Genomic DNA, 71,427 nt, shown 5'->3' on the forward strand with positions numbered 1-71,427 from the left:
TATTTAAGCAATCTACTTCCTCCGGCCCATAATTATTGACGTTCTAGACTTAGGGTGCGTTTAGATGACGAAAATTTTTTGTTTTGGTTACTGCAGCACGTTTGTTTATATTTGGCAATTAGTGTCTAATTATAGACTAATTAAGTTCGAAAGTTTCGTTTCGCGATTTTTCACTTAACTGTGTAATTAGTTTTTTTTTTGTCTACATTTAGTTTTTTATGTAGGTACCGCAAGATTCGATGTGATATTTTAGGGTGAAAAATTTTAGGAACCGGCCCTTAAATGTTTGACGTCAGACATCAATCATCCGTCCTCCTGTCACTTTCCGTCCACCGGTAGCCTAGATGCTAATAGAAAATTGATAAAAACAAATCCAGCGTTGGACGGTGGAGCTCTGCAGGAGGGCTGGAGCGTTGGGCAGGCACGGAAGTAGAGCGATTAAGGTTGCGTTTAGATAGAGAGTTAAATTTTTTTTTTCACATCAAATGTGTCGAAAGGATGTCGTAAGAGGGTTTTGGATAATAATAAAAAAACAAATTACAGAACCCATCAAGAAACTGCGAGACGAATCTAATGATACTAATTAATCGGTCATTAGCATATGGGGGTTACTGTAGCACTTAAGGCTTTTCATGGACTAATTAGGCTTAAAAGATTCGTTTCGCGATTTTGCCGTATAATTAGTTTTTTTCGTCTACATTTAGTACTCTATGTATGTGTCCAAACATACTCTTTTACTGTAGAAGGTAAAAAGTTTTGGAAACTAAACATGCCCTAATGCACACGTCATTTCAAATTTCCAGCAGCTGTCATAATTACTTTGTAGGGATATAAGGGTCTTTTACCTTCTACCCTGGTCACCGTTTCCAATCGCAGAACGTCAAGAGTATATCAGTACGAACCTTCAGCCTGTTCGCTTGTTGGTTTCAGCCAGCCCAAACCAATCAGTCAATAGTGTTTTTCTTTTACAATAAATTAGCATTAGCCAGCCCAAACCAGCCCAGAAACCCACCAGTGAACAGGCCGCTTGTATTATCAGTCTATATGAAATTTAAGTTGCATGGTCGATAATATTTTCTAAATGTATTCTAGAAAGAAATGACGCTATTCATTTATTAGTAGAGACATGCATCAATCATCACCATTTTTGTCTGACATCAATGTATATACAAGGTGACTTTATTTTCCAATCTTACGACCTGAATGGCTCCATCTCTGGAGGAAGTTGCTAACATACAGGCACAAACATATATACACATACACTTATCCCTATAAAAAACACATACTTCCTCTGTTCTTTTTAAGTGTCGCTGTGATATTTATACTAGTCAAACTTTTTCTAAATTTGACCGGGTTTTTTTTAGAAAATATTGGCAATATTTGTATTTCTAAATAAGATTATTATAAAAATAGATTCAAAGATCTATTTAATGACACTAATTATGTACCATAAATATTAATATTTTCTTATATATTTAGTTAAAGTTGAGTACATTTAATTTCTCAGAAAGTAAAAAATGACATTTAAAAGGGGACGGAGTGACTATGCACATGTGGTAGGTAATAGTTTTTTTTTTTTTGAAGAAACGTGGTAGGTTATAGTTGAGAATACATTCTTCCATAAGGATGTATGCGTCTATACCGACCCGGCTTTTTTTTAGAATGGCCTTTGCGTGTATTTCATTTCATTAAGAGAAAGCTGGAAAGTTTTTTACACACACTTCCCGACTTGAACAAGCTAGCTGTCGAGAGGTCAGCACTGATACCGACCCGGGCTTAAAGAAAATCTAGAGACAGAATGTTACAAATCACAGAAAGTATGTAGTTGATCTTGCATGCGGAGGCAATCTGAGTTCAAAGAGGACCACTACATGTCTTGAAAAAAAAAGAGGGCCACTACATGTATATGTGGTCCTTGTAACAGCTCGATTCAGTTAAAACTACACCTGCCTGGCACAAGCAAGCAAGCAAGGATATTATATATGCGCGATGCATTTCAAAAAACAAGAAAAGGATATATATGCGATACTAGATAGCGAAGGTAAAAGCTAGCTTAGTACGTACGCTTGCAGCTGCATCCCCTATATATATAGCGAGATCTAGCTTTACTTTGTTCGATATATAAAAGATTCCGATCCGCTAGCTGATGACTACTAGGTTTGTGCTTCTTGTGCGTGCTCATCGATCGATGCAAAGTAAGTAGCTACGACAGAATCTGAAGCTAGCAGCTAGCTACTGTACAAGCTACCGCACCGCTCATCTCTCAGATCCATCCATGCATCGATCGATCGATCATGGACGGGCTGGGGTAGGTGTCTGTACAGATGGAGAGGGCATGTGTGCTAGACTGCTAACTGACGAAGCACGAAGCAGAGGCAGAGCTAGACGAATGAAGCAGCAAGAAGGTTGGTACGTAAACGACACACCACCACCACCAACGCCTTATCCTTTGTAAGCTAGCTAGCTAGTAGTACTACCTGCTAAAATATTGCTAACTGCTTTCCGTGCATATAGATAGAGAGAGTTGTTCTGATGTTCACTGCACCACAGCGTCGTGAACGATCTGATGCTAAAAAGTTATAGCGACTGATTTGTGCAGACGGTGTAAGTTCTGTCGTTAAAAATCTTTAGCGACAGATAGTACTTTTTTTGCGACACATAGTCTGTTGCCCTGAATATTTACGGCGACAGACAGCCCGCCACTGTTCTTTGGCGACTGATAACCTATTACCACTTTTATCAACGGACCATTTCAGGGTACATATAGCTTTACCGACTGATGGTCCAATGAGATAGTTTTAAATGGTTAAAAAAATAAAAACTGATATGTCAATAATCATTACAAATGTCACACTGAGCTTCAAAAGTTCATTAATCAAATACACAGTTAGGACTCAACTTCAGTAAACAGCAAGGGAAGAGAAGGGGCGCGCATACCTGGTGGGTGCGCTCATCACCGGCGATGCACAACAGCAAGGGAAGAGAAGACGGACAGAGCGACGGTGTGCTATCAGAACCGACCGGCGGCGTACTTTCACGGAGGGGCGGCATGGGGGTGTGAGTGGGGCTGAGGAGCGGCGTCCTGTCGAGGGCCGCACCAGCAGCGTCTAGGCGCGGAGGGAAGGCGTGAGGGCGGCAGCGACAGTGGCGGAGCAGCGACGTCGCGGGGGAGTGGTTCGGCGTGGTTCTCATGTGCGCGTGGATGGATTACGGCGCGAGATGGCGTGTGGTCATGGGCTCATGGCCTCACGGGCAGGGGAAAGTGAGGATAGGGTTGGGGGATTGGGGCAGGTGGGGGGTTTTCTCTCTTTTTTTCCTTTTCCTTTTTGTTTTTTCTCGCCTTGCAGATACTCAAGCGCAAATATATAGAATATTCTCGGGCGCACTCCGGCGTTCCACATAATTTGCCTGTGTGTTATGTCAATAACCTATAGGTGGGCCACATGAGCTTCGTGTTGGGCCCATTTTCTTTAGCGATAGATAGATTGACGGTATACTTGGCTTTAGCGATAGATAGTTCAACGTTAAATATCAATATCTATTGCGATAGACAATAAATCACTAAACGAGAAATTAGCGACAGATGGTCTATGAGTTATCTTTAGCGACAGATCATCCATCGATAAATATAAGTTTTAGCGTCAGATGTCTGACGCTGATTGCGGTGTTGTTGTGTAGTGTGTTGTTCTAAGTCAAGAAGTTTTAGTTTGAGGAAATTTATAAAATTAATATTTATGAGACACTGAGTAGTAAATATCATTAGATTTATGATGAAATAATATATTTTTCATTAAAGGTTACTATTAATTAATTCTAGTACCTCGGTAAAAACTGTATACTCTGCTATCCTATCTGAATGGCACCCGACCGGGTGTTTGCCTTGTTGCCGCAAGAATTTTTTTTCGACGAAACAGGAGGGGCCAAGGTCCCTACAAGAATTTTTATTAAGCTATAAAAGAAACAAAAGTCAAACAGTACATAAGGAAGTTCAAGAAAGAAAGAAAGAAACAAAAAATAGAAGAACAAGAAGGGACATTACAACAGATTTTGAATCTATAAATCAAAAGTAAGGGTGTGTCTAGCCTTTGCCCTTAAAGAAAGGGTAGGCCCGTTCGCTTGTCTAAAAAAAGAAGCCAAAACACTGTTTCGGCTGATTTGTTGTGAGAGAAAAATACTGTTCTGACTGAAAAAAGGCCGAACAAATCGGATTTTAAGACAAGCGAACGAGGCCCTTCTGAAAATTCCTTGGATAGTTTCAACACTCGGTTGGATGCCTTTGAAAATGAGATCATTCTTGACTGTCCAGATAGCCCAACACATCAATATAGCAGCCATCAGGAAGAAGTTTGGTTGAGCTTGGTCTCTGATTTGTATAACTACCTCTAGGATATCAGAACCTGACTGAATGGTAATGCCAATCAAACTCCAATAGAGTTTAGCAAACTGGCAGTTCAGGAAAAGATGAGCATTTGTTTCTTCAACAGTTTGCTGGCAGAGCACACTGTCAATGACAACTATCGCCCTGTTCGCTTGGCTTATAAGCCGTACTTTTTCAGCCAACGAACAATATTTTTCTCTCACAACAAATCAGCAAACAGTGCTTTCAGTCATGGCTTATCAACGAGCGAACAGGGCATATGCGTATGGAAACAAGACATCAAATAAATAGACAACTATCCTAACGTATCTTTGCCGCTGAACTTTCATTTAAAAAACATTTAAGGCTTATTTAGATATACTCGTATTCAGCTGAATTCACGTGTGTTAGATTAGATTATAATAAAAATTAATTAATTTTATTTCACCCAATTCATCGTTTTTTAGCTTCACCCAATTCTTCTTAATACATATGAATTGAGGTGAATACGAATACGATTGCATCAAACAATTCCTTACAAATAAATAGACGATGACCCTTCACACTATATGTATGTACTCCCTCTGACCCAAAAAGAATGTTGTCGGATACCATAAAAAGGGGTACCCAAAGCAAGAACCGAAAAGATTGCTTAGACCTTACAAATATCAAAGCCGAAGGACAACCACGAGGCCTTAGCCGATTCTCCGATTCGCCCCGCCGAGGCCCCTCGCCGAGGCCGATTCTCCGATTCGCCCCGCCGAGGCCCCTCGCCGAGGCCCTCTCGCCGAGGCCGATTCTTCGATTCGCCCCGCCGAGGCCCTCTCGCCGAGGCCGATTCGCCCCGCCGAGGCCTCAGCCGATTCTCCGATTCGCCCTGCCGAGGCCGTCTCGCCGAGGCCGTCCCTCTGGCAGGCTATCCCATCCATTTAATGCGTCTAAATGCACCCACTACGTCAGCCACGACCGGCAGGGTACAGCAACATGAGCGATGGGACAACGGTCAAATCTCCTTTTTACCATCCCTTACTGACGGTGCAGGGGTTACCATGCCCTGCGGCCACATGCCCTGCACTTTTCCACATAAACCGGGTACGACGCTGACCACCGAGGCCCCCGCATCATACTTAGGTCACCTCCCAGGCCTCTGCGCAGTCAGCCACAAACACCTACCAGGCCTCGGCGCGCCACCAAGTCAAAAATTCACAAGGCATGGCATGTCACCTACAGCATAGGCCATGCTAACTAGACGTCAATGAGGACCCCTACGACTTCAACAGCCTCGGGCATGGCCGGCATGACGCACCAGTGATCAAGTACTAATTGCCATTCTTAACACTGTGCTGCTATAGGAATAGGCCACAGTACTAGATCTTCCTTCCTCGCTAAGGTTCCAATGTAGCTCTCTCATGAACTCCCGGCTCCCTCCTTGCGGCTATAAAAGGAAGCAGCCAGGGTCATTTCTAGAAAAAGGGGAGAGACAGGTTCTCACAAAGAGCAACACTCTGTAACACGCACACTTCCCTGCCGCTTGAGAGCAACGTCTCAAGCAGCCCACATCACTCCCCGCCGAGACATGGGACTGGCTCCCTCTCTCACCTGGGTTGTAACCCCCTACTACAAGCACTTCGGTGCAAGGAATACAAGATTGATCTCTTAGACTGGTCGTAGGGCATGAATTGCCCGAACCAGTATAAGCCTTGTGTCTCTTTGCATCACCATCCGGGATTGGGAACACGCAGTTCAAATTCACTGGTTGGTTGAGGACCCCCCGGTCCAAAACACCGACAGTTGGCGCGCCAGGTAGGGGAATACTGCGTGTAAGCTTAGTTATCCTAACAAGTTCCGGATGGCAGACCCCATACGACCACTACAAGCACTTCATTTCGGCATGATGATCTGGTTCGGGAGCCTAGAGTTCATGTCTCTAGGATACGAGTACGACATGGTACTCCTCCCACCCAAAGCCCCATCAACCGATGGCGACATCACGCACCAGTAGCCTAGGCGCGGGCGGCGCCTGGGCTGCCACTCTCGTCGCGCTCGCCAGGCGCAACGCGGGCGGGACCACCCCGACACCGCGCAAGTTTAGGGCAACGATCCGCGCTCCGCCTGTATCCCATGCCCGGCTGTTGGCACAGAGTCCCTGGCTGGGGACCAGTATAGCTTAAGCCTAGGCAAGGGAAAGACGTCGGTGGCGCGCAGCGATGCCCCATCATCAAGCTCTGCCCCACCACCTCCTAAGGAGCCGAGTTCTTTCATCACCCCATTCGACATGTACTGCTATGTGACTATGCCATGCGGTCTCAGAAACGCAGGGGCCACGTACCAGCGGTGCACCACCCAGGTCTTTGACGAGCACATCGGGCGAACCATCGAGGCCGGCGTGGACATCATCGAGGACAAGTCTAGGAAGGCCAGTGACCTCGTCGACGACTTGGAAGTTGGTGGCCCGCCCAAGTACTAAAGCCTGGGACCTACAAGCTAGCCTACGAGAAGGGCGAAATCCTCACCAACACTTGGAACATAGAACAGATACATCGCTTCTACCCTTAAATTCCCAAGCGTCATACAATTTTCCTCGAAATACAATAAAGAAGCGTTCTTTAATTGTTCTAAATTTTCAAGGAACCCCCCGAGCCCATCGGTACAGGTTTGGCGTTACAATAACGCTAGGGGGGAGACTCGACTCTGCCTCTACAAAACCGAGCCTCCCTCGGGGGCTAGGGGGAACCTCCCCCCAAATCCCAAACTCTGTCACGAACTCTGACAAATCACTTGCAAAAACCTAAGGACCAAAAGTTTGCCTTGAGGCCAAAAGGCCGGCTGAGCCACGAGACAGCCTACGCCTCTGGGCTACGGCAACTCCCTCACCACCTTTCACCCAAGGGGTAGCTTAGGCTCCAAGAAAGTTTTTGCAAAGGACTTGTCTAAAAACGAGACAGGGGGACACCATTTTTTAGTCGTCTTTTCGAAAATTTCCTATGCCAAACTCTCTCACATACTCTGACAAATCAATTGTAAAAAACCTAAGGACCAAAAGTATGCCTCGAGGCCAAAAGGTCGGCCGAGCCGCGAGACTGCCTACGCCTCTAGGCTACGGCAACTCCCTCACCACCTTTCGCCAGAGGGGCAGCTTGGGCTCCGAGGAAGTTTTTTGCAAGTGATATGTTCAGAAACGGGGCAGAGGGCAAGGGCTGGGAAACATAATAGAAAACGATTAAAAAGCATATATACACAAGTACTGAAAAGACCTCGACGGCCACAAATGTTATGGTACAATGATGTACGTCCTAATCTATTACATGACCCCTTTGGCACAGCTCAGAATACGGGGTCGCCAGCGTCAACGGACGGCGTAGGAGGACCACCTCCTCTTCGAACAGCCAGGCCAGCGACGTGCCAGGGGCCTCAGCTGCCTCCACCAAGCTTCATCACCTCCTCCTCGGCCTTCTCATCATCCTCTGCCACGACGTAAATCGTGTCCGAGACCGGCAGGGAGGTCCGAGGGTCGCATAAAAAGCTAGGGGAACTCCTGATCGCCCTCTCGCTTCGTGCAAAAGCTCAGGGGCTCTCCCTGCCACCTTGCCGAAACCCCACGACCCAAACTTGCACTTGTGGGCTCGGCAAATACGATAAAAACTCCTCACTCAAAACATGAAAAAAGCCCCTGGAGGAGTGACTCCACTCCTCCTGGGCCTCGGGGGCTACACCCGGCGGGTGCGCTCGTGCGCACCCACCGAAACCTCAAAAAACAAAACACAATCCCAACGGGAGCAGCTGCAAGCCAAGTCTCGACAAACCCTCAGGGAGAGTGCTCGCACTCCCCCCGAGGCTCGGGGGCTACTGTCGGATACCATAAAAAGGGGTACCCAAAGCAAGAACCGAAAAGATTGCTTAGACCTTACAAATATCAAAGCCGAAGGACAACCACGAGGCCTCAGTCGATTCTTCGATTCACCCCGCCGAGGCCCCTCGCCGAGGCCCTCTCACCAAGGCCCCTCGCCGAGGCCCTCTCACCGAGGCCGATTCTCCGATTTGCCCCGCCGAGGCCCTCTCATCGAGGCCAATTCTCCGATTCGCCCCGCCGAGGCCCCTCGCCGAGGCCGATTCTCCGATTCGCCCCGCCGAGGCCCTCTCGCCGAGGCCGATTCTTCGATTCGCCCTGCCGAGGCCTCAGCTGATTCTCTGATTCGCCCCGCTGAGGCCGTCTCGCCGAGGCCCTCTCGTCGAGGCCGTCCCTCTGGCAGGCTGTCCCATCCATTTAATGCGCCTGAATGCACCCACTACGTTAGCCACGACCAGTAGGGTACAGCAACAGGAGCGATGGGACAACGGTCAAATCTCCTTTTTACCATCCCTTACTGACGGTGCAGGGGTTACCATGCCCTGCGGCCACATGCCCTGCACTTTTCCACCTAAACCAGGTACGATGCTGACTACCGAGGCCCCCGCATCATACTCAGGTCACCTCCCAGGCCTCTGCGCAGTCAGCCACAAACACCTACCAGGCCTCGGTGCGCCACCAAGTCAAAAATTCACAAGGCACGGCATGTCACCTACAGCGTAGGCCATGCTGACTAGACGTCAATGAGGACCCCTACGACTTCAATAGCCTCGAGCATGGTCGGCATGACGCACCAGTGATCAAGTACCAATTGCCATTCCTGACACTGTGCTACTACAGGAATAGGCCACAGTACTAGATCTTCCTTCCTCGCTAAGGCTCCACATGTAGCTCTGTCATGTACTCCTGGCTCCCTCCTTGCGGCTATAAAAGGAAGCAGCCAGGGCCGTTTCTAGAAAAAGGGGAGAGACAGGTTCTCACGAAGAGCAACACTCTGTAACACGCACACTTCCCTGCCGCTTGAGAGCAACGTCTCAAGCAGCCCACATCACTCCCCGCCGAGACCTAGGACTGGCTCCCTCTCTCACCTGGCTTATAACCCCCTACTACAAGCACTTCGGTGCAAGGAATACTAGATCGATCTCTCAGACTGGACGTAGGGCACGAATTGCCCGAACCAGTATAAGCCTTGTGTCTCTTTGCATCACCATCCGAGATTGGGAACACGCAGTTCAAATTCACTCGTTGGTTGAGGACCCCCGGTCCAAAACACCGACAAATGTTGTCCTTGCATTCGAATGGTGTCCCAAAAATACTGACGTTTTAGACGTGGGCCCACCTAAGATTCCCTTCACCCTGCCATCTACTCCCTCGTCGATGTTGCCATCTCCTCCCACGCACTCTCCTCTTTTCCACAGCAGCCTTATTCTTCCTCTCCATTGGTGACCCCCTCCTCTTCTCCTCTGTTGGTCGCCTTCCTCTTCTCCTTGGCCGGAGGGATGGAGGTCGGTGCCCAGTCTCTCCTCTTCATCTCCGCCGGTGTAGAGGTGACATTGTTTGATGGGGATGCTACACCGGGGCGGTGGAGATCCGATGACCCATCCCTCCTCTGCTCCTTCCACCCCTGCCGGTGGCCTCCCCTTCCATCGTGCTACCGAAGAGGAGGCCGGGACGAAGAGGGTGCGACCGCTCAGGGTTGTTGGATTCGGCCAGCTGGGATGGTGTAGCGGCGGACGAGTGATGCCTCTGGTGCGCGACGTAGAGCAAACCAGCGGCAGGCCATGGCCTCCCTTGCGTCTTGCAGCTCTTGACGCGGAGTGGATCAGCAACGAGCGTGGCTCATCTTGGTAGGCATACCAGCGACCGCGCGGATCTAAAGGCGAGTGGGAGAGGGAAGCTGGAGAGAAAGAGAGATTGTAGGGGTACTTTGATCTTTTTTCCTTTTTCATTGGTTGTCATGCCCATTCCTAGGACGTTAGTAATATTGGAACAGAGGGAGTACACACTACCTATATAGCAAAAAAATGGTGCAAAATTAATTTGCGAAAGAAAGATATGTTGAATTGTGATGCTAAATACAACTGTTTAGCTTCTACAGGGAGAATATATATTTGCAACTATCTAGGGCTAGATTTTAGATTTTAGAGGAGTACATTCAAATTTTTCCTTTCTTAGGCCCTGTTTGGTTTCTACAGGCGCTCCTAAAATTCCTGTCACATCGAATGTTTAGACACATGAATAGAGTATTAAATATAGACTAATTACGAAACTAATTACACAACTTGCGACTAATTTACGAGACGAATCTTTTAAGCCTAATTAGTTCATGATTTGACAACGTGGTGCTACAGTAGACATGTGCTAATGACAGATTAATTAAGCTTAAAAATCGTCTCGCAAATTAGCCTCCATCTATGTAATTGGTTTTGTAATTAATCTATATTTATTGCTCTTTATTAGTATCTAAACATTCGATATGACATGAATTTTAGGAGCGACTAAAGAACCAAACACCCCCTTATTCACAAACTAGGTAGTGTGCCCGTGCGTTGCTACGGGACAACTAAATCTTTTATACTAAAAACACACGGATCGCACGATAAGATAACAATACTGTTAAATTAAATACCGACGTTAAAGTAACATTTAGGGTCCGTTCGCTGGTCTAAAACTTGGCTGAAACTGGCTGAAAACATTGTTCCGGCTGAATTATTATGAGAGAAAAATATTGTTCCGGCTGAAAAAAGAAGCCGAATAAGCCAAATATGGGGTAAGCCAAACAGGGCCTTAATTCAAAAAGCAAAGTTCATGAAATTAACACAGTCACGGAGAGCGCGGTGTCGTAGGCTCACAAACTCTACTGTATAGACTTTTTCGTGATATGGCTAAGATAATATTTTATATCGGCAGAAAGAATTCTCCGATATCCATTTATTTCATGCGCCAATAAATCCATGAATAAGTTTCGCCGCATCTTCATATAATCTTGTACACACAGGTTCGAGTATATATGTAAATATTAGTGCTTGTCACATGAATAATATTGCGTGTCTTAAAAAATCTTTCATAAAATTTTAAAACGAAGTATGTTATACTCACCGTATAAATATGTGTGGCTCTAGGACTATTCCACACAGACATATATTATAGAATAAGGTATCCATTTGAGTGTCTGTTCTAAGACGTTGAATTAGGTGTTATAATTCTTAATTTCGACATATTTTTTAGGTCAAGGCAACCAATGGTGACATTTTTCTTAGTGGTGCATAATTTTATGGTGCACCTCTTGACTATCTGAGTAAGGACAAGTTAGCATTGCAAAGGCTCAAAAAAGCTGCTGAGAAGGCTAATGTTGAGTTTTCCTCCACTATGCATGCTAAAATCTATGTCCCCGTTTATCACTGTCGATGCTTTTGATGCAAAGTAATTCAACATTACCATGATCAGATATAAGTTTGAGTCTCTTGTGAGCAATCTCATAGAGGGACTCTCATCCTTTATGTGATCTACCTTAAGAATATTGATAGGATGATGGACCCATGTTGGAATGTCGCACCAAAAAGAGTCCACTTTTTGTCCACGATTTATTTTCCATTAATACATGCGGGTACTATGATAACACTAACTACACCAAATGAAAGATTAGTGAGAATTTGCATTGTCTCCAGAAGGATTTATTTATTAAGTTCTTTGGACTCTACAGGTAGTTTTGAAATATCTGTTTGCATGTCTTACCTCGTATCCTAATTTAAAATTTTGTAGTTTAATTAGAATATGGGGAAAGGATTAAAAATGAACAGACCCAAAGGCAATTTCAGCAAAAAACTGCAAGCGAGGACGATGGAACACGTGAGCGTGAAACCAAATGAAAGAAGAAAAAAGTTGTCCCTTTTGTAAATACAAAGAAGGAAAGTAATTAAATGTAGACATATTTGACAAGGTTCTCAAAAATACAAAGAGGTTCCTTTTGTATTAATTCTCTTTCCTTCTATGTAATTCTCTTTCCTTTTGCTCGTTGCCATGTATGCTGGTGCATGCAAACATGCAATGTGTATAAGGATAGCACAATAATTTTCTACTTCATATTTTGCCGTGATTCCTCTATCACATGACAGATAATATTCAATCAAGGAGAATCACACCAAAGGACGCAGCATGCGGGAGATGTCGTGGGATCGCAGGTGTGGACAGACGGATGAACCAAAACAAACATCGCACAAAAAAATATCCACACTTTGTTCTTTTTAGTTGTAGGAGAAGGAGATATCAACGTATACTGGCTCGCTATATGTTGCATTGGTATGGTCGTGCAAGATACATGACTGGTGTGAGAGGTGCCCATATATGTAAAGGTCTGTTTGGATACCATGAATTAAAACAAATATCTCTATAGAAAGTGTTTCTCATTTTATTGTTAGATTGCTTTCTAATTCCTCTTAATTCCTAGGAACCAAACAGGGCTTCTGAGAAAGTCTCCAGCTAAACTTATTACCAGTATTGCAAATTACATGCCATCCAATATACATTCTCTTTTCTGCCATTGAATCTATTTTTATTCCGTTGTGTGCCATGAACGTCATTTTTATGTAATAACAGACTATGCTTTTTGCAAGAAAAAAACATGTATGTTGCTTTTGCAAACTTCTGATTCTACTACCCCTTCAACCTCCATGACCCTTGTCCAAAATTGTGGCCACTCTATCTCCGATCTCTCTCCCTAAATCCTCGTCAGTTTCAAAGCCTTGTCGCTGATTCACCTCTAAGGTCGATCAATAATCACCGCCATCATGTCTTGGCTTGAGCGCAGCCACCCCTTGGTTTTGAGAAATTGTGCCCTTCCATACTGCGGTTGGGAGCCGACTGGTTGCACATGGTGACCCGCGGCTCCTATGCCCCGTTCGCGCTACACCCCGCATTGATAGTCACAAGTCCGCATGAACCGAGTTCGTAGTGTGCTCACCCTTCCGCGACCTGCAGCAGCATGACAAGGACACTCTTTTCCCCGAGTGCGTGCGTCGATAAGGATATCGACGACTTCAACCTCTCCCCGCTTGCTTCGTCTCCAATCTTTCCCTCTCCCTATCTTGTTGAATCTCCCCGCCTGCTTGGTCTTCAACCTTACCCTCCCTCTCTCTTTTTAATCTCATCCCAATCCCCGTCGGTCGCACCCACCAACCCTGACCAGCGGCGCCTACTCTACCGGTCGTGCCACCCAACACTGTAACATCCCAAAAATTCAAATCCTTAAAATCGCTCGCTCAAAAATATTTTTAAAATCTAATTTTGAAAACTATAAATCAGTTGAGCTCTATTATCTCTTTTCAACTCGTATCCACTTCATATATCTCCCGAACTTATATCCTGCTGTCAACGAAATCTGGTCGGTCCTCTACCGAGGGGTATGCCTATGGTAGTAGATAAATCGGTGGAGGTGCGCGTGAGGAAATCGGATGGGGACACAGAACGCAAGAAACAGCGATTAGGCAAGTTCAGACCATTAGCTTGACGTAATACCCTATGTTCTGTGTCTTTGTGGATTGTATTGCGTATGATCAGATAAAAAATGAGAGGGTCCCTACCTGCCTTATATAGCCCGAGGGTAGAGTTATAGATCGGTTGTTTCTATCCTGATCGGTTTACAAGATAGGAAGTTACAGATATTATAGGATCTAGCATATCCGAGTGGATGCCCTAAATCATCGAGGATTCTCATGTAGTCTTGCGAGGCACGCCGACTTATGCCATGCCTCACATGTCATCGTCTTGTAAGCTGGGCCTCCACCAGTAGCATGACCCATGCACAACTTAGTGGGCTGGGCCTCCCCTAACGGCTCAGCCCATGTATAGCCTCGTGGGTACCGGGGTCATACCCCCCACAGCTAGTCTTTGAGCACCTTATATCTGTTGAGCAACACCGTCTTGAGTTCGTCTGAGCCGTCCAACTTGCTGCTGATCATCATGAGCAGGCTTTCGACCAGTTTAATTGGGAGCTGAGCTGTTGAAGCAAGCGTTCGAGTAGTTTGAATGAGCATTCGAGCTATTGAGACCAGCATTCGAGCTGTTGAAGTGGGTGTCCGAGCAGTTGAGACAGGCATCCGACCAGTTTAACTAGGCACCGAGCTCGGACTCACTCGAAGTTGAGGTAGGTCGAAGGGGTCTTTGGGGCAATGTTTGTTGAGATTGGTGTAATTAACGCACATTCTACATTCTTTATTCTTTTTTTCTTACAAGAACTGGGTTGGCTAACCACTCCGGATGATACACCTCTTTAATAAAATCGGTGGCTAAGAGCCAGGTTATCTACCTTAATGGCCTCCTTTTTGTCCTGCGCGAATCATTGAAGCTTCTGCTTGATCGGCTTGGCGATCGCCAAGACGTTTAAGGAGTGCTCGATCAGCTCCCGAGGCAAGCGGGGCATGTCTGTAGATTTTCACACGAACATGTCAACAAGCTCCCTTAGGAAGCTGACTAGCATGTCTTCCTATTTAGGTTCGAGGCCAGCCCCGATCCGAACAGTCTTAGACTGGTCGCCGGGGACGAGGGCCACTTCCTTTACCTCCTTGGACTTGGTTGATGCTCGGGCGACCTCCATGGTTGGGATCTCTAGGTCCTCTGAAGAGATCAGCTATGAAGTCATGATGCAGTCCTGCATGCAGATGGAGATGTCAGTTGCCTTGGTGAGCGCAAAGCTTTCCTTCTCACAGTTGTAGGTGACATCAAGGTTGGCGCGCAGGGAGAGGACCCCCTGCTCCATCGACATCTTTAGCACCAAGTACATATAGTGCACTAGGGCCATGAACTTGGCAAGAGCTGGTCGGCCGAGGATGGCATGGTACGCCATGTTGAAATCGGAGACGAGGAAGTTGACGTAATCGACACGAAAATGCTTGGCGGTGCTGAACTGAACCAATACTATAATTTGTCCCAAGGGTAGGGATGCCTTCCCAGGAATGATTCCATAGAATGGAGAATCCATGGTGGTGAGGTCTTCCTTCTTAAGCCTAAGCTCCTCTAGAGATCCGGTGAAGAGAATGTTGAGGGCGCGCCCTCCGTCGATGAGGACCTTCTGGAAATGCACGTCCTTGATTATGGGATCTAGGACGAGTGGAAAATGCCCTGGGTATGGGATGTCTGACCATTGATTGGCCTTGAAGAAGGTGATCGGGTGCTCCGACCAATCGAGGTACTTGGGATCAAAGATGGGGCCGTCATATGTAGCAACCGACATGACACGTCTGGCTACAAGCTTCTGCTCTAGCTTGCCTTCAGAGAAAGCTCTCCCACCAAAGATGGTGGCGACGGTCTTTGTGGGGTCCTGGTAGGTGGGCCCTCGTTCTTGCCTCATTCTCTGCCTTGATCGTCTTTGGTCTCATCGTCATCACACCGTGACTTCTTCGATGATTTGCCACCGAGCGCTGTCTTTAGGCCTTTGCACTCTCGCATGGTGTGCTTGGCATCCTTGTGGACAGGGCATGGGCCATCCAGCAACTTGCTAAAGTTAGCGTCATAGGTGCGCTTGGCCCAGGTATTGATGGTGTTGATCAAGCTATCAAGCCAGCAACGGCGGCCTTGTCTGCCTCTCGAGCTCTCTAGGCGGTCGTCACGTCGGGGCTCGTGGTCATCTTAGCGGCAATCACGGTCATCGTGGCGGTCTTGATCATCACGGCGGTGGTCACGGTCATCGTAGCGCCTGTCTTCACGACGATCATCGTTGCGGCGCTGGTGGTGAGCGAAGTGGGTAGCCTATTCGGCTTCTTCGGTGTCTGTGTATCTGTTTGTTGTTTGTATCAGCTTGCCGATGGTTGTGAGCCTCTTGCGGTATAGCTTTCCACGGAGCTACTCGTGCTGAAGCCCTTTTGTGAAAGCGGTGATGGCCTCGGCATCAGTGATGTGAGGAACGGAGTTTCTTGTCTTTGAGAAGCACCTAATAAAGTCACATAGGGACTTCTCGGAGGACTGATGAAGCTTCTCTAGATCATACTTGGTGCTAGGCTGCTCGCACATAGCCATGTAATTGTTGGTGAAGACTTTCTTGAGGTTGTCCCAAGATCGGATGGAGTTCTCCTGCAGGCTAGGGAGCTAGTTATTTGCAGATTGGTTAAGCATGACGGGAAGATAGTTCACCGTGATGTCTTTGTCTCCTCCTGCGGCTTTCATGGTGATCTTGTATAGAGTTAGCCACTGAGCGGGGTTGGCCTTTCCGTCATAGGTGTTAACACCAATGACCTTGAAACCCATAGGCCACCGGATGGCTTGGAGCCTTTCCGTGAAGGGGTGAAGTCCTGATGCGCCAGTAAGGAGTGGTGCTTCATGGGCAGCAAATCCCTCATGTTCGTCATTGAATTGCCAGCGATGTTCCATCTCTACTTCGTAGCCTACAGACCTACTATTTTTTATGTGGCCATGGACATCCACACTGGCGTTGATGTGGTCACGAAGGTCACGGAGGAGGGGTGGATTAACCTCCTAGTTATGGTTGCCACCCTAACCTCTCTAGGGGCATGGAGGGCAGGCATTGTAATGTGAATGAGCTTCATAGTTGCTTCTAGATCCTCTATAGAGGTAGGGACATCCAGCATGAGGTCGAGGGCCCTCGGTGCCATGATGCTGGCCTCCTCCATCATGACAAGAGCAGCAACTATGAGATAACATGGTGGAATAAGATGGGGCGTCGTTCTAAAACTTGTTGACTTGGACTTACGTGACTATGATGTGTGCTCGGACCTTCTCGACCTCTGGAGTGTGAGGGAGTTTGTCGAGCTTGTTGAAAGCGACGACTAGATTAGCGTTTAGAGTCTGGTAGACTGGCTGGTCGCCCACCATGTCAAATGCATCTTCTAGATTACGTTGATGGTAGGGGCGGGCTATGACCATCTTCATCGTACACGTGGGATACTTCTGTATCTCGACGTCATTGGCGATTGACATTCTTTGCTAGACGAGCTTTGTGCTCTTCAGCGGTTTCGCTATCCTTTGTGACGCTGTTGTGGTTAACATGGAAAATCATGCCCCTGAACCCTAGAGGGAAAGTAGGGCAGCCTGGCACGGTGTTGGTTGAGCCCTTAGAATAATCATCTAAGCTTTCATTCAAAACATTGTGGAGAGACTCAATCGAAAGAGGGGAGTCATCCAAGAGCTGGTGAATAGCCACCATGTTGACCACGGGCGTAGGCTGACTGGAGTCAGTCAGGTCGATCATGTAAAGGTTGGTGGTGTGGTCGTGCTCAACGTGGTCGACAAAGAGGTGGTGGATGGTGTTCTGGTATGTAGATCCCGTACCCTTTAGCCCAAAGGGATAGGGCCTCGGTGGGTTCTCCATCGGGGCCTCATAGTTAGACAAGCGCAGGTCGGTAGCGAGAAGTGATCGGTGCCACACTGTGCGCCCCTCCAAAGTAGCTATAATCACCAGATTAGAACCTAGCCACCTCGAACGGTGTGGCCGAGTAGGTCACTCGATCATAGTGGCTTGGTGATCTTGGAGCGCAAAAAAATCATCACTCGCTCTAGATTGGTCTAGGACCGAATCCATGAGGAACTGGCATTCCTTTAAGCGGTCTGTGACCCGATCAATGGATGCGATCAGATCATCATTGACGATAGATCTAACCCAGCGGCGGGCCCCATGATCGGAGATGTCGTTGCAGGCGTTGGCATGATTGGCGCAGGGTGATCCTGCACCACCTCCATGATCTCCCCATTGCCATTGGGGCCGATGATCCAGGTCATGGATTCGACCATGAAGATCTGGCCTAGCTCGAGAAGGGCCATGGAGCTCAAAAAGGTGACCATCTGGTTCCTCATGAATTCAGCACGCACACCCCCTACCTAGTGTGCCACAGTCGACGAAATATGGTCGGCAGTCTACCGAGAGGCATGCCCATAGTAGTAGATGAATTGGTGGAGGTGCGCGTGAGGAAACCGGATGGTGATACAGAACACAAGAAACAGCGATTAGGCAGGTTCAGGTCGTCAGCTTGACATAACACCCTACATCATGTGTCTTTGTGGATTGTATTGCGTATGATTAGATGAAAAACAAGGGGGTCCCTACCCGCCTTATATAGCCTGGGGGTAGGGTTACAGATCGGTTGTTTCTATCCAGATCGGTTTACAAGATAGGAAGTTACAGATATTATGGGATCTAGCATATCCGAGCGGATTCCCTAGATCACCGAGGATTCTTACGCAGTCTTGCGAGGCACGCTGACCTATGCCATGCCTCACGCGGTGTCGTCTTGTAAGCTGGGCCTCCACCATTAGCGTGACCCATGCACAACTTAGTGGGCTGGGCCTCCCCTAGCGGCTCGGCCCATGTACAGTCCTGTGGGTACCGGGGGTCATACCCCCACATCCGCACCCCGTAGCACCAACATCATCCGCTCCTCCCCACCTTTCTCTCTCGCTCCGCTCGCCCTAGCCCGACAACAGCGCATGTGCTGACCCCACCACCACCACCGTGACACGTTGGCCCCACCATCTCGCCTCGCCGTTTGTGCTATGGGATCCATCCTCCACTCACTCTTCCTCTCCCTCTTGATTGAATCAATAGCAGCATCAGCACAATAGTACACTATTGCACAACGATGGTGTGTGCATTAACCATGCATGCAGTCATTAGATGCACAACTGAATGACCAGGCACATCACAACAGAGCAAGTAGCAGCAAGCACACGCTCAGGCAGCAATAGCATGTCCATCGTGCGAATTCATTGCACTAGGCAAGTGCACACACATAAGCAACGTAGCCGAGCTCACCATCGTGCTCAGCTTCACCTCCCCCGCTACATGCCGCACCACTGCATGCTCGCATTATCCCATCGCATGTGCTGCACCGCCCCTGCTCGCCTCGTCCCGTCGCCCTGTGCTACGGCAGAGCCAAGCCGCTGCAAGTAGACGCTCGTCGACGCTCGCTAGCTGCCGCTCGGAGCATAGCGTCGCCATTAATGGCGAGCTACAAACTCAGCCAAGCGTTGGCACAGCTCCACTCCTCTGGTCTATAAAAGCCGACGCCGGAGCAGCCCTCTCCATCCTCAGCCGAGCCTTCCAAGCCATCTCACGCCGCTGCTCGCTCCTCTTGCCTCTCCAGTCTCTCTCTCTATTTTCCCTAGCTCGAGCACGCCTCATCGATCTCCCTCTATGAGCGGTAATTGACCGAGGTAGCACATCTATGGACTTCCCCTCACCCTCCGCTCTCTCCCCATGTCCCTGGATTCGGAAACGATGGCCGGAATCGCCGTCAGGCGAAGGTCCAGCAGCTGTCCACGGCAGAAGAGCTGAGGAGCACGAACGCCCAGTGCTCTCTGTCTCTCTCGAAGAGTCCTAGCCGTATACCCCCTCTGCTCTTTGTTTAGTCCACAGCAGTAGCTTGTCCTCTGCCCATGTGCTAGTAGCAAAGCCGAGAACCAACTCAGCTCCTACACATGAAAAGCCAAGAGCTGTGGGCCATTAATCCACTCCACCCATTTCTTTATTTTTTCCCCCTTTCTATTAAACCAGCAGCAGCACGTGGCCACACCCATTCACTAATCACGTTTTATTTCTCTCCCCGTGATTAATTAGCGGCCACCTTGCACAATTAATATCTCCACCATACCACCTCCGATTCCATTGGTTCTTTCTAAGTTCATCTAAAATCAAACTCTATCCATCCATGAAGTTTCATAATTTCTAGAGCTCATTTAAATTTATGTGATTATTTATTTGTGTTTGTTTGTCTGTTTCGATTGTTTACGCGGCGTTAGCCGATGGAGTGACCGAGGAGGCGAACGACGACCTCGGTGGCCAGGACGAGTTTGGAGGCGAGTACCACGAGTTCGACATCGAGGATCCGAACTGCCAGCAGGAGTTTGCCGAGGACGCCGACGGAGGCAAGTCCAGCCTATTCCCCTTTGATGCATGTTGATTCTATTTTTAAACACAACCCGTAGAAGCCGTTTTAAAATATTACATGTACGATTATATGTACGAGGTATTTTCGCTGCTTAGCTAAAATCCGTTTGAATAGCCACCCTTGAATTGATATGACCTGATAATTGCCTTGCTCAAACTTAAGAATAAATATTATGACATTACAAAAGTATTGTTATTTAGTATGCTTAGGACTTGATACTTATCACGGATACTCATTACTATGTTTTCTCAAATACAATGATTTTTAAATGAAAAACTATGTGAGTCATAAAATAAATCGTGGGTATTGTGAAGGGTTAATGAACAAGTTATAGTGGTGATTACCCTACAGATGAGGCGGATCAGTGTTTCTTTTATGGGGCGCCGTGGTGTTGGGGCTTGTACCTTTTGTGGTTAAGCATGAAGATATCCACTTTGTCTCGATTAAGGACTGAGTTGATGATTCATCTTGCCTAACTCATTTATCGTACAACCACTTGCCTTGCTTGGGAAAGGCTTAGCCAAAATCCCTCTAGTTGGTATGGCAATCACCCGGAGGCAGGTGTGCAACGGGACACTACGAGATATACGTGGAAATTGAGGAATTGTATGAAATGTAATAAGCGTTGTAAATTATTGTATTATGAGATGCGGCCTTAGTGTTCCCGTGGTGAGCGCCATTACTTAGCTATGTAGGGTAATGGTTTTGATGGATCTGGGCTTGCACGACGGTGTTAAGTTATGGCACCCTACTTGTGGGGAAAGTGTACACCCTCTGCAGAGTGTAAAATTTATCCGGATAACCATGTCCGCGGCCTCGGACGGGTTATGGTTTGGTTTCAACAGCTAGATGGGTTGGGTTGAGTGAAAACAGGAGAGTGAGTGTGAATTTGGAAATGAATGGTTGTCTGCCATGTGTTGTGGGAACAAGGGTTCAGCAACACTTAAATTTGTGACCAACCCCTTTTTCAGAAATACTATTATATATGGAAAATATATGTCTTTTGCAAAGGTATTTATAAAATGAAACCCTGCATGTGTTAAAAAGATAGCCTTATGCAAATAAAACCAAGCCTTATCCTTGATGTATCCATATGTATATACTGTTATCCCATTCCGTAGGGTAAGGTTGGATTCGCTGAGTACTTTGTACTCACCCTTGCTTTGTTGAACAGAGGAAGATCCGGAATTCAACCCTGACGTGGCGTACGAATAAGGTCGTGTCTGCACCCAACTAAGCCTGTGGCATTAGGATTCGCAGATGTTTGACGATTCCTTTTGTTTTTAGGTCTGTTGGACCTATATTATGTTCTGGTTACTTCTAATCGTGGCATACCTTCATTATCCACGCTTATCGAGACTTCTGCATTAAGACTTATCTAATGTAATAAATGTGCTACTAGCCTCCTAGGACTATTATTTATATCACAATTAAGTTGCTGAGCGCTTCAAACATCCACTCCCATCGCTCCACCCCCACCCTCTCCCGTAAACTGAATCGAAGAAGTTGTCTCCACCGTCCCACCGCAGCTGACCACACCACCATCCCTATCCCTAGATAGTGCGCCTCTGCTGCCGGCCGCGCTGCCCAACGTCCACCTCTACCGATCCTCCCTGCCCTCCCCTAATCTCATGGAGTGAATTGCAGATTCGCCGTCCTGGCTGCCAGCAGCTTCGCCCAAAAGGATGTCTCCCACCGTCTGTTCAGTGACGTCCCCGTCGGCCGTCGCCAAGCTCACCATCGCCAGTACAACCTGCCGTGGTCCAACCCTTCCCCCTTCTAAAGCCGTGGGAGAGGAGAGAGACGCATGCGGGGAGGAGGGAGCTGAGACGAGGTGTATGTACCCACCGTGGAGTCCGTCCGGTCCAATCTAACATCGACACTCGTCTGCGCGCTGCTGTGACGTCGTGCCCGCGTGGAACAAGGATTTGGGCATGCCCATGCCCACCGCTCATCCAACGTGATCATATCCCTCTATAGGCAGGGCATGCAGCAGCCAGCATGCTGATAGAACACGTACACGTACGTAATTTCTAACGACATAGAAGGCATATATGGGTACAGATTCTATTGGTAACGAATAAATTTTTCTCTATATATATGTCATATGATACCTACTGATCATGCATGCTGAGTGCTGCGCACATGCATGTTGCGTTGCGTGTGCATTTTTTTTATTTAATTCGTGAACGGAAGACTTTTAGAAGTCTTGGAACAAATTAAAAGTCGAGTTGGGATGATGGCTCATTTCATGCCATTTAGCCCTGCGGGGGAATATCTCGCGTTCACACACGTAGGCGTGCGTACGTGTGGACTAATATATACCTCAATGATTATTACCATGGATCAGTTTGCATACCCACATTACAAATTGATTCCACAAACTTGATAATAAATGGATAAGTTTATTTTTCTGAAAATATCTTTCAAAATTAAAACAAACTCACTTTTAAATACAGTGTACCGATAAAGAGGTTCTACCGTGATACTATAAACTTAATTCACTTGTTTACGCTAAACAATACACTAGTATGGTTAGCAATCCATCATTATATAGCCAACGATCCTTTACGTTACACACACAAGTCTTTTCTTTAAAAGGTCAAAACACGTAAAGAACCGAAACAACAATATGGATTTTTAGTGGTTGTAGATGGGTGTAGACAAATAGTATGTACCACGGTTAATTTAAACAGTTGTATGAGATTCACATATCAATATCTTATTTTTTAGCCACGGACCAAACATGTACACCAAATTGCCTCTTGTTTCAGAGTTGTCGAATATATCCAGTTGTGTCACATGATGCAGGGGCACATGTGGTATAGACAGGCGACTGATGAAAAGTCGCATAGGACTCTATCTACATCTTATGGTATATATTTATCATCGAGGATGCTCCAATGGTTGCGTATGTTGCTCTCTTTTGGAGCTATGTTGTTCAACATGCCCATCTAGCTAAATTACACTAGACATTTTGTGGGCAGGTGGAGGGTGTGATTGCCTTATAAGTGCAAGGATTTATGGCACGGGGGTGTGAATATGGTAAAAATTTGGCTCTAATCACTTTTTTTTGCTTGGCTGCGGCCATACCCACTCGTCTGAACATAGCTCCTCCCCTAGTTGTGGCATAGATACAACGTTGTCTAGTGTAATCTAACTAGATAGACACGTCAAAAACAAGTAGCTCTGAAAGAGAGCAACACACGCAACCAATGGAGCATCCTTGATGATAAAATATGTAAGATGTAGATAGAGTCATATGCGACTTTTCATCTATTGTCTGTTTGTACCACATGTGCCCTTGCGTCATGTGACAAAGTTGGATGAGCATATTCGACAACTCTGAAACAAGAGGTAATTTGGTGTACATGTTTGATTTTTGGCTAAAAAACAAGATATTATTGATATGTGAATCTCATACAACCATTTAAATTACTCATGGTACTATTTGTCAACACCCATTTACAACCACCACTAAAATGTGGGCCTCATTGTCTGTGATTATTACCACCCCACATGTACGACAATGTTAAGTAGGAAAAAAAAATCATGAGCATGAGAGCGCATGAGCATGCCAAAGCCTTTGTCGGGCAAGAATGCTGGGTGCGAGCTTCACCTTATGTGTCCATGGTGTCGTGAGGACCCTATACCTTTGCTAGCTAGGGTTACAGTGGCAGCATGCATAGATCCTACAAGCACACAGTACTGACACATTTTTTTCTATATTGCTCCGTACTGTTGAGGTGTCGTTATTGCTGGTGAACAGCTCTCTCTCCCTCTCTCTCTCTCTCTCTCTCTCTCTCATTTTCCTGCACTTCTTTGTACGAAAATATATAAATCTAAAACCATTTTTTGTGAAAACTGGCGACACTGTAGTGGCCACAGGAAAATGCTAGTGGTAGATTATGTTGCTCAAAAGAGGTTCTCTCAGATTTATTATTCTACAAGGGGGAAAACAGCACCTAGCAAGATCAGTATATGCATGGCACATATTAGATATATTATTCTGTTCAGTACCTATGGCAATATCACTACAGGATTATGATGACATTATCACTACAGGATTATGATGACATATAGCAGGAATCTCTTCCTTGTTACCGACAAGATTAGTAAAGTTGTTCAGGTTCCTCGAGGTATCCAATCTGATATGAAGCCTAGCTAACCACAGCCCTACATACTACATTTTAAAAAGAGTGATCATCACTGATATAGCATATATACGAGAAGTACTACCTCCATCTCCATCCCGGAAAAGATGTAATTCTAGGTTTAGTCAGAGTTAAACCGATTTAAGTTTTACTAAGTTTATGAAAAAGTATCAACGTTTGAGACTCAAATAAGTATATCTTCTTTATATAAATTTAGTTAAATTTAAAATAGTTCGACCGAGCACTATTTTTAAATTACATTTTTTTGGAACCGAGGGAGTGCATCACAGCTATGTCTGTTACAAGTTACTTCCCCATGGCATATATACAAGTTTGTCCTAATAATAAGTTATAGTGACAATTATTGATGATATTATATAAAATTATGTAAAAGATCCACAACGCAAGGTTGATGCTACTAGATTCACTGTTAGAAACACTTTCATAATATATATAACTCTTTCTATTTTTATAGATACGAGTAGCCGAAATATCATATTGGAAATCGGGATTTTAGAGGTATATGGCTAGCCAAAATATTTCTTTCTACTGGATGGTTGACTTCTCAGAAATTTTTTTCTTCCTTTTTTTCATGAGGGAATATATATTCATGCATCTCTGCAGCTTCATGGCTGCATCAACAGCTGTATGGTGACTGTTGTAAAAAAAAAATAGCTGTATGGTGACATGCCACATGAAAGGACTGGGCTGCTATGTGATCACGCTAAAAAGATTTGGTTGCAGGTATACATCCACAGTGATAACTCTGTGAACCTGCAACTTTGATCAACAGGTTTGAGTGTCCAAAAAATCATGAAATGCCGAGAGACTAGGGACAACACAGACAAAAAAGATAGAGCGACAGCAACTTGTCAAAACGTTTCAGTTTCAGGCAACAGCCAATAATACAGCAGCAGAGTGAATTGAAGGCAACCTGCAACTACTGGACTACTCTGAATAACCAAATAGAACAACTCCCACATCACAAATAGCCAAATAGGAAACCCTGCAGATCAGTTACTGTGCCTTTTTCCTGGCAGGGATTGTCCTAACCAAATCCACTGAAAAAATGCGACGACTCGACGCAAGATCAATGGGTCCTGTGTTCCTGTACCTTTGTTGGAGCTTTTCTGAATTAGCGAGCAGCATCTATCATACACAGTCTGCTCTGCTGCTGTCTCCAGTTGCTTTCTCAGCTCACTTTGCTTGCTGCTGCTGCTGCTGCGGCTTCCTCTCCTTTTGCTTGTCACTGTAGTGCGATGAGAGCCATCGAAAATGCAAGTGGATCATTGCCATACATGTTCATGTTGGCTGGCCCTTGGAAGTCATTGGAAGACAGACACCAAAAGAGCTGAAGCAAATATGAAAAGGTGTAAGTGAACGTGGGTGCCATTCCAGCTTCTTGACCTCCTGCACACAACCAAAGAAAAAAGAGAGAGTCTGGAGTGCAGAAATGGGCGACCAACCAACCACAACCATATATGCATTCTCTGATGAGAGTCAGACTTGTCGCAGCCGTTGGCTCTGGCTCGCTCGTAGATGAATAGATCTCATCTCAGCATCCCTGACCAACAGGCGACAGCATCTCTAATGGAACTTTTCGATGAAAAGACGCATGCAGACACGCATGCGCGTGAAGATAGCTATTCCCTGTCGATCGATCTACACCAGATGATCAGATTTTCGGCGATATATGGGGCGCATCGACAGCAAAAGCTCAGATGTCTTGGTATCATGGATGGAAAAGAGTGTAGGATGTATATATTCTTGGGGTCTATGTTTCTTTTCAAACTGCTTTGCATTTTGCTGTGGCACTCCTAAAGTCCTAAACAACTGTGGGTCGTTCATTTAATTAGATCGGATCCTTTTAACGGAAAACTTGCCAAAGGCATGTTCGCGAAAAAAATTAATTAGATTGGATGGTTATGATAGGGACGTTTGGTAGAGCTTCAACGATCCAAGAAAAGCCAGAGCTGAAATCCCTTGAGAAGCCCTACCAAAGAGGACATATATAAAGTAAAGAAAGATAAGGCAACCACGACATGGAACTTGAATTGTTGTTATTATGGGGGTATATATCCTGATAGAAATGCATGGATCTCTCTCACTCGCCAATGCAAGTTGTACTGAACGTGTTGTTGCGTGTGTGGAGAAAAAAACGCAGGGGCTTGTGGCGGGCACGAGTCTTCCACGATCACACAACCTACAGGATAGGGACGCATATATATGCAGTGGAATTCAGAGTAAAACATTATATATATTGTGTTTGTTTGGCTTCTCAGCTCTCCTAGAGCTAGAGATGGAGAATTTTTCGTCGATCCGTCGTGTGGTTGTGCAAGGTCTCAAAATGCATGCGTGCTGGAATCGGTTCCTCGACAATGACCTGCCGCATTGGCCTACCATGCGAGAACGGAATATAATATATGGTTCAAGGGAAGATTATTCTGAATGCCAGAACCAGTAATGTCTGTGGTGCTCATCAACATATAGAGCAGACAGCAGTGGTGCCGATTGTTTCCGTCGCCATCCCTTTCTTTCTTTCTTTCTTTCTTTCTTTCTTTTCTTTTGGTTTTTTTACCTAGACCGCATCGTTGGTATCAAGCCATTCTCATGGATGAGTGCTAGTTTGTTTGGCCTAGCCTTGACTGCCGCCGGGCCAGTGTTCAGTCTCAAGTCCTGATCGATTGGTTTCTCCACTGCACGCAAAGATGATGAGATTCCCATGACTGAACATTAGCGCCGCATTAGATGACTAACAATGAATTTTTTGTCATTTCTCAAGAGGAAACGTTGGCCCAGGATTGAGCTAGGTATACTAGATATGCTTTGGCAAGATGCATGATGTGTCATGTATGTTGTCTTTGTGCTACCTACTGTTGCTGTCCCAAAAAAAGATAAAGAGGGCCATAATGATTTGAGCAATGAAGACACAGCACATTATCTAAACCAAGAAAAAAGGCCATGCTATCTATATGGCTTACATCATCCATTCCAATCAAAGTCACATGGCACAACAGTCAAATAACTATTTGTAGTTGATAGGGACCATACAATACTTTGGCTAGCTTCTAACCAAACAGCAGCAATAGTAGCAGCACACACACACAAGGCAAGATATATATCACAAAAAGTCCAATACACAACGGCTTCAAGGAAACAAAGTCCTTCCCATCGATTGTCAAAAAAAAAAAAAAGTCCTGCCCATCCACAAAGTAATTAAGTGGTTCATTAGTCAGATAATAACAAAGTAGGCAGTGCTTCCAAGTTTCTCTGAGGCCAACCGTACGAATAAGATGCCACTGAAATCAGTCGAGGTCAAAAGAACAGAATAACTTTTAAGAAGAATAACTCTTCGCATTTTGCAAAGCTAATCTCTGAGTTCTTTTATGCAGTGTCGTGGGAAAGACTTTGCAAGCAGCCTATCAGAGTAATCTAAATATGCAATGGAACATTATCTAGTCACCAAAGCTTCAGCATCAGATGAAGTAAATATTTACCAAATCAGGTTCTCCACTTTTCCTTCTGCACACAGTTCAAAACTTCTAGTTCTACAGCACAGTCCGAAGCTTCTGATTAGGGACAATTTTGGAAAATTGGAAGGCACCTACTTGCCCCTATTCCACTTGACAGCTAATAGAATTTGTCATGTTCATGAAATTAATCGGGAAACAAATACAAATAAAGGTAGCCTTCAAGATCCATATCTAAAACTTCACAAGATGATCAATAACAGAGGTCGAATTGAGTAGCAATAACAAACAAGGTCCCTAGTACAGTTTTATCCCCGAGCATGTTCAGGACAGCTCACTACAATATACAACACCAACAACAAAGCTGTAGTGCTGAACTCTTCTTTACCCATGTAACCTTTGCTTCCCGAGCGAACCATGGCCGGCTCTGCAAGCTTTGGCCCTTCTTTCTGTCAGCATGGGGAGCCCCTCCATTTCTTCTGTGCTGGGATTGGATGATATGTGGCCAGACGTTTGCGACTTATGACTGTCCACACTTCCTTAGGCACGCTACACCTTCTTCCTGGTACTCCTGCCTGGTTATCCAGAACTCAGGTGCATCCTGCACGTTCCAAACAATACGCAGGGAAGTATATTACTAGCAATCCATCATGGTGTAATATGATTCTGCATGAGAGCACGTATACAAGAATTACCTTCATGATTCCAGCAAGCACTGCACCTCCCAGGTACACCATGTGCTTTCTCCGAGGAGGATCCTCTATCCGCAGTCGTAATTTCTATGCACAATGAGAGGCAATGTGTCACAATTGGAAACAGAGAGCAAACGCTAATACTCAGATGAATGCATATCCTTTTAGAAAGTGTATTTGGATTGTTTTGTCTATGAGTTCAATAAGTTTATGCGCTTATATCTTCTATTTGTAAGAAAGGAAGCGCAGATTATTATCTAACAGAAATTTGTTGTAAAGGTCAACAGAGAAGAATAACAACTGTGGACCAACGATTACAACAATGCAAGGTAGAACTTTAACAATCTTACAACTCGGCTAGCGATCAACAATTTCCTTCAGGCCATAAAAATATAATGCATGTATATTACCTTCAGGCCATCTTTGTTTCCCTTCAAAACTACATCAAGATAGCGATCAAGAATTTCCTTCTCCAACCTTATAAAAAGTAGTAACTTGTTAAGCATATGCAACTCGGGTAGAAGCTTATATGAACCAGGAAAACAATCGCTATAAGAAACATTACAGGCAGTTAACATAATCATATCCATATGTGCTTATAGGACAACTACCAACAAGGCTATCAAAAATAAAAACAATTAGTATGTATAATGTTGTTTCAGACTCATGATTTTTCCGTGCTGGTAGTAAACTAAAAAACACAAATGAAGACAAGCATATCCTCATGACTACAGACTTAAAAAGAATAGTCTTACCGACTTGGCAGACCAGGGTACATGGTACTTCCTCCACTCAGGACAATATGTTGATAAAGCTGCAAAACATGATCAGATATTCGAATAAGAGAAAAGGATACACACCATGATCAACCTATTCTTTTTTTCAACACGACTGATCGGTACTGCTTGCTGCAGCAGAAAGCATGCATACATCTACTGTTCCTTGTAGAAGAAAATAAACAGCCACAGCCGTTGCAGCCATTTGAGTATCACAGCCGAGCAGGGTTAGATATAATGTAAAGCATAGGAAATCTAATGTGGTTGATATTTTGATATGGTTTCAGCCCCTTTATTGAATTTGACTTAAGGCCAGAATATAAACATCACATAAATTTAAATAAATTCAACATTCTAAATACAATTTTTTTTCGAACCGAGGATAACCCCATTTCCATTGCATCAGAACGGAAAACGCACTATACTGTTTAATTTATGTTATTTGAAGTTGTGTTGCCTGCAAAGAAGACAACAGGGAGACAAGTATCCACAAGTCTAACAGTAGTATTTAAATAGCTAAACTTGTCAAATTACTATATTCAAGAATGCAGTATTACGGCCCCGTACAAATATATTAAAACAAAAAACATTACACCCAAGTATATAATTATATACAACCATGTTCAGGCAGAAATAGTCCCAGAAAGTTTGAATCCACTAGCGTCCTAACTCATATGTTTCATTTGAACAATTGAAAGGTTTAACCAGCAATGTATGGTACTGGTAAGATATGTATACCGTCATCCGGTTGTCGATATCCATTTCCTGAATGCAACGAAATGCCATATCTGCCATCCCATCACCTTCAACATCTATCAGTTCCTGTTAATAATTATTTCATGAATACTACCTTATTGCTGACTTTGCCAACACAATTGCATATTGCAATCAGTAATAGTACTATGCAGGAACAGAAATGGAATAGTCTTACAGGAGTGAAAAGTGCTTCAGGAGCTTGAAATCGTTCAGTGCCTACTTTAATAACTCTTCCATCTGGAAGCTGATCACAAGAACTGAGCTTACAGTAAGAAAAGGAACAGGGAAGAAATACAAGCAGGGCAACATACTTACAGTGTAACTTTTCACAAGGATTGTGGTCTCAAGTCCTAGCTGGTATTCTCGTTTGTAATCATAGCTGTACATAATTTAACTGCCATGACTACATATATGACAGCAAGATAGAAACAATAATTAAGAACAATAAAATAACTTACCTTGTATAGCATAGCTTCTCTTTTATTTCTCTGACCGTCTCAAAGTCAGCAGATTTGTTCATAGCATACCTTTTAAAGTGGGAAAAAATTTTGAATTAGAAAAAGAAATGTAGCATCAACTGCAGAAGAAAACATCTTCAGAGCAAGATAGGTATTACCCTCTCCTTGAGAGTAGGTCAACAAGATAAGATGTTATATGCCTTCCAGCTACATTCATTCTCTTTGTCAGATGAGGATAAGAGTATCCATCAACTACAGGCACCTGAATGCATGAAAAAGATTATAGGTAACAAAATTAAGATTGAAAATAGAAATAAAATAGTTAAAATTAAAATCTTCACATTAAAGTATTTGTTAAATGAGTCACATGTAGCACAGGAATAAAGACAATTGCTCATCGGTCCAAACCTAATAACCTAAATGGAAACAGGTTTTATGACATCACATGGTTGTGATGAAAAAAAAATGAAAAGCAAATAACGTAAAAAATTTCAAAAGGGCATGCTGAAGAAAAGAGCATCTTAGCGTAGAGGACTCAAACGTCGTTGTAAAACCAGATAATACGCAATGGTCAATTACATAGTTGTTATATCTTTTTAATACTATTCATATGTGATTGATTTCTAATTTATAAATTTATAGTTGCCTAATTCTTACACACTTTCAATCAGCGTACTGAATTCTTTGACTGGCATATACTATTTAAAATGCCATTGTACGGTGTTCCGGGTTAATATGTTGCTGATTACCATGATATTTGAGTTGGTAACACAAACATGATTAGAAATGGAATGTACCCTTTCAAACCATAATACATAGTCAAATATAGGGAAGAACATTATTCTCATACCACATGAGTAACACCATCACCAGAATCTATCACAAGTCCAGTTAGCAAGCCTGAAAGGTATATACATACATGTAAAGTGGAGTATTAATGTGATTGTGTATGTTCACGTGGTGAGGAGGGAGATATGACCTTGAGCATACAGTGAAAGAACTGCTTGGATCTGGATGAAGACACCAGCAAAGTTATATTTCTCGAACATCGTCTCAATCTGTTCATGGGATTCAATTTGTTAGGCAATGGTGTTAGAAACTAAACTGTGGCAGTATGTGACAAATTGATAAAAGGAAATGGCATACCATTTTTTCTCGGTTTTTCACAGGATTGAGTGGTGGATCTGTCAGTAGGATTTTACACTCAGATGGATCAACCTAAATGAAGGAAATAGAAAGGTGTCGCTTTAACTAGAGCTAGGAAACTTAGGAAATACAGTATAATTAAGGATATCAGGGGAAAATACTTTCCAGAGAAAGGGTAAGGCATTACAAGCAGGGTTAAGCATACCAGTATAGATATACCTTGAGCTCACTGTAGAAGGCATTATCCCAAATATGGCCCATATCATCCCAATTTTGAACGATGCCATTGGTGACAGGATATGATACATCAAGTTGATGTCTCAAGTCAGCACAAGCTGCTCCAACAACAATATCCTGCGACGAACATAAGCGCCTATCATAAGATGTACTCATGAACATGAAGTTACATAAAGGGCGTACCCAGTGCAGAGAGCTCCCGCTCTGTGCGGGGTCTGGGGAAGGGTGTCAGTGGCAAGCCTTACCCCCGCCTGTGCAATGCGAGGAGACCGCGACTCGAACCCAGGACCTTCCGGTCACAGACGGTAAGACTCTACCGCTTGCACCAGGCCCGCCCTTCATGAAGTTACATAAAGATGGTAAGAAAATAGATTCGGACCGTCAATTCTTGTTCTTGAAGAGACTCATCATAGCGAAGTAGTGGTCTTCCGACAACACAAGGGAATACAGATGTAGGAAAGTTCTCACCAGCAAAGCCACACTTCACATACTGCAACCAAAAGGTGTCAAATTAGAGAAAGGAATGATCCGCTTTGTAATCTGGCTCATTGTCGTTTAATCATTATTTATCGGAGACTCAACAAACCTCGCATCTGTCCGTATGATGTATTTAGCACTGGCGAAAACTGAGAACAGATTGAGCTCACCAGATTTTCAGCAGGATGTTACATGTACACGGAATCTAGCTTGTACTAAAAAAACTCAGGCTGAATCGACATTTCTTCTGTGCATCAATATATCTAGTAATTACATGGTTCTACAGACTAGGTCTGACATGCATGAAACAATTTGTGCTTTTCCACTAACAAAAAATGAAGAAAAAAAAAGGAACTTAACCCAAGCAAACTGTCAAGTGTCAACACAAGTACTAGAGATTTCACCAGAAATTTTGAATATAATTTGTAGGTAAACCTAAGCTTTGCCTTGTGAACAATGTCACAACAACTGAGCACGACATTATTTGTGAATAACAATTCCGGATTGCGGCAGCAACTGTCGTTTCAACCTAATCCAACGCCCCTGAGCTACCTAACTGCGGCGACCGATGCCCCAACAAACAACCGTGTCTCGCTTCCGGTCCTCCATGGCTCCCAGCCTCCGCCCAGCCGTGCCAGGCACGAGCGTCACCCGAATCCTCCGGTCCCGCCCGCCCCGGCCACCGGCGATCGACTCACGAACCGACTTCCCCCAGTCAGTGGACGATGCAGCGGCAGATTGCGTCGGCGGCGGTACGCGAGAAACTGGGCCGTGATCCGGAGCATGAACGGGCGGCGGATCTAGGAATGGAACGGAGATGGGGTGGGTCAGGGAGGTGAGGGCTTACCCCGGTACCATTGTCGCACACCACCACGTTCCTGCTCTCCATTCGCGCCTCCCTACCTTCTTCGGGGCGGTCCTCCTCCTTCCCTCTCTGGACTTCTGGTGATCTCCCTGTTTCTCTGCGCTTCCAAGCCGTACGGGAGGAGGAAGGGGAGAAGACGAAGGAGACTGCGGGAGTGACCGCAACAACTCTCACCGTCGGATTGAAGCACGGACGGTTCCTGATCAGTGTTGCTTTTAGTCCCTACTCATGTCGTTATGCCGGTGCTTCTCTTGTGTTAATCTTTGTCTGGTTACAAAATATTATCATTTTTTTTTTTGCGAATGTTACAAAATATTATCAAGTAATTGCTTTTGTGAACTCTTGTGAATCCTTATCTCACAAGGATCATGCTGATCTCAGTATATATATATGTGTGTGTGTGTGTATGTGTGTGTGTTATATACATTTATTTCTCTCTTAATAATCATGATGTTTAGGAGTCCTTTTTTTTTTACTCTTTAGTCTCTTCTCCATTAACCTTTTCCCTTTCTCCGGATGTTTAATGCCCTTCTTCTAATTGGTGGAACTGGTTATGAGGAAATCAACAGCCCGTTCGTTCGCTGCTGTGAACTGTGAAGCTAGGATCAGATAGAAAAAGGTGAGCAAGAAGGGCAGTAGGCGACCAAGTTGAAAAATCATGAATTTCCCATGCTGGTGATGGAATTGATTATTTGAATCTGAGCACCTGCTGTTGCTATGGCCGGCTGAAGCAGCACCACAGAACACGTAGCTTTGTTCAATAATTCTTCTCTACGAGTATTTACCTCCCTCAAAAAAGTTGTTCTGTTTTTTGAAGTCAACAAAAATTATTGGCCTATGCCTTCGTGTCAGCATCAAGAGTGCATGGGAAAATCAGATTCAGAAACTGAAATATAGACTTTAATCATGCTCCTTATGACTGAGGATCAAGTCAGGGTAAAATAAACCTTGACAGAGTTAAACTAATCCTTGGAAATTAACCCATTTATTACCGTGGTGCCTCTGCCTTCTGGTCTTACATTTGTACATTCCGAGCTCAATGGGACAACAGAGGTAGCATTACATATTAACGCTTCCGGAGAACTACCAAAATATCAGAGATAATACATCAAATGATGTGTACAAGTATGACTCCCAACTGGTTTATTATAAGAGAAAAACACTGTAGCGGCTGAAACTGACTGAATCTCCAGAGGAGAACCAGCCGGCTGGTTCGCTGGAACCAGACCAGCGAACAAGACCATAGAGTTTACTTTTAGAAGAGCATAATAGTGACGATGACTCGAAACTTTCCTGATCTCAGCACTGAAGAAAGATTCATGTGGCGCCACCACCAAAAGATGATTTTAAACCAATCAGTACTTCCTTTGGAGTCGAAAAATTATTTTCATTAGTCGGGTAAGTCTTGCGAGTATACTGTGTACTCAGGTTTTGTTACCCCTGTTGCAGGTATAGCTTGAGGAATGACTGTTGTGTGGAGGATTCTTCTGGTGGGCATAGATGGATCCTTGTATCTCACCGTTAGATGTTTATTTTAATTCCGCTGTTTAAATTCCGCACTCTGAACTTGGTATTGTAATAATGTATTTCTGAGAACTTTTGTTGTATGAAATGGACCAAGTAATGTAAACTCGTTCTCATTATTGGATCTTGTAGAAAAAAATGTGGATTATTCAAGTTTTTCCTTAGGGTGTGCTCGACGGAACTGTCCGATGTAGCTTACTTTTTGGTGCTTAGTGTCTGGTGGAAGACCAGCGTCTCCGAAAGCGTGCTATTTCGGACGATTCTACCACAGCACCTAAGGACCTAATCGGCTAGCGAGTGAGCATCAGGGGACTACCATTGACCCGACCAAGGTGATGGTTGGGGTGGAGGATGACGTAGGAGGGCTGGGCACGTGTGGTCGAGCCGTGTGGTGGCGTACCGCGGTGGCACGGTCGCGTTAGCGGCGACGGGGAGGTGGTAGAGGTTCGGCTAAGGCACGTAGGGCGAAGCGGGGATGGAGGTGAAGGTAGTGGTGCACATGAATTGGCTCGGGGTGGACTGATGGAGAGCTGCCCTCGACCATGTCCAAGCGCAGCCTTAACGGCACGGCGGTGGGGAAGACTCCAAATTGGAGCTTGGCCGTGCACACTTCAAGGTGGGGTGGGATTGGACAGCAAGAGGACTTGATGGCTGAGACACAGACGCGCGGAATTGAAAGGAGATGACCACTTGCTGGTCAATTGCATGGGGCGTGACTCCGACAGCGACATCAGAGAGAGAGATGGTCCGGTAGGTGGCATAGCACGGCCTTGCCTTGGCGGGACGTGCTCGGCGCGATCGGGAAGGCATGCGCGCAGACGCAAAGGACAAGCACGCGCATCCCCGACCGGCCATGACCCGCGTGGCGCAGCGCCATAAATGGCAAGGCGACGACGAGCATGGCCATGTGCGCGCGGCAGTGGTGGCCTCGAAGAGGGCCAGCAGCGGTGTAGAGGTGCAGAGAGAAGCGCGGACGTGACGGTGAGGCGACGGCACCAACAGCGACTACGTCGCGACGCGGGGCGGGTCGGCAGCGCGATGGGACAACCAACGGCGCTGCACGCCCACGCAAGCCGCAACGGCGGCTCCGCGTGGTAGAGGCCAGGGGCAGACGTGGCCGGCCACACGCGGCAGCACATGCACGCGCGAGCGACCACCGCGGTGACGCCATGCGCCCGAAGTATGGTGACCGCGTCCACCCGACCAACCAACCCAAGACATCTCGTGCACGAATTTTAAAGCGTCTATAAAAACTAAACGATTGCTCTTGGACCCGAACCACCTTCACTATGCTCAAGAGGGCAGATCATGCTACCAACTCGAGCTAAAACATGACACCATCTCTTAACTCAATTTCACAAAATGAATTCCTAAACATGATATTGTCTTGCTGTCTATAAACCTAAAGATTTCTCTAAGTCTTGAGTTGAATTTGATTTCAAGTTATATTTCTAGGCTATTGGAAATATTAGTTAGCAATGTTATTTTTCTACAGCAAGTTTTCCATTGTCACCTACAAAGTTTATACTTCAAACTTTATTTAAGTGCCATATATATGCTCTATAGCATTTTCGTTCAATAAAAATTAGTTTTCAACCTTAGTTAATATACATGAATTATGGAATAGTTTCTCATTTAGTATTTTTATTGATCATCTTAAGTTACAAAATAACATAAACATGATAATCATGATATGGTTTAGTAATTCGTTTTGGACATAACACTAAGGGTGTTACAGACTATTTTTTTAGGACATAAGGAGTATGTTATTCGCTCTTTTCTTGTTTTTAGAAAATAGAAACGAAATCTTATCGGTCTATATCCTTGGAAAAGCGACTGATTTTTTTCTCTTCTGAATCCTATGCTTTTTCTATAAAACTAAACTAATTCTTACAAAGTTTGTGAACGAGCTGATAGCTCGATTAGTAGCTCCCGGTAGTGAGAAGCTCTAGATCTGGGGTTTTCTTGACCTGTAACCCAAGTTATGTACTGGTGACGTTGCTTTCTTAAAAGAAGAGGTAATTCTTTTTTTAAAAATGGGACCCTAACTTTTTAAAACAAATTAGAAGGGTTTTTATACTAGCTAAAAACGAAACACAAAATAGAAATGACATTTATTTTCTTTTCAAGAAAATACGTTTGTGTGTGTAAGTATATATCTTACTGGTAAAAAGCTAAATTATGCCTACTAGCTTTGAGGTCCGTCCTTGAGGACATTCTCGCTAGCTTCTGTGGTAGCAAGAACAAAATTAAAAATCGAGGGTTTTAGAAGGGTTTGGTAGGTTCGTTCCCTCGCCTTTCTCCCTTTCTTCCTCTCCAATCCAAACCAAAACACCGCAGAAAAATAAAAAGGCCAAAACAATCCGCGACTTGGAGAACCCTAGAATCAAGCGCGGAACCGCCCTCATCCACCATGCTGCGTGCGGCGGCGGCTGCCGCCGCCATCTTCCCGGCGCGGTTCGCCGCCGCGCCGGCTGTGGCGGCGGCGGAGGAGCTCAGGTCTCCGCTGCTCAGGGTCATTGGGACGCTGAGGGGCGGCCGCGGCTCGGTGCTGCTGGGGAGGAGGGCACGTTTCTGCTCCAACTCCTCCGCGAGCGACTCCGAGGCGGCGGCGGCGGAGGCGAAGGCCGAGGATGCGACCGCTGCGGAGGGGGAGGCGGACAGCAAGGCGTCTTCCGCCATCGTTCCGACCAGCACCAATATCGACGACTGCCTCTCGGTATGTTCGTCTGGATCAGAGTCACTTGCTTTGTTGCTTGCCTCAGCCATTCGTTTTTTTCCCCTTTTTAAGAGACTCAGCCATGCGCTTGGAAATGTGTTGGAAATATGCTATGAGTAGTAGGTTAGTACCAGATTCTGTATTGTGGGTTGAGTCCCGGATTAGCTCAGACACAAATGAACCATTAAATCAGGCGTCAGTAGCGTGCTGGATTCAACACCTTAAAGGTCCGTGCCTCAATATGAGCATGGAGGAACTTTGAATTACAAGTTTATGCTAAAATCTGCAATACAGCATGAATGGATATATATACCAGATTTCCTTTGTTCTGAAGGAAATAGGCTAATTCTTTGCTCCATGTATTTTCTAGTTTGATAGAGCTGTGCGGAGAGATCATTAGAGACAACTAGTACTGAGGGCTCTTATTGAGTCGGCCGATGTGGCAGAGGGGATCGGGAAGGTTTTGCTTGCACAATTACGTGCAAACAGTATTAATGAGGTATGCTGCAAATTGCATAGAAATGCCTCCAATTTAATGCAAACTAAAATGTCTCCAATCTGGTAGGAAAATGCCTCCAATCTGCTAGGAAAAACATACATCTGTTGTGAAATAAACTGCATGCATTTTATTAGGATCCAAGTGTTTATTTTGGGACTGTGATCATATTTTTTTGGTATATATCAGGGGACTATAATTCATTTTTTTCATCTTTAGTGGCTGAAGCCAGGGGCGGATATTGGGCTAGGGCCACTAGGGCCACGGCCCTAGGCGTGGCCCAGAAAACCTCTTATGTCCCTCTTAAATTCTCCTGGCCCAAGCTCGCAGCCCATGGTCGCGCGGCCCAGTTTTGCCCAGCTCGGCCTCGGGCCTGGGGCATCCTGCGTCGCTGTACGCCGGCCCTTTCCCTAGCGCTCAGCTTTCTTCTCGCACGCCGCCTCTCACTAGGCGCTCTGCACTCACTAATGTCCAAACCCCTAGCGCATGACTAGCAGCTGTCCGTCGCGGCGGCACGCAGCCGGCAGCCCCCTCCCGGAGGCCGGAGCGAGGTGAAGCCGTGACGGCACCTAGAGGTTGAGCCGTGGCACTGCAGCCTGTGTCCATAGCATGCACATCTTGCTGTGGCCTGGCGGTCGTCGGACCAGCAAGAGGTGGCGCCCCTCCTCTGAACCAATGTAAACACCCATCCACCCAATCTAGATCAACCCAAATTCCATTGGTGTGTTCATGTATGCATCTGACATAGCAGATGGCACCGTTTGTATATTTTATTAAGATTGGATGAATCAATGCTGTACATTGCAGATCTCTTGATTCATAAAGATGGAAACACATGTATATCCTTCACTACTTTTATATCCAGTTTTTTTTGTTGATTATGCATTTTCTTTGTTGCTTTTCTTATCTATAGAGTATTTAAGCCGGTAAGCCTGTAAAACCGGTGCTGGTGATTCACTCACTTAGATAGTGGCCCTAGGCATCAAAATTCACCAGCTCCGCCACTGGCTGAAGCTATGTTAGTGCCATCATTATAGGAAAAACGGGTTTGGTAGGGTCATTCTTCCAAAGGTTTATGCTGCGTTGCTTTCCCTTTATAACTCTTCTATTCCAGAAACCACTGTCGTTGTCTCTGCTGAATTCATGACTTCATATTAGCTTGATATTGAACTTCAAAGTGACAGTACAAGAATCTGTTAAGTTTACTGCTGATGTCTGTGTTTATATCTTAGTGATGTACTGATGTGATACTGCCAGCCATAACCATTTGTCCTTGTCATGGCCATTGGTCACTCGTTCAAATAGGTTATAGCGTTACCTCTTCCACATCGGCCACTCTTTCCTGGATTTTACATGCCAATCTATGTAAAGGTATGTTGCTCTATTTGGAGTTTCTGAAATGAATTTCACATCTTTTAACGCACAACTTCATCATTTCCCTTCAAAATGATGTGCTATTTTTCGTCTTGTTTGAAAATCCCTCAGGACCAAAAGCTGTTGCAAGTCCTAATAGAAAATCGCAAAAGATCAGCTCCGTATGCTGGTGCCTTTCTTGTGAAAGATGAAGAAGGTACTGACCCTAACATTGTGACTGGTTCAGATTCAGAGAAAAGCATTGATGATCTCAAAGGGAAAGACTTGCTGAAGCGTCTTCATGAAGTTGGGACGCTTGTTCAGGTAATTTGACCATTTTCGAATTACTCCCTTCAAAGATTCTGTTTGCCTAGTCTTTCAAAATGTGCTCTGTAATTAATTTTAGTTATTTCTGTAGATTACAAGCATTCAAGGGGATCAGGTAGTTCTACTTGGTCACCGACGTTTACGGATAACTGAGATGGTGAGATACTTCAGATTGCATGCCATTCAATTGCTGTTTGTACAAGTTGATTTGTTTAATTGTTTCACCAAGATGCCAAAAATTGCAGGTCGAAGAGGATCCACTCACAGTTAAAGTTGACCATCTAAAGGTAGTTATGTTCATGTGTGCTCATAGTTCTATATTTCATACTTTTTTGTGCCATTTGTGGTGAATTACTAGTACTTTGTTTGAACATGATTTCATGATGAATCCAGTGTAGGATTTCTATGTTTTCTTTGCAATGTCTTATTTAAGTTGGCCTTTTCAGGAAAATCCCTACAACAAGGATGATGATGTTATGAAAGCTACCTCATTCGAAGTTATATCAACTTTAAGGGAAGTTTTAAGGACAAGTTCCCTTTGGAAGGATCATGTGCAAACCTACCAACAGGTCTGACTTTTTAACCTTTTTTCATTTTTACACATCTATTTTTTAATCATTTGCTTGAAGCTTGGAATTGTTTCAGCATGGCTTAACTTCCCAAACTTGCTGCACTCGGTGTTTTGTTTTTTGTACACTGTAGAATGGTCTAATATTAGGCAACGTGTGCATAATATAACATTGCTGTTAGTTCCTGGCCTCCTGGGAATGGATCATAGACAGGGTGCTAAAACTACCAGACTGGACACTGGAATCTGACTATTAGAGGTATACCCTTTGTTGCCTGACTGTTCCATATAGCCTACCAATATTGCAAAATTGCCAGTAAAACAAAGCTAGCAACCAGTGTCCATGTAGAGTTTCGACATAAATCCCCTATCATACAAGATACGGCCAATATGTTTGTTTACTTGCCTTGATAGGCATTTCTATTTTTTTTGGATGCCATTGGATTTCGTCTTAGCAACTGTGAATTTTGAAACTGATTTCCTCTGTTTCAGCACATTGGTGACTTTAACTACCAACGGTTAGCAGACTTCGGTGCTGCTATCTCTGGTGCCAACAAGTTGCATTGCCAGGAGGTGCTTGAGGAATTAGATGTAAGAAACTTTGCTTAAACTCCTCTCTTTTCAATTGTTTTCTTGTTGTGTACTTTGCCCACTTCAAAGTCTATACTGCAACACAGTCGAGCAGGATTACCAATTTAATGTTTTCATAAAATTCAGTCGAAGACCTATTATGCATCCGTAGCCAGTAATACCTATTGATTCCTGGATTCTTAGGTTCTTTTTCCAAACTGACCAAAAGAGCCCGATAAGTGCTGCACAAAATTTATTTTGGAGTACGCAGTCACGTTCTGTTCTGACTGCATTCTAGATTTCTTATGTAAACACAATTTTTTTTGTTCTCTGCCTCCGTCCATCATTTTGTTTCTGGAACAGGTATACAGGCGTTTGAAGTTGACTCTTGAGTTAATAAAAAAGGAGATGGAGATTAGTAAGCTACAGGTAATTCATTTTCTTATCCTCGGTCCTGCGAACGGACCTCTAGCTGAGTTGGTTAGGTGGCTCTTGTAACACTCAGGTTCTGGGTTCGACTCCCCGTGAGAGCGAATTTCAGGCTGGGGTTAAAAAATCCCCTCGCCTTGTCCCACACCAAAGCACAGTTCTAAGGCCTGGCCCCGGTTGTGGTCGTTCTCACATGGGCTATGGTGCCACTGTGTATGGGTGGGTCATGGGTTCAGGGGTTTTTTCGACCTGTGAGAAGGTCTTCTTCTTTAATGCAATGCCCGGGGACTGTCTTACCCCCGCAGGTCGAGTTTTCTTATCGTCCAGTCTTAGCCATCATGTTTTGTCTAATCTTCTTGATGTTTAATGTGCTTCTGTTTCAGCAAGCCATAGCAAAAGCAATTGAAGAAAAGATTAGTGGAGATCAGCGCCGTTATTTATTGAATGAGCAACTTAAGGCAATCAAGAAGGTACTTCATTATTTCTGCTGCTCCTACAGGCTACCTATGTTCCTTACATTGCGATAGTCAAATTACTATCCTGTTGTAGAGTCTGTCCATGCTGTTGTCTGTAATGAAAAGCCAGATGCCAATAATAATCCCCGACTCTGTCTATGTCATGTATCCAGGAGCTGGGTTTGGAGACTGATGACAAAACGGCATTGTCTGGTTTGTTCTTGAACTATGATACTTAATGAGCTTTGTATATGCTTTTATCATATAGCTGCGCAATTATCATAGACGATTTCAAGTTGACTTATTGTTTATGTGTTGCAGCAAAATTTAAGGAACGCATAGAATTAAAGAAGGACAAATGTCCTCCTCATGTTTTACAAGTCATTGAAGAAGAGCTTACCAAGCTTCAGCTTTTAGAAGCCAGCTCTAGTGAGTTCAGTGTAACTCGTAATTATTTGGACTGGCTGACAGTATTGCCATGGGGAAATTATAGGTTTGTATTTATCAACCTTTCCCTGAAGAGAAATCTGCCATATGTTTGTGCCTCATTAGTGTTTATCCTTCTGTTGCAGTGATGAAAACTTCGATGTCCACCGTGCTCAGAAAATTCTCGATGAAGACCACTATGGTTTGAGTGACGTGAAAGAGAGAATACTGGAATTCATAGCAGTTGGGAAGTTAAGAGGGACTTCACAAGGTTTGATTCATACTCGACTGATTTATCTGTTGTATTGAGCTTGTAGAATGTTGTACTGTTCAATTTGCATTAATGCATCCTCAACTGTCATCCATGGTTAGAAAAAATGGCGTCGAGTTTTGACAATCCTGTCTCAGTCATCATAACTTTCGTGTACTTAATGTATCCTTCCTAGGCACTACTTGACCTTCCAAACTAATATCTTCCTCCATTACTACTCGGGAGGAGGAAGATATTAGTTTGGAAGGTCAAGTAGTGCCTAGGAAGGATACATTTCGATATTTAGGATCAATGCTACAGAGAGACGGGGATATTGATGAAGATGTTAGCCATAGAATCAAAGCAGGGTGGATGAAGTGGCGCCAAACATCTGGTGTCCTATGTGACAAAAGGGTACCACAGAAGCTAAAAGGCAAGTTTTATAGGACGGCGATTAGACCTGCTATGTTGTATGGTGTAGAATGTTGGCCTACGAAAGGACGACATGTTCAACAGATAAGTGTCGTGGAAATGCGTATGTTGCGATGGATTTGCGGTCATACAAGAAGGGATCGAGCTCGGAACGATGATATACGTGATAGATTAGGGGTAGCACCAATTGAAGAAAAGCTTGTCCAACACTGGTTGAGATGGTTTGGACATGTCCAACGGAGACCTTCAGAGGCACCGGTGCGTAGTGGAATCCTAAACCAGGATAGTAACGTGAAGAGAGGCAGAGGAAGACCAAAGTTGACTTGGGTAGAGGCAATAAAAGGAGACTTGAAAGGATGGAATATATCCAAAGAATTAGCCTTAGATAGGAGTGCTTGGAAAACAGCTATTCACGTGCCTGAGCCTTGATTGCTTCTGCTGGGTTTCAACTCTAGTCTACCCCAACTTGTTTGGGACTTAAAGGCTTTGTTGTTGTTGTTGTTGAGATAGATTGGTTGGATAGGGAGAGAGAGCAGCTCACATGAGCAGTACCATGAACATTAAGACACTGACTTGTCAAGAAACTATCGTCTCTATTTATAGAGGAGACTCGACTTGGCACTCGAGACACCCTATGTAAACATGATCCTTTACTTCCTAACTTTATCAAGATATTTGCCTAAGAAATAGATTTATTACCTCCAAACCTATTAACTCTAGAAGGTCACACCTCCACCTGCGTGCAGCCTGGCTAGGGCCGCCGGCGGCGGTGCCCCCTGGCCACATGGGCAATGGCTGGTCTAGGATGGACCATGTTACGGTCCAGCTGGTCCATGGCCATCTGGTCCGTAACAATAACCTACAGTGCTCACTAAATTTCTTGATTCCTCAATGTCCATCTGTAGTTATTCTACCAATAACTCTGTCCATCTTTTACAACAGGCAAGATCATATGTCTTTCTGGGCCACCAGGAGTTGGAAAAACCAGTATTGGTCGTTCAATTGCACGTGCACTGAACCGCCAGTTCTACAGGTTTTCTGTTGGAGGTTTGGCTGATGTGGCTGAAATCAAGGTACAAAACAGATGTTGCTGATGTCATGTACAGTTGCATGTGGTTGTATAAGTAACTTTTCAACAATCTCAGGGCCATCGACGCACGTATGTTGGTGCAATGCCAGGGAAGATGGTGCAGTGTCTTAAATCAGTTGGGACAGCAAATCCTCTAGTATTGATAGATGAGATTGACAAGGTGCTCAAACAACTGGTTATGGTCCATTTGGTCTTATTTTGCTTGAGATGCTAAATGGCTAATAATAGCCTGCATTATATACTTGCATAATGGCCTGTGATGCACTTTGAGTCTTTGACACAGAATGGACTTTCAACAGTTACTTTCTTCAATGTGACAACTTGTGTGCATGCTTTATTAACACTAACTTTTACTTGTCTGTCTTGCAGCTTGGGAAGGGGCATTCTGGCGATCCAGCTAGTGCATTGTTGGAACTCCTCGATCCTGAGCAGAATGTTAATTTCTTAGATCACTACCTTGATGTTCCTATTGACCTATCCAAGGTTAGTCCTTGCTCCCTCAGGAGTTGCCTGTTTGACTGTCTACGTGTGGTTGGCTTCACAATTTAACCTTTTTTTGCCATGTTTATTCTTTTAAATATAGACAACAAGCTTATTCTTAACAGATTGCTAGTTGTCATCATCATCTCATTGTCTTGCATTCTCACGCATCTTGCTGTTATCATTAGGTACGAGCATTGCTGATTATCGTGCTATCATATCATTCGCATGCAATGCTGCTAAGTGCTAGTGTACTACTTTAGTATTATGTTTTGTTCTATACGATGAGATCCGTAGCAGTAGGATGGTCTTCGGTACACTTCAAGAGTTCAAGTGCATAACTTCCACACAATCCTCTGCCTCTCCAACCTTTTTTTATTCCTGTTGTTTCGAGTGTCTTCAGTCGTGTTTAACTATTTATTTCATGCTATCTGTTTGTAATATTCTTGTCATCTTCTAAAACCTTGTTTATGAAAATTAGGTTCTGTTCGTTTGCACAGCAAACGTAATAGAGATGATACCAAATCCGTTACTGGATAGAATGGAGATTATTGCTATAGCTGGGTATATAACTGATGAAAAGATGCATATTGCTCGGGACTATCTAGAGAAGAATACAAGACAGGCTTGTGGCATAAAGCCTCAACAGGTATCTTGGACACTTCTCTTATAATCTTCCTTTCATTCAATATTATGTGCATGAGAATAAATTATTAAGTATAGAACATTTGTTTTTAAAGCAACCTTGGAATTTCCATAATAAGAAAACAAACAACACAAAGAAAGGGGAAAATTGTTGTAAACTCTACGCTTTTATAATTTCTGTATGCGTAAACCACCTAATCTATACTGACACAGTTTCAGTAGCATGTGAAGTGTCCCAATAGGCCAATACACTTGCTTCTTATTTCCGATTCCACGTTATTATCAATTTTGGACTTAACTGTTCAGCTATCCACATCTACAGGTTGAAGTTACAGATGCTGCTCTTCTTGCTCTCATTGAAAATTACTGCCGAGAAGCTGGAGTGAGGAACCTTCAAAAGCAGATTGAGAAAATTTACCGTAAGGTGTGTAAAATAATTTCTGCATACTGATCTGACCCCTCAGAGAAGGGAAAAAATGTTGGCTGATTGTTGATAATGGTTAAGCAACCTCAAGGCATTGGTATGGTATGAAAGGTTGCTTTTCGTTTTAGAGTCAATGCTTCCATTAATATCTTCTGCTCGCCAATATGATCATGCCATACATCCTTTGCTGGCCGATATGATCATACACTTACTTCTGAAATACCTTACAAACTTTTTACCTCCGCAGATAGCTCTGCAGCTTGTTCGCCAAGGGGTATCGAATGAGCCAGACCAGGAGTCTCTCAGTGTCACTGTAAGTGAGGAATCTAGTAGTGGTGATAGCACCACAGCAAAAGATGAGATTTTGAAGGATCCTGCTGTAGAAGATGCTTCAGTCGCCAATAATGTTACAAATCCTGCCTCTGAGGAAGCTAATGAAGTAAATTTGACAACTGAAGCACCAAAAGAAGACAGCACATCTAAGGTATAGTGTGTCATTCGTTGGTTTTATTATTTTTTTCAAACAAAGTATTCACACTTAATTTTGTACTGCCCCTTGCCTGTTAATGTGCAAAATGGTCCTCTACATTGTATCTGTTCTGCTGATTGACACACTGCTTATCCTTGTGTATGGCAGCCGGGTGTTGTTGGTTGGTCAAATATAATTTTGTAGATACTGGACATCAATGTTCCCTGTCTGTGTCCATTGTGTTGGCCTGAAAACCACTTATGCGATTGCTAGCTCACTCAACAAATGTGCAATATAGACTCAGGAGAGTGGGAAACAAATCAAACAATATTATATTATGATGTTAGTTTCTGATTCCTGTATTCTGTAGGGCAACAAGGACACAGATGGAGCAGCAGAAGATGCAGCAGACAAGGCAATTGAAAAGGTTGTGGTTGATTCATCAAACCTTGGCGATTTTGTTGGGAAACCTGTGTTCCAGGCTGAGCGTATATATGAGCAGACGCCTGTTGGAGTGGTCATGGGTTTAGCTTGGACTGCTATGGGTGGTTCTACTTTGTACATCGAAACAACAAAAGTGGAGGAAGGGGAAGGGAAAGGTGCACTTGTGCTGACGGGACAGCTTGGAGATGTCATGAAAGAGAGTGCTCAGATAGCGCACACAGTTGGCAGAGCTGTATTACTGGAGAAAGAGCCAGATAATCAGTTCTTTGCAAACTGGAAGCTGCACTTGCATGTTCCTGCAGGGTCCACCCCTAAGGATGGCCCTAGTGCTGGATGCACCATGATAACATCTATGCTGTCCTTAGCTATGGGAAAGCCTGTCAAGAAGGACCTTGCAATGACGGGTGAAGTAACATTAACTGGAAGAATCCTACCAATCGGCGGGGTATGTTTTCTTTGTTCCCTACTCAAGCTTGGTTTTACATTTTAAATGTATTTGTTTTTAGACAAGACCAGCCAGCCAATGACTTCTGCATGTGAAACGAGGAAATGTCACTTGACTGAAAAATATGAAGTGGTTTCCTTGTTTCATCTTCGAGCCTCCTGTAATAATGATAGGCTTAGTTTTCAGATGCTAGGTGACATCCTAGCAGATGACAGTGCCTTAATGAGTTAATGTTAACACCCATTTGCTTCAGCATGCCATGGTGATATCAATATGGTTTCATGCATCGGATCACTGGACACTCACTCTTGTTTCTTCTCTATATATCAGGTAAAAGAGAAAACGATTGCGGCAAGGAGAAGTGCGATAAAGACACTCATATTTCCAGCAGCGAATAAAAGGGACTTTGACGAGCTTGCTTCTAATGTGAAGGAAGGCCTCGAAGTTCATTTTGTTGACACATACGGTGAAATATATGATTTAGCTTTCCAGAGTGACGCCGGGACAGAAACAAGCTGAGATGATTTAGCTTTACAGGATTGAGATTTTTTTTCTTTCCAGACCTGGTTACAGGCCAAATACCAAGCAGAGGCAGGCAGACCATTGTAACCGAGATGAGTGGAGTTAATTGACAGTCACGAGAAAAAGAAATCTTTTTTGCTCCCCAGATGAAGAGATTTTTGGCTAAGGTTGTACTAGTGTGCTAGCTCAGCTAGGTTGTATTAGCCTATATATAGGAATAAGAAAATAGAGCTATGTCGTACCACACTTTTTGTTATCCGAAAGCAGCATTGATGCACCATCGGTTATTTATTTATTAGAGTGGTCTCCAAAAGCGGCAGGGATGCACCATTTGTTATTCGTTAAATTTATTTTGGTAGGTGTTAGCCATTCTTCTGGTATTGTACAAACAGTTGGGCAGTACGTAGGGTACTAGTGTGTTTTTTTTAACTCGGTCTGTACATATACGTGAGCGTGAACAGTGTCTTGCGCGTGCGGGGTGCGGCTGTGCAGCCTGGTCAGCAGGAACGAGATCGTCTAACTTCACACGAACCGACTGCAGGTATGCCAAAGTGGCATGGGCTGCACAAATGGCAAGGCCCATCGTAGCCCACACAAGGTCCTGCCGATGCCGAGAGCTTCGTGGATAGGTAAAATCGCCTCCACCGTCTTCCGTAGTTCCACCGGAGGGCCGCATCGACTGCTGCGCCGTCGCCGTCCTCGCCCAGCGGCCATCCTTGCCGTGCGCCGCGTAGTCGCCGTCGCCGTCGCCCGTTCGCCTCCGGTCTCTGATCCGCCGCCGCTGTGAATCCTCCCTCTCCTCGTTGTCTCCGATTTCGATCCGCGCCCGGTTACCGTAGGTAAAAGTCCGACTCCTCCCCTCTTCTCATCGTATCCCAAATTCCCAATCCATCATGTTTGTTGATGTATGTAAACGTGCTGCGGGCACCTGCCATCCATAAATTCACAAGATTATTGCCGGGCCGGGATCAGGAGGTGGGGCGACGCGATGTCCAGTAAGCGGCGAGCCGTAGGCCAGGACGACGAGCCGAGGCCAAGTCTGCGCCACTGCCGCCGCCATCGACACGCCGCCGGCCGCCGTAAGCACCTGTACCTGGTGCTGGATGACTGGAACAATGGCTTCAGTATCCACAAGATTGATCCCGACAGTTTCGATGACGAATCACCTGCCGGTGCCGGGCAGGGGCAGCAGCACCTCCCGGAGCCCCCAGTGCTGCGGCTAGAGTCACCGATCGGCTCCGTACCCCATGACCGTGTGTCCTTCTCCGCGCTAGGCACCAAGATGTTGGTTTTCATGAACCACCGCTGCGCCCTCGTGTATGACACCGAGACGGCGGTGGTGTCCATCGGCCCCCACGCCCCTGCTCGGATGCTGTGCGGCTCCGGCGTCACCGTGCCTGCCGGCGGCATGCTCTACGCACTGTCGCATCGCTTCTTCGACAAGGAGGATCCGAGCTCGTTCCATGTGATGCAGCAGGAGGACGGCGGCTGGTCCTGGAAGACCCTGCCGGAACCACCACCGTCGTTCACCAGCCGTCAGATTGTCGTCTCCCACGCGCTGCACCCTGACGGATGCACCATCTTCATGACCATAGCTGACGGGGGCACTCCAGGCGAACCATTGGGCACCTACTCCTTCAACACCGAGCGTTCGGAGTGGAGGAGCCATGGGGATTGGGCTCTGCCTTTCTTTGGCCAGGGCTACTTCGACAGCGAGCTGGACGCATGGGTCGGCCTTCACTGGGAGGGCTACGTCTGTTCCTGCCAAGTCGCCTCCCGTTCCCGTAGCAGCAACAGCGAATCATCTATGATCCTAATGACCAAGGAGAAGCTAGCCTACGACTACGAGGACTGGGACGACAGGCGCGGTAGCGCCTCTCTCACCTACATTAAAGATATGAAGGCACGCCGAATCGACGGTCTTCTAGGATGTCCACGTATTCTCTTTTTATTTGGTGCGTTAGATAGAGATTCCACGGCTCAGATGAAGTAACCGGCCAGGTGAGGCAGTGGCGGGTGACATGCATGGCCGGTGCCTAACGCGTACATTCATGCTGCTGGGGCCGTCCTCGCTTTGCATGCATCACTTGTCGACTTGTGTGCACCCTGGCCCCATCTCGTCCTCATTTCCGGTTCTCATCCCATCCCCGTCCCCCTCCCCATCTCCATTTCTGAGCCGCCTGCGCGGGCCGCAGAGCTCGGTGTGAAACAAGTCGGATAGCCGAACATTTAATGCCTGCGCCGACCATGTACGATCGGCCACCGACCATGCACCGACCGGCATGGCTCCCATACCGTCTCCATCTCCGGTTCTCATCCCATCCCCATTTCCATTTCTCACTCACACAGGCACCCGACCCCGTCGCCACCAACCCTAGCCGGACGAGCTCCATCTCGCCGCTGGCACCGGCCTCCTCCTCCTCTGCTCCTCCCTTCTTTCCCCTGCAACCCTAGCCCCGACGAGCTCCACGGCACTGTCAGCGCCGCAGCCGTCGGTCGTCTCTCCGGTGTCGGCGGCCACCCCTCCCCCCGCCCGCTTCCCCCTCCCCTACCCCTCCATCTCCCGACGGCGCGACCACTATACCCCGCGACGGCGCGGCCGCGTCCGTCCCGTCGGATCGCGCCGCGTCGCGGCCGGCGTGGAGGCGCTCAAGGAATCCATCCGGGGCCTCGACGTGGCCGTGGTTCGGCCACGCGGAACATTACCACCTCGCTGCGCGGACGAATCGTGTCGTGTCCTCTTCCTCCCCCCCGGTGGCTACGGGTCCAGCTGCGGCAGCTGCGCGGACCGGTGGCCCTTGCTGGCGGCAACAGCGCTTGGGTCACGACCGGCCTCTGCTGCAAGCGCTTCCCTCATCTTCATCTCTGCCCAAGCTGGGTACTCCCACCTTGCCGCTGTCTTCGAGTAGATCGACGCCGTCCAAGTTCGCGTCCCCTTCTTCTCAGTCTGGATCTGGGGTTCAGTCTCGATGGGGTTGTTGCGGCCTTCTCGATTTGGTTAGGTTTTGACTGACATCTCTGTGTTTCCTTTTCTTGAGGCCCTGCAACTTGCCGGGAACGCCGCCGAGGATCCACATGGTCGTCACTGATAAAGGTCAGCACAGGAAAGCATGGTTGATAATTATATTTTCAGAGTCCTGAAATTTTTATTCGATGCCCCTGAATCCGTTACTGACAAGATTTTCTCTAATACAACGACAATCTCTGAATACCTCATCTCTGAAGACCTTCCAGATGTATGATTCAGTGCCAGCCTGCTAAGTATTTTCTCGCTGTTCCTTTTGACAGGTTAGTGGACTATTCATTTTCTCCTACTTTACTACTACAGGTTGATATTTCTGTTGTCGGTCTCACCAGCTTCAGTGGACCCGATGTCCCCTTTGATGTGGATGTCTTTGACTCTAGTGTACATTACATCAAGTTAATGAAGTAAGTAGCTTGTTCTTTCGTGTTTTCTTTCATTGAAGTGAGAATATCTGTGCTTTATATCATTACATGTTACCTGGATCATGTTGTGTAACAAGGGAATCTAATGATTTAGTTACCGCCATCATTTCCGGACAATTTTTGACTTTGAAGCAATAAAAAAGCTGCTGGCTTCCCAAAAGTTTACATTCTGGTATTCATCTATGACTGCAACCATGTCACCATTGACGTAATAATATTACTGTAACACATCTGAAATCTTGTTGTGCTCTTTTAGTTATGATGCGCTCCATGGTGTTGCTGGAGCTTATGCCAGACACATCTTTGTGGAAGAGCTTGGTGCTGATGAAAGCTCGCTGTTGAATTGTGTCCCGAAAGTAATGAGCTCTTCTATTGTCACAAATTTCTACTTAAAATGTGGCTTGGTATTAATTCATCACTTATGTTTTTGCAGGAGGACTTTGGAGGTGGTCATCCGGATCCTAGCCTCACCTATGCAAAAGAGTTGGTTGAACGGATGGATCTTGGAAAGTCATCCTCAAATGTGGAGCCCCCTGAATTTGGCGCTGCAGCTGATGGAGATGCTGATCGCAACATGATTCTGGGTAAAAGGTATGATATGTTCGAATATCTCGCTATGTAGAAAATTTGTTTTGGATTCTAGAAAAGCACAAGGAATTCATGGTACTCCCCCTTTGCCTTGTTATAGATTCTTTGTGGCACCATCGAACTCTGTTGCCATTATCACGGCCAATGTTGTCCAATCAATTCCTTACTTTGCTTCTGGCCTCAAGGGAGTTGCCAGGTGAAAAGCTCTCCTCCATACTGTGCTGCTAATATAACATCTAGATATATTGTCGCTGTAAAAACTCTCACTGTAGGCTCAAAGCGGTAAACTTCACTGTAGCCTGCAGTAAAAATGCATGTTTCTCTCTACATTTTGTGCACCATCTGTTTTAAGTCTGGCAGTGTTCTGCTCAATAAATCTGCTTAACATATCAGCGACAATACCATCTGGAACACAGTTTCTGCTAACGCCAACTTTTTCATCCCCCAGCCGTCTGACCTTAGATGCATTTAAAATTTCTCTATGCACTGATACGCTGCTTATGATAATCCATTGTTGTAGTTGCAGGAGCATGCCAATATCTGCTGCCTTTGATGTTGTTGCAAAGAATTTGAATCTCAAGTTCTTTGAGGTAAAGTGTTGAGACCTTGGTTTGCAAGATTTTTGAATGCTAGATAAATCTAACATAAACAACCATGTTTCAGGTGCCTACTGGGCGGAAGTTTTTTGGGAATTTGATGGATGCTGGAATGTGCTCAATCTGTGGTGAAGAAAGCTTTGGCACTGGTAATATTTGGCTTCTGGCTATCATTTATATACATGCGAATCACAGTAGTAAACATGCTAGCACCTCTTGTATCGTCATGTTAGATGGGTAAATTGTGTTAACATGAATGGGGCAAATCACTTGTTGTGTTCTGATAGTGAGCTCTCTCGCTCTTTTATTGAGTCGGTCATGAATCCAACCCATAGTAAGGTCAAGGACTTGTTGGTATTTGGTATAGACATTATTGAGATGTTTATATGTACTACTTTGGCCAGGGTCTGACCACATTCGTGAGAAGGATGGCATCTGGGCTGTGCTTGCATGGCTTTCTATTATTGCTTTCAAGAATAAGGACGACCTTGGAGGAGATAAGCTTGTCAGTGTTGAAGATATTGTCCGTCAGCACTGGGCCACATATGGTTGCCATTATTACACACGCTATGACTATGAGGTACTAACTTTTTTTTTGACATTCGCCTTGCATATATGTACCACCTGTTTCAGATATCATTCTAAATGCACAAGTTTGTTTGTGAAGAATGTTGGCGCGGGGGCTGCTAAGGAGCTTATGGCAAACCTAGGAAGCATGCAGTCATCACTTTCTGATGTCAACAAGTAAGTGGAACTTTTTAAAGTGTAAAGGAATCAGTGCCTCCAAAAAATTATGGTCGTACTCCCGTATATACATATATCAACTTAAGCAATCTTGAACATTTTAGTGCCATATCTAAATTATCTCTGTCAGGCTGATCAAGGAGATCCAGTCTGATGTTTCTGAAGTAGTTGTAGCTGACGAGTTTGAGTACAAGGATCCTGTTGATGGCTCTGTGTCCAAGCACCAGGGCATCCAATACCTCTTCGGAGATGGTTCACGGCTGGTATGTAGACCTGTGTTGTTTTAGATATCCTCTATTTTATGTCTTGAACCAAAACAAAGGGAGTGGTGTGAAAACCTTGTTCCAGTCAACAATACATTTCCTTTTTTGCAATATTATCAGTCGGTACATGATAAGTCTGAGCTGGATTCATCCTTGGTCAGATGGATATATTTGAGATCTCTGTCTATATCATACTGGTGAGCTAACATGGATTTTCGGCATTCTAGGTGTTCCGCCTCTCTGGAACTGGTTCTGTTGGTGCCACCATCCGTGTCTACATCGAGCAGTACGAGAAGGGTTCCTCCAAGACCGGCAGGGATTCACAGGATGCCCTTGCTCCGTTGGTAAGATACTATCCTGTCCTTTCGGTTCACAGAGCTGAATATACATTGGGTTTCTGTGAAACTGCATTTTCTAATTTTGTGTTTCATCTCAAGGTTGTTGCGCTCAAGCTCTCCAAGATGCAAGAGTACACTGGCCGCTCTGCCCCGACCGTTATCACATAAAAATTTTGAAGAGTGTCTTAGAATGAGTTGAGGCGGTTACACAAACTCTCATTCCGGCCTCTTGTTCCATAGTTTTTCTTTCATGTTGCATCTCACCGATGAATAAAATGTATGTATCAGACTGTCTCGTTTTTTTGCCCATACTGCAGAGTAAGCCGCTGGCACAGCATGCAGTAATAATCTTGTTACAGTGTTGTAATTGGGAGCATGTTCCTTCTAATCTTGTTCTCCTTTGAAAAGCTTCTTCTAATCTTGTTAGAAGTGTTTCTGGTTTGTTCGAGCATTTGCGTATCATTTTTTCCTTTCTGAAGAGAACAAAAAAATTTTACTCAACTGTATAACCTGTCACTAATGTTTTGATGTCTGTTTGGTGAGGCTTGGTTATCAACCGTCCGAGAATTAACCATTCCTGTGTGATCTGGTTGTAGACCCTGTCTTCTTAAGTTCCTTGTAATTGCGAATAACGAGTGCCATTATGGCAGGGGATCGTGGTTGTGGGTTGGGATATATTTGCATCGGTGTTGGTCTTGTTTGATGTGATCAGCACAGCGGTGTTGGTTCAGCTCCATGATTTACAGGCCCGAGTGACCGGTGGTTCTGAACTTCTGATACATGTTCTGTTCTTGTGATAGATGGCCCTCTGAACTCCATCCACCGAATTTTTGATGTTTTGGGATTGGAAACGAGTTGATGTTTTGAAAGTGGAAATGAATCGAGTTCTTTTGAATGTTAATGAGAGCGGTGGCATAAACCATCTGTGCAAGTACGCCAAGATAAGCCGATTGAAGGAAACAATTAGAAACCTAGAAATTTCGACACGCATCAGCGATCACAAGCACACGACAAGCTAGGGAACTCGTTTTTCTTTTAAAATGAAAAAAATGATTTAGAATGACTTTGACTTCGTCTCGGCTCATTCAACTCGGTTTGAAGTTGATAATTCAGGAGACTATTTATAAAAGTATGCTAATTTTGAAGAAAGCTCAAAAGAAGTGTTCTTGATTCGTTATCCAACACTAGAACCAGCATACCGCAGCTATTATTATGGGCATCTCAAGTTTCTTATAGCGTCAGCCTCGTTTGCCATCTACGTAGCCCGCCTCTCACACAGAGGTAGGTCAGTCCCTGCCGGAGAATCAAGGAGCCGTGGCGCCCTTGCCGCTGCCGTTGGAGTGCCTGGGCTCCCACATGATGGTTGTCTCCGCGATCAGCGAGGTCACCACGTACGGGTCCATGTTGCACGCTGGCCTCCTGTCCTCCAAGTAGCTTGAGGCAAACCAAGAAACCTCACAGGGTTCAGTTCAGCCGCAAGAACCAACCGAAGCAGCAGAAGGCCGCACTGGAAAGAAAGAAATCGGTTCCACTGCCTCTCACTTAGTTGTACTCTCTCTCTACTTGAAACACTTCAAATCTCTTACAACAAGTACATCACCCGCGACGAAGCGCAAGTACATCACCCGCAACGAAGCGCGAGAAGCAGTGGCTGGGGTTGGTGGACACATTTAATGTCTCTCCTCCTTACCATCAGATAAAAATGATTCACCGTCCAAGCTGTACTATTGTAATAGTACCTAAGTAATATGAACTCATAGGGACGTTGTGGTAGTTTCTAAGTAATATGCAGGACCATGCAGGACCATTTAAACTGCTACGATTTAGGACACATGCATGGCCATGTTACTCCCAGGATGGTCGGTGGTTGGGGTTGATCGCCATTACTACATCTACCATAATGGCTTTGTGCTTAGCATCGCTTGCGGTTACGCCTACCATGACCCAAGTCTCCCCATGGTTTTTTTTGCCCTCTTGTCGGAACCTTGCCTTGCAGCCGTATTAGTCCTTAATGGCCGGTACACTATACTTCGTAGAGGTGAACACACGAACGTGTGCATCAATGGAACTATATACTTATATGTATGCAATGATGAGGCCCAGTAAGTGCCAGCACGCTGGCACAAAGAACAAAATCTTGTAGATTCTACTACATACCTAGGTGGTTAGTTGAGGTGTAGCCACGTAGTACGTGCATTATTGTGCCGTATTGTTAGTAGACACGCCATCCTTAGGTGCCACACATGTCGTTGTGTGCATGGCCTATGCGTGCTTGTTACAGAATTAGGTTCGCACTGTACCTTCGTGGTCCGCATTCACACTGAGTAACGTCAGTAGTGACCCACGTCCCCTCATACCCCTTTTCTGCACTCTTGTCGGGCCCTTGCCCTGCAATCGTACTACTCAGTAATGGCACCACACGTCACTCGCCTCGAACGCGTGAAATTTGGTCAATTTGTTCGTAGTGATCCCACGTAAGAACCCTGGTGAACCGCGCCAAGACCACAGACCGCTCTGCCTTTATAAGCAGAGCCTGGCTTAGCTGGTAGCACTCTTTTTTGAGTTCTTGTCGGAACCTTGGCTTACAGCCGTATTAGTCATTAATGGCCTCAGACATCGCTCACCTCAAACACGTAGGACGTGCATTAATGCATGGCCTGTTTGTGCATTGTTATCCCATATTACTAGCAGCTACGCCATCCATAGGTGTCACGCGTGCCGTAGTCTGCATGGCCTACTTGTGCTTGTTACATAGTTAGGTCTACACTGTGGCCTTGTGCTCCGCGCTCGCCCATGAACCACGTCAATAGTAACCCATGTCTCCTTGTACCCCTTTTCTGCACTCTTGTCGGACCCTTGCCCTACAGTCGTACTACTCAGTAATGGCACCACACGTCACTCGCCTCGAACGGGCGAAATCTGGTCGATTCGTTCGTAGTGATCCCACGCAAGAACCCTAGTGAACCACGCCAGGACCACAGACCGCTCGGCCTTTATAAGCAAAGCCTGCCTTGGCCATTGGTACCACCACTCGTCGCACTTTAGCTCGCTTAGGTTTTCTCTTTGAGCAAGCTTTTTACTCGGGCCTTCTTTGTAGCCACGACCAGAAATGGCAGGAACCTGGGTTAGTAGTTACTGCCTAAACGTTGAGGCCTTTCCTAGAATCCTGCATGCCACCCTGCAAAAGCTCGGAGTCAAATATCGTCCCGAGTATGAGGGCCGTGAGTATCAGAAACATGGCATCGATCGGTGTGAGGTTACCATTTACATTAGGAAGAGTGAAGAGTTCCCCGACATCACCGAAGCCTGGAGTGTGACCGCAACCGGATTTAGCTTCACCGACACCTACCAGGTTGTGGCCCGCAAAGCTTTGTGGTATCTTTGCCAGCTCTATGAAGAGCCCGTTGCCCGTACCCCCATGAGGTTCTTTCCACCCTTGGATAGGAATCGGCGGCCATGGATGGCTCGCATGGAGGCTTTGCAAGGGCGTGATGCCCAAGAAGATAGTCCTACCATGGTACACTTGACCACGTACATGCTTGCTCTGGATGAGCAGTATGACCGGCAAGCCTTGGAGCTGAGGGTGTGCCTCCGGCGCGTCGAAGAAGCCGAGATCTTCACTCGGATGCTCTAGGTGCAGCTCGCCAAAGCGCATGCCAGTGCTGCAGCTGCTGAGAGCCGGGAGACTGCAATGTCAGAAGCTCTGAAGGAGGCCGAAGATCGGCATGTTCATCAACTGGGTGAGGCCTATTTGTTCACTAGGGCCAAGCGGAGGGCGCTGGTTGATGAAATGCGGGATGCCCCGATCTTGGAGGGGATCCCTATCCACCCAACTGAAACAAGGAGAACCGGTGATGTAGAACCGCCAGCGCCTCCACCTTCGGAAGTGTTAGAAGCAGAACCCTTAGTTCCTCTCACTCAGCCATTAGCGCGAGAAGTTGCAGATCCATATCCAGGACAGTAAAAGAATCCACCGAGCACAGGAATCAAGCTGCGTGGTTTCAAGGTGGATTAGTTGCCTTGGGATGCTCCTCTTGTCGTTGTTGTCATCCGTAGTTATTGGATGCGTGTTGTAGATTCACCTAAGAAGAATGAATCCTAATTCACTTTTTGTAAACCCTCCCGTTAGGGGAAGTATTTGTGTTTTAGTTTTCCTATTTTCGCCTATAATGTAATGTTATCCAATGTTGTACTTCAAATCTAAGTACGTTAGTTGCTTGAACCCAACTCCATCAAATACTTCTTTCCACTAGAATAGGCACCATGTAATGACAACCAACCTGACCAGCCTTAAGTACTAATACGATGAGAAAACATATTAGCAATATGAGGTTTCCTATACCAAGCAAATCACCCGCAGCGAAGCGCGGGCAGCAATGGCTAGTGAACATGATGGGGGGCACAAGCAAGTTTTGCACTGTACAGACCATGATGCCAGATGGAGTCGACGACGAGGACCGGGACTACTGCTCGGCTCGCCAGCTCCGTTTCACCATGTTTGGCCTCAAGTATGATCGCAGTGGAGAGCTACGCGTCACGAATCGCCGCTCCACGCGCTCCTTCCTATTGTCTAGGCATAGATATAACTTATTTGTTCCATTTGCATTATGGATTTAGTAGTAGCTTCTGCTTGCATTGCATTGGTCTGTATTTGGTTGGAGCATGTATTCTGCATAGTACGATTGAGGGTAGCAGCTGGTGTTCTTGATTGATAATTATTATTATATTATATATATATATATTGAATTCGATCTTGTCCTATCTTTAAGCTGGTTGATTGTGCAGACGTGCCATTGGATGGGCTTAGATGGTTAGAACGTACTCTCTCCCACCAAAAATAAGTGAGGCTATGGTATCTGTGACTAGATTTACCAACATTTACTTCTTCAAATAAATATATTATAAAAATAGATTCAATGATATATCAAATGATACTTTATGTATATTGCTCATCCTAACACAAATATATTTTCTAGGTACACACAAATTCTAATTGTAAGGGACCGTGACATCTAAGAGGGGGAAGGGGGTGAATTAGGTAACTTAAAACTCTAAATCTAAACTATAGCCTCTTTTTCTATTTTTAACAAAACCTATGCAAAAGATAAACTATCTAAATGTGCAACTACGATTTTGCTAGTGTGTTGCTATCTAAATGTGCAACTACGTCATGGTGCAGCTTACCTGGGGAGAGCCGCTCTCCCCGGAATACCTCATCCGGAGCGCCCCGATAGTGCTCCCGTTCGGTCTCCGCAACGCCGCAGAGACCATTGGCCACCTCGTGGCACAACACATGATTACATGCCCCGCGAACGACGAGTTTGTGGGGGTGATCGAACACGTCGTAGAGTCTTTTCATGACCTCCTCGTAGAGGAGCCGGAGTCGCCCTCTGGCTCTGACTCCAGCAGGGGAGCCATCACCCCTCTCGTGAATGCTTCATGATAGGTACCCCTGAGGGACACATCGAAAGCATCCACCAGGAGAAGGCTACCCCGACGAACGACCTCAACGATGAGGTCAAGGGGGATGAAGGAGCCCCACCCCGCCTGCGGGTGGAGCAGCTGAAGGCCCGACACCTATAGCTTGAGGAAGCACGACTCTAGCTCGAGCAAGAACGCACGAAGCTCGATCGTGAGATTGAGCGCCACGGAGACGGAGGGCGCACACGCGCCATGGCCCGTGACATGAACCGGAGGATCGTCGAGGACGATCAAGCGCTCCCGCACTTCGTCTGGGCAAACCAGAACATCACTGCTGTGGTAGCCTTGCTCAGGGGGCTTCCGGGGCCTGTGACGCCCAAGGATCGATGGGCCCACCATGAGATTCGCACGCTGCTTGAGCGTGTGGCTGCGCAGCAGGCCAAGAGCTCGCTATCTCGGCGACGCGAGCTCGACGCCAGCCAGCACACGTCCTCAGTGCGACCCGACAAGGACGCATCAGTCCACCAGGCGCCGCACAGCGGTAGGCCATGCATCACGGTTCCGATGCATGAGCGTCTCGGCTGCAACCGTGACGCGCGCGACACCCTCAACGCTCGCCGGCGTACCTGCAGCGATGCGGGGTAGGGGGCCAGCCACGGTTACCACCCTCGACAGGGCAAACGCTACAACAACGGCGAGGACCGAAGCCCGAGCCCTAGCCTACCGGGACCTCAGGCCTTCGGCCGACACATCTTCAATGCTGCCTTCCCGCAAGGTACCGACCACCAACCAACATCCCAAAATACTTTGGGGGAACGAACCTTGGACTATGGCTTGAGGATTATCGGCTTGCCTACCAAACCAGTGGGGTAGGATAATGACGATTTCATTATCCGCAACCTTCCGTTGTTCCTGGCCGATTCGGCACGCACACGAGAGCACCTTCCGTCCAATAGAATCCAAAGTTGGGCAGATCTGAAGGAGATCTTCGTGGAGAACTTTCAGGGCACGTACAAGCATCCTAGGAACCCATGGGATCTCAAGAACTACCGATAGAAGGCTGGAGAAACCCTTCGTGGGTACATCCGGTGCTTCTCCCGGCAATGCAATGAACTGCCCAACGTTGCCAATGTCGACGTCATGGGGGCCTTCCTGTCTGGGACCACCTGTGCATCCCTAGTTCATAAGCTAGGATGCAAGGGCCTGCGAACCACCAAGGAGCTCCTCAACATCGCCACCAGCCATGCCTCGGGCGAGGAGGTGGTCGGAGCGATCTTCGATTGCCTCAAGGGCAAGGCAAAGTGGGACGAGGTCGCCAGCGAAGGCGCCTCCAACTGTCCTGTCAAGAAGAAGAACAAGCAGCGGCACAAGGGCTCGCTCGTGGCCACCGCCAACCACAGGGGAGGTCAGAAGTCCACGGAGGCTACCCCGAACCACTTCGAGAAGCTACTCGAGGGGCCATGCTCGAACCATGCCTTCCCCATCAAGCATCTGTACAAGGACTGTGGCCTCATGAAGTGGTTCTTGTCCGGAGGCTCCAACAAAGGGGAGCACGGGAAGGACCCTGACCCGACCACAGACGACGCCGAGGGGAAGGATGGTGGCTTTTCGACATCGGATGGCTGCCTCATGATCTTCGGAGGGTCCGTAGCCTACAACTCCAAGCGCCGTCAGAAGTTCACGCGCCATGAGGTCTATACGGCCGAACCAACCGCGCCTACCTTCCTCCGGTGGTCGGAGTCTGCCATAACCTTTGATCGGACCGACCAACCGGAGAGCATCCCACAACTAGGGAGATATCCGCTCATGGTTGACCCGATCATTGGCACGAAGCGTCTCTCCAAGGTACTGATGGACAGAGGCAGCGGCCTCAACATCATGTACGTCGAGACGCTCGACGCCATGGGCATCGACCGATCGCGCATCTGGCCAACCAGAGCGCCTTTCCACGGCATCGTGCCTGTAAAGCAGTCCGTGCCACTTGGGTAGATCGACCTACAAATCACCTTCAGGGATCCGTCCAATTATAGGACGGAGACCCTCACCTTCGAGATGGTTGGGTTCCACGGAACCGACCACGCCATCTTGGGATGACCATATTACGCGAAGTTCATGACCGTCCCCAACTACACCTATCTAAAGCTAAAAATGCCAGGCCCAGGCGAGGTCATCACCGTCGACACCTCATTTTAGCGTGCCTACGAGTGCGAGGTCGAATGCTACGATCATGCCGCGGCAATCGTCACGTCCAAAGAGCTTGCGGTCATCAGAAAGGAGATCACCAAAGAAACACCCGACCACCAGCGGTCAGCTGGGTCTTTTGAGCTAGTGGAGGGCACCAAGGAGGTCCTCATAGACCCCAGCAGCTCCAACGGCAAGGTGGTGCACATTGGCACCGCGCTTTCCTCTGAATAGGAAAACGCGTTCGTCGAATTCCTCCGCACCAATAGAGACATCTTTACGTGGAAACCCTTGGATATACCAGGCATTCCGAGAGAAGTCACCAAGCATGCCTTGAAGATCAGGCCAGGCTCCAAGCCAGTGAAGCAATGCCTACATCGCTTTGACAAGGGGAAACGCAGGGCCATCGGCGAGGAGATCACGAAGCTTTTGGCGGCCGGGTTCATCAAGAAAGTGTACCACCTAGAGTGGTTAGCCAATCCCGTTCTTGTACGAAAGAAGAGTGGAAAATGGAGGATGTGATTTGACTACACGGGTCTCAACAAAGCGTGCCCAAAGGATCTGTTTCCTTTACCACGCATAGACCAAGTAGTCGACTCAACCTCAGGGTGCGAAACCCTTTGCGTCCTTGATGCGTACTCCGAGCACCATCAAATCGCGATGAAAGAGTCCGACCAGCTCGCGACATCTTTCATCACCCTATTCGGATCGTTCTGCTATGTCACGATGCCGTTTGGTCTAAAAAACGCTGTGGCTATGTACTAGCGTCGCATACTCAATTGTTTTGGGGACCTCATCGGGCGAACCGTTGAGGCCTACGTGGACGACATCGTAGTCAAGTCCAAACGAGTCAACTAGCTCGTAGCTGACCTTGAGCAGACCTTCTCAAAACTCTGAGCCAATGGCATTAAGCTCAACCCCAAGAAGTGCATTTTTGGGGTCCCGAGGGGTATGCAGATTGGTTTCATCGTCTCTGAGCACGTCATCGAAGCCAACCCGGAGAAGATCTCAGCCATCACAAGGATGGCCTGATTCAGAACATAAAGGGGGTGCAGCGAGTTATAGGGTGCGTCGCCATGCTCAGCCGCTTCATCTCGTGCCTCGGCGAATGAGGTCTCCTCCTTTATCGGCTTCTGAAGAGGGCTGACCACTTCGAATGGACGTCCGGGGCCCAGGAGGCACTTGATGCGGTCAAGCAGTGTCGGGTTCATAAACCCAGGGTCCCCGATAGGCTCGCTTGCCAGCAAAAACTCAGCCTAGCAGACGGCATTACAACAAATGCGCGACTCCTGGGCCGGCCCAGATACCTAACGACAGGCCAAAAGAGCAATCCAGTCTTCAACCGAAAGGCCAGGCCAAGGAGGGGACAACACTCGCTTCCGACTCCGACCCGCTTTTCCGACTGAGAATACGTTGAACCTCTGCTTACAGCTCTCCTTCGACTGGCGCGGTTGGAGCCGACTGGAAATGACCGACTGGGGAGTCCCGCTCGGTGAGGACCCGAGAATCAGGCAGAGCAGATAAGGCAAGGCGCTCAAGTCAACCGCAATACCGAGGACCGTACCCTGCACCCATGCAGGATAGTACCACCAGGCCATACCAGAAGGGTGCTTTGCAACCTTTCAGGCATGTCAGAACCCAAACAGTGTTGTGGGCACCGACATTTGCCATATAGTATTTTGGGCATCGTCATTTACCATGCCAGACGAACACGGTAAAGCCTGCCACATGTGTCTGACATAAACAGTATTGTAGGCGCCAATGACCCTCTTGTACCCTCTTGTAAAGCTTGGAACTGTGGCGGACGATAAGGATGATTATGATTTACTGGATGATAAATCACCCTCTGCCTTTTCTGATTTCCCCCAAAAGATCCAGATGGCATACTCTTTTTCTTTTTGAGCTCCTTATGCTGCCGATACTTTGCCTCTGAAGCAATTGCAATATTTACAGCCTCATGATAAGTAACATTAGTACAAGTTGTCATCATTGTCTGTAGCTTGGTATTCAGGCCTCTCATAAACCACCTCTTCTTCTTAGCATCAGTATTGACATGTTCAGGTGCATATTGTGACAGGTGATTGAATCTTCCCACATAATGCATCACGGTTTGATCTCCTTGCTTCAAAGCAAGGAATTCATCTAGCTTCATAGCCATAACTCCCTCCGGGATATAATGGGCTCTGAAAGCAGTACAAAACTCTGTCCAAGTTAATGGAACACCTGCGGAATGCATGGCCATAAGATTTGCATACCAAGCACCAGCTGCACCTCTAAGTTGCTGGGCAGCAAAGACTGGTTTCTGAAACTCCGTGCATGGAATGAGATCAAATTTTTGCTCCATGGTTCAAAGCCAATCGTCAGCCTCCAATGGTTCATCTGCCTTGGTGAATACCGGTGGCCTTGTGTCTGTAAAATCAACATATATAGCCTCCTGCCTGTTATGATGGCGACCACGATTTCCTTGCATCTGATTCTGATTACTTTGAGCTATCTCATGAAGCAAACGAGAATTTTCGGCCGTCACATTGACAAGTGCAGTTATAGCATCAGCCAGATTTATTGGAATTGGTGGCGGATTTGGAATACCGTCCTCATCTTGTGAAGTTCCCGGAATATACGAACCCTGCGTACGACACATCTGCTCATAACAAACCAAACTTTATTCACAAGCCTTTATTGAATTGCACCAAAGCTTACTCCAGACACATTACATAGGGTTTACTAATATAAACACCAGAACCTGTAAGTACCAAAACAAGACTACATAACTTAACTAGAACTAACTATTATACAACTCTACTCCTGTCCTTGATCACTTCAAACTTCCGGCTCGGTATCCATTTCGGAAATATTACCGCCTTCATTATCACTTTCATCGATCATTACTAATTCTTTAGGATCTTCTTCTTCTAATTCATCATCATCGGTAAGGATGACACCGGGGTCCATGGCATCAGCTTGGGGTTCATGATTTGGATTTAGTAGATTGCTAAGCCTATGAACTTCCTCATGCAGATAGGTATTATGTTCTTCTAAATCTTCTACATAGAATTCTAGCTCATGAGTTCTAGCTCTAGCTACATTTTCCCTATGCCAAGCTTCATTCCTTCCCTCCACCGTACGAACTAACATGCTTTCGCAGTTCCTGTGCGTGGTGGTGAGACGCCTCAATTGATCCTGTAATTCTCCTACCTATATAGCATCCAAAGCCCTATCTCTAGTAGCTTGTGCTAACTCTGCAGAAATCCTCTGTATCCCTACCTGGGGATCAGGCCTAGAGCTGCTACTGCTAGCACCGTCATTCCTAGGGGCAAGTTTGTGATGAGGAACTCCTTTGGGTCCAGTGGACTTACGGGGCGTCATCTTGGTACGAGCCATACTGTAGGAAGCCGATTTAATCCAAGTAAGATCATTTGATCAAAGTCTAAAGAGCAGCTAGGATGGATTACATTACTCAAACCAGACTCACTACTCAACTCCAGACTCAGAGGTGAAGGAAGTAACTAGTGAATTATTCATGATGCATGAATTGTTCTTACGAACAAAATCATCAAAGCTTATAATACACATAAACAACATTTGTTTTTATATAGGGCATAGTAAGATTACTACTCCACCACAAAAAACCTTTTTAATCAAATAAGGAATGGTGAGAAAGAAATAAGATAAGTCAGAAGCAATTTAGACCAAATTATCAAGTTAAATTTAGTCATCCCAAATCATTTTAAAGTTTTTGTAAAACAATACAACAAAAACCTTGTAACGATCGCTCCGATACCATTCTGTGGTAGAACCTCCTAAATTATAGGGCCCACATGCACCTGTCACTGTCCGACGACCTTTGACATCTATGCATATGTTTCCGTTAACTTAAGAAGACTGTCGGGTGTCCTCGGGGAACCCTGAATCATCCACGATTTCCGAGCAGGATCACATTACAGAGTCATTGTAGTATTACAATATTTATTCAAATATCTACACCAGAGTAAAAATAGCGGAAGTCTTACAATAACATATTTTACAAAATAGTAGTTTCAAACCTCACAACTAAGTTCGATGATTATTACAAAACGAAATAGTGGAGTGGCATTATAATATAATACAAAACACACAAAGAAACCACCCTGCCCAAGGGCCACATATTTACTTCTCATCGTCAGATCGAACAATAGTCATGCAGCACGATCCAAAACAGATCTGCTCATGAGGCTCACCTGCAACAAGGGTCAATGAACCCTAAGTACAAAAGTACTCAACAAGACTTAACCGAAATAGGAACTGATAAACTCAGGAATGCAGGCTCAGGGATTTAAGGTATGGCTTTAGCAATAATCAAAGTTCTTTTGCGTAAAAGCTCTTTAACAAAATTCTTTATATCAACATTAAAAACTTCATCAAATCATATACAAAGCTGACACGATCTGTATTGAGATCATGAAACTTCATATCCAACACCTTCTCAAGTTCAGTTATAAAACTACGATGATGAACAGAGAAGTGAGTCTCCATAACCGAGGAGCAACGATGATTCGAACCGATTATAACCCAGCTGGGGATTCCAGACCACACGACATATGCAGGTCCCCGACCTACATATACCAACCTATTCTCGGATCCTCTAAAACAAGAACGGGTCCGCGCCACCCGAGAATATAGTACTCCACCAATCCAGCCCATTGCTACGTGGGTACATGCTATTCTCACCATCTCTCCACTCCTAGTGCGCGAGTAGCCATTCTCGTCATAGAATCGCCAAGTTAAGGCTTATCGGAGTATGTGGTTAGTACTACAAAGTCTTACCGCACACAGTTCAACAATGGACGGACCTTAACCGACATAGGCGGAAAGAACCCGCTCACAAGACCTCCATGTCTTGTGGCTCACACACACCTAGTCTGTCCAATCTAGATTTATTACTCCACATTCTCATATTTTATGATCACATAAGTAACCAAAGATCCATTTAAGATTCTCAGGTGACAGGTAATCACCCGACTAAGCATATCTAGACATTTACGAATGAACAGGTAATCAAGGTAGATATGGAAAAACAATGTTGGTAATGCACCAATTAGTCTTTTACTTAATTCTTAATCACTTAATGCATTATAGAAAAGCAAAAGCGAAATTAATTTGTAAAACTCAAGGTAGGGTTGTATGCATCCGGGGCTTGCCTTCGTTGACGGAAAAGTCCAATTCCTGCAATGTTCCACAAGTATTCGATCCGACCTCAACAGACGGACTAACTTCCTTAGCAACTTGATTAACTATCATGTGTTCACCTTCATTCACTACACGTAGTAACAATACCATGTTTAACATGATGCGGAATACGAAACATGATGCTTGATGATTGATGCAAACGTTAATAACTGGAATACAACTTTCCTTCACGGTACAGTTACAAGTCAAACTAACTAAACCTTTCCAGAATACTAACATCAATTGCCAAAGATCATTACCAACTAATGACCCAAGGACATCACTCAATCAAAAATTCAAACAAAACCTAAATCAATAAAGGTTACTATTTGCTTTTATAGATTAATTAATTAATTAAGAATTATGAAATAAATCAACTTGTTCCAATTGACCTAAATTTTTTTGTAAATGTTTATCACATGATAACTAAGTGGCAAAACAATTTTCATAATTTTTGGATAAATAAATAAGCCTAGAAAAATCATGAAAATCCATTTATTAATTAATTAAGCAATTTTCATCACATTAAAAAGTACTGAAAAACATTATTTCATATTTTTTTAAATAACATACATCACAGAGAGGTCACACAAAAATTTTCATAATTTTTGGAGCTCTAAATAAATCTACACAAAAATAACAAAAATAGAAACTATTCATTCATTCCAGAAAATAGAAAAAATCCATTTTTGAACTACACAGTCACTGACATCCCGACCCCACCTGTCATCTTCAACCTTAGGCTTTGACTCCGGCGACACGCACGCTGACCAGCGATATCTCGCCGACGACGAGACCAACGGTGATGACCAAGGTACCAAAACACTACCCTCGACTAGGCGCATCGATTTAGGGCACAAGCTGGACCAGCTACGGACTGGACCGAGCACTACGCCGGCCATGGCGGCCATGACGGCGTGGCTACGCTACGCTGGCGACGTGAGACTTGTAAAGCTTAAACAGATGGCCTAGGAAGCATCAGCAGCTCACCCCAAACGCGACTGAGTAGAGCACAAGGCCGGAGGAGCACTGGAGACACCGTTCGACGGTCACAGCGGTCACGGCAGAGCAAGCAACGGCGACGGTGGCGCTCCGGTGGCTACGGTGGACAATTTGATCAAGCATCAAGGTACAAAGCACCACAGCATTGTGGCGAAACTGAATTATGGCTCGGCATGGACAGAGACTCACCGCAACGCGCTGACCACGACGAAACAGGATCGTGGGTGAGGTTGCCGGCCGCGAGGAAGAAGAGCGCGCACCGCGAGTTTCCGGTGAAGACAAGCGACAAAAGCAGGTTGGTTGGGTGCGCAAGCAGCAGGCGGAGCTGTGACAAGCTTTGCAGCGGCTAGAGTGCGCTAAAGCGACGGTGAGAGCTCGCCGGAGTTATGGCCGTGGCGTCGGGAAAACAGAGCAAGAGAGCGGGGGCAAACGGCGACGGCCAAGGCTAAATAGAGCGGCTCAGAAGCGCAAGGAAGCTGTGCTGTGGCCTTCACCGTGCCAGTGCGACGCCAAAGACAGACACGACCGCGCCTGGAAGCAAACCGAAGGTCATCGGCGGTGTAGCTTAGGCGGTGAACACTGTTCACAGAATTTACAGAATTGCCCTTTGTTTTCAAATTCAAATTACTCCCAAATTTGTGTAACAACTCAAAAATCTCCAAAAATAAAAGTTGTTCAAAATTCAAAGTTCTACAACTTTGCTTTTATAACCAACCCCTAATTCGGTCTACATTTTGAATTGGACTTTTGAATTCAAATAGGTGACATTTAACGAATTACGCCTTTTCGAATTACTCCAAATTTTTCATAACAACTTTAAAAAACTCCAAAAACAAACTTTGTATAACTTGACAAGCTCTACACTTTTGCTTTTGGGCTCAACCCCAAAATATGCTTAGATTTGGAAATGAGTTTTCAGGGTAGGATTTGAATACTGAAAATCAGGGTTTTATGGAAAATTCAAATCCAAACCAAATTTTGACTTGATTCAAACAATTCAATTCAACACTCATAACACAAATATAAACTTGTTTTAGTGAATGCATATCAAAGTTTGCAATATGACAAAATGCCTTGCAATGCATATGATGACATATCCTATTTTTAATATTTAAACACCCGGGGTGTTACAATCCTTCCCCCCTAAAAGAAATCTCGCCCCGAGATTCAAAGCCATAGGGTAAGTAATAGAAAAGGAAATGTGTCGCAAGAACACATACAAAATATGTCCATAAAACAGCTGAGGTCTCTTTACAAAACACAGTTTGTAACAACCGAGCTCAACTAACATTACTCTATTCTATATTGACGCCAGAAACTCTGGAAAATTTTCTAATAAGTAATCTTCTTATTCCCAAGTAGCTTCTTCTTCTGAATGTTGATTCCATTGTATCTTGTAGAACTTGATTGTCCTTCTTCGAGTAACACGATCTTTTGATCCAAAACTTGGATAGGATATTCAGAATAAGTCAAATCTGGTTCAAGTTCCACTCCTTCAACCTCAACATTCTGCTTAGGCACTCGAAGACATTTCTTCAGTTGAGAAACATGGAATACATCATGCACAGTTGAAAGATGTTATGGTAATTTCAAGCGATATGCCACTTTTCCATACCTCTCCAAAATTTGAAATGGTCCAATATATTGAGGTGCCAACTTGCCTTTAACACCAAAACGGGTAACTCCCTTCATTGGTGATACTTTCAGATATACAAAATCTCCTTTGTTAAACACCAATGGTCTACGTCGTCTATCCGCATAACTCTTTTGTCGGGATTGAGCTATCTTCAAATTACTTTGTATTTGCTTAACCTTGTCTTCTGTTTCTTTCACAAGGTCAACCCCAAAGAACCTTCTTTCTCCAGGCTCAGACCAACTTAGCGATGTTCTGCACCTACGACCATAGAGTGCTTCAAATGGAGCCATTCTAATGCTTTCCTAATAACTATTGTTGTATGAGAACTCGGTCAAAGGTAAGCATTCATCCCACTTATTAGAATAGTTAAGGACACAACACCTTAACATATCTTCAAGTACTTGATTGACTCTTTCAGTCTGTCCATCAGTCTACAGATGATAAGCTATACTATATAGGAGCTTGGTACCCAATGAAGAATGCAAGTGTTTCCAAAAGCTGGAGATAAACTGTGTACCCCTATCTGACACAATAGTCTTTGGTACTCCATGGAGACTCACAATTCGTTCTAAATATATCTTGGCATACCGTAGAGTGGGATATGTATTCTGAACTAGAAGAAAATGAGCTGATTTGGTTAGTCGATCTACAATAACCCATATTGAGTCAAATCCCTTTGATGTCTTGGGTAGACCAACAATAAAATCCATACTTATGTCCTCCCACTTCCAAGATGGAATAGGTAATGGTTGTAATTCACCAGCAGACCTCAAATGTATAGCTTTCACCTTTTGACAAGTATCACACTTTGCTATATATCTAGCAATCTCTATTTTCATTTTAGTCCACCAAAAACTTTGCTTCAAGTCATGGTACATCTTGTTGCTTCCTGGATGGATAGATAACCTAGTAGTATGTGCTTCTTCTAGAATTGACTGCCGCAACTCAGGAACCTTTGGTACCACCAGGCGATCCTTGAACCATAACACACCTTCATCATCTATGCTAAAGCATTCTGCTTTTCCATTCCTGACCCTTTCTTTGATATGGGCTATACCCTTGTTTTCCTTCTGAGCAGCAATAACTTGATCTCGAATAGTGGCTTCAACAACTATGTTGGTCAAGCTACCTTGTTGAATTACTTCTACATTCAATTTCTCCATTTCTTGACATAAAGTCAAACCCATTGTTCTCACTGCCAGACAATTGCAATAACTTTTGTGACTGAGGGCATCTGCAACCACATTAGCTTTACCAGGGTGATAATGTACTTCCAAGTCATAATCTTTAATCAGTTCTAACCATCTTCGTTGTCGCATGTTCAACTCTGACTGAGTAAAGATATACTTTAAGCTCTTGTGATCTGTATAAATATGGCACGTATTACCAAGCAGGTAATGCCGCCAAATATTCAGAGCATGGACCACAGCTGCTAACTCCAGATCATGAGTCGAATAGTGTTCTTCATGTTGCTTAAGTTGCCTAGATGCATAGGCAATGACTCGGCCTTCTTGCATCAATATACATCCAATACCAATACCTGAAGCATCATAATAAACATCAAATGGATTCTCGATATCAGGTTGGGCTAATACTGGTGTAGTGGTCAACAGTCTCTTCAAGGTCTGGAAAGCCTCTTCACAATCAGATGACCAAACAAACTTGACTTGGTTCTTCAATAATTCAGTTATGGACTTTGATATTTTAGAGAAATCTGGAATAAACCGACGGTAATACCCCGCCAATCCTAGAAAACTCTGAACTTGATGAACTATGGTTGGCGGTTTCTAATCAAGCACATCCTTCACTTTGCTTGGATCAACCGCAACGCCTTCAGCTGACAAGACATGTCCAAGAAATTATACTTCCTTAAGCCAGAAATCACACTTGCTAAACTTGGCATATAGTTGATGTTCTCTCAAGTGGGTCAGAACAATTCTGAGATGTTCCGCATGTTCTTTCTTATTCTTGGAATATACTAGAATGTCATCAATAAACACTACTACAAACTTGTCTAGCTCAGGCATGAACACTGAATTCATCAGATACATGAATTGAGCTAGAGCATTTGCCAAACCAAAAGACATTACCAAGTATTCATATAATTCATATCTTGTAGTAAATTTTTTGTAAATGTTTATCACATGATAACTAAGTGGCAAAACAATTTTCATAATTTTTGGATAAATAAATAAGCCTAGAAAAATCATGGAAATCCATTTATTAATTAATTAAGCAATTTTCATCACATTCAAAAAGTACTGAAAAACATTATTTCATATTTTTCTTAAATAACATACATCACAGAGAGGTCACACAAAAATTTTCATAATTTTTGAAGCTCTAAATAAATCTACACAAAAATAACAAAAATAGACACTATTCATTCATTCCAGAAAATAGAAAAAATCCATTTTTGAACTACACAGTCACTGACATCTCAACCCCACCTGTCATCTTCAACCTCAGGCTTTGACTCCAGCGACACGCGCGCTGACCGGCGATATCTCACCGACGGCGAGACCAACGGTGACGACCAAGGTACCAAAACACTACCCTCGACTAGGTGCATCGATTTAGGGCACAAGCTGGACCAGCTACGGACTGGACCGAGCACTATGCCGGCCATGGCGGCCATGACATCGTGGCTACGCTACGCTAGCGACGTGAGACTTGTAAAGCTTAAACAGATGGCCCAGGAAGCATCAGCAGCTCACCCCAAACGTGACTGAGTAGAGCACAAGGCCGGAGGAGCACTGGAGACACCGTTCGACGGTCACAGCGGTCACGGCAGAGCAAGCAACGGCAACGG

General features: G+C 45.3%; 3 protein-coding genes across 9 annotated transcripts; 2 read left to right on the top strand and 1 right to left on the bottom strand.

The window, feature by feature from the left end:
- Window positions 1-27,896: 27,896 nt before the first annotated feature.
- Window positions 27,897-33,255, bottom strand: LOC136547528 (actin-related protein 2-like). The gene is made up of 15 exons (XM_066539474.1): window positions 33,109-33,255; window positions 32,164-32,274; window positions 31,767-31,901; window positions 31,548-31,619; window positions 31,381-31,459; window positions 31,252-31,301; window positions 30,560-30,663; window positions 30,402-30,470; window positions 30,259-30,322; window positions 30,119-30,187; window positions 29,926-30,009; window positions 29,167-29,225; window positions 28,822-28,888; window positions 28,415-28,498; window positions 27,897-28,320 (listed from the first exon to the last, which is right to left on the bottom strand). The coding sequence occupies exons 1-15, from the start codon at window positions 33,148-33,150 to the stop codon at window positions 28,240-28,242; spliced, it is 1,170 nt and encodes a 389-aa protein (XP_066395571.1). The 5' UTR covers window positions 33,151-33,255; the 3' UTR covers window positions 27,897-28,239.
- Window positions 33,256-36,900: 3,645 nt separating this feature from the next.
- Window positions 36,901-47,527, top strand: LOC136547529 (lon protease homolog, mitochondrial-like). The gene is made up of 20 exons (XM_066539475.1): window positions 36,901-37,369; window positions 39,171-39,236; window positions 39,351-39,542; window positions 39,637-39,702; window positions 39,791-39,832; window positions 39,992-40,114; window positions 40,606-40,704; window positions 41,047-41,112; window positions 41,496-41,582; window positions 41,741-41,780; window positions 41,889-42,060; window positions 42,140-42,264; window positions 43,618-43,748; window positions 43,821-43,925; window positions 44,135-44,248; window positions 44,727-44,894; window positions 45,213-45,314; window positions 45,562-45,798; window positions 46,154-46,672; window positions 47,003-47,527. The coding sequence occupies exons 1-20, from the start codon at window positions 37,064-37,066 to the stop codon at window positions 47,189-47,191; spliced, it is 2,949 nt and encodes a 982-aa protein (XP_066395572.1). The 5' UTR covers window positions 36,901-37,063; the 3' UTR covers window positions 47,192-47,527.
- Window positions 47,528-47,719: 192 nt separating this feature from the next.
- On the top strand, window positions 47,720-53,577 carry LOC136542828 (phosphoglucomutase, cytoplasmic 2-like). 7 transcript variants are annotated; one of them, XM_066535446.1, is made up of 15 exons: window positions 47,720-48,033; window positions 50,233-50,288; window positions 50,420-50,430; window positions 50,523-50,623; window positions 50,736-50,813; window positions 50,898-50,997; window positions 51,075-51,232; window positions 51,330-51,425; window positions 51,756-51,819; window positions 51,893-51,974; window positions 52,230-52,405; window positions 52,493-52,569; window positions 52,700-52,832; window positions 53,060-53,176; window positions 53,270-53,577. In XM_066535446.1, exons 2-15 carry the CDS (start codon window positions 50,270-50,272, stop codon window positions 53,336-53,338), a joined length of 1,281 nt encoding a protein of 426 aa, XP_066391543.1. In that variant the 5' UTR covers window positions 47,720-48,033; window positions 50,233-50,269; the 3' UTR covers window positions 53,339-53,577. The 7 variants fall into 7 exon arrangements, with proteins under 7 accessions (XP_066391543.1, XP_066391547.1, XP_066391545.1 ...); XM_066535448.1 differs by having other exon boundaries at window positions 47,723-48,033; window positions 50,420-50,482; window positions 50,552-50,623; window positions 51,750-51,819; XM_066535449.1 differs by having other exon boundaries at window positions 47,724-48,033; window positions 50,420-50,482; window positions 50,600-50,623; window positions 51,750-51,819.
- The last annotated feature ends 17,850 nt before the right edge of the window (window positions 53,578-71,427 follow it).

Source organism: Miscanthus floridulus, chromosome 3 (assembly GCF_019320115.1).
Source record: "Miscanthus floridulus cultivar M001 chromosome 3, ASM1932011v1, whole genome shotgun sequence".
Taxonomy (NCBI): domain Eukaryota; kingdom Viridiplantae; phylum Streptophyta; class Magnoliopsida; order Poales; family Poaceae; genus Miscanthus; species Miscanthus floridulus.

Coding starts and splice junctions, on each gene's coding strand:
- LOC136547529 (XM_066539475.1), top strand. CDS start 37,064: ATGCTGCGTGCGGCGGCGGCTGCCGCCGCCATCTTCCCGGCGCGGTTC. Junction 37,370..39,170: donor ATATCGACGACTGCCTCTCG/GTATGTTCGTCT, acceptor TCGTTCAAATAG/GTTATAGCGTTACCTCTTCC. Junction 39,833..39,991: donor TTAAAGTTGACCATCTAAAG/GTAGTTATGTTC, acceptor TGGCCTTTTCAG/GAAAATCCCTACAACAAGGA.
- LOC136542828 (XM_066535445.1), top strand. Junction 51,233..51,329: donor AACATGATTCTGGGTAAAAG/GTATGATATGTT, acceptor GCCTTGTTATAG/ATTCTTTGTGGCACCATCGA. Junction 52,570..52,699: donor TCACTTTCTGATGTCAACAA/GTAAGTGGAACT, acceptor TATCTCTGTCAG/GCTGATCAAGGAGATCCAGT.
- LOC136547528 (XM_066539474.1), bottom strand. CDS start 33,150: ATGGAGAGCAGGAACGTGGTGGTGTGCGACAATGGTACCGGG. Junction 31,902..32,163: donor TTCAAGAACAAGAATTGACG/GTCCGAATCTAT, acceptor TGTTCGTCGCAG/GATATTGTTGTTGGAGCAGC. Junction 30,188..30,258: donor TCCTTGTGAAAAGTTACACT/GTAAGTATGTTG, acceptor TCTTGTGATCAG/CTTCCAGATGGAAGAGTTAT.